The following is a 72,089-nucleotide window of genomic DNA, read 5'->3' as shown; positions in this document are numbered from 1 at the left end:
AGAGCAGTCAGACTGTGGAATACCGACCACAAGAGGTAGTGATGGCCAACACTATAACACCATATATAAAAGGGCTAGATGCATTTATCACAACAAATGGCATTGTGGGTGATAAATAATCTTGCAATATAGAATGTATAATTGGTCGACAAAGATTGGACTTGATGGAGCTACAGGGGATATAAAAAGTCTACACACCCCTGTTAAAATGTCATACCAAGAAGAAGAATTTCAGCACTTTTTCCACCTTTACTGTTACAAATGATTCATACAAATCCATTGAGAAAAAAAATAAACAAATCATTTTGAAGGGGAAAATAAAAATAACAAAAGTAGAATAATGTGGTTGCATAAGTACACTGCTCAAAAAAATAAAGGGAACACTCAAGTAACACATCCTAGATCTGAATGAATGAAATATTCTCATTGAATACTTTGTTTTGTACAAAGTTGAATGTGCTGACAACAAAATCACACAAAAATCATCAATGGAAATCAAATTTATTAACCAATGGAGGCCTGGATTTGGAGTCACCCCCAAAATTAAAGTGGAAAAACACACTACAGGCTGATCCAACTTTGATGTAATGTCCTTAAAACAAGTCAAAATGAGGTTCAGTATTGTGTGTGGCCTCCACGTGCCTGTATGAACTCCTTACAACGCCTGGGCATGCTCCTGATGAGGCTCAGTATTGTGTGTGGCCTCCACGTGCCTGTATGACCTCCCTACAACGCCTGGGTATGCTCCTGATGAGGCTCAGTATTGTGTGTGGCCTCCACGTGCCTGTATGACCTCCCTACAACGCCTGGGTATGCTCCTGATGAGGTTGCGGATGGTCTCCTGTGGGATCTCCTCCCAGACCTGGACTAAAGCATCCGCCAACTCCTGGACAGTCTGTGGTGCAACGTAACGTTGGTGGATGGAGTGAGACATGATGTCCCAGATGTGCTGAATCGGATTCAGGTCTGGGGAACGGGCGGGCCAGTCCATAGCTTGAATGCCTTCATCTTGCAGGAACTGCTGACACACTTCAGTCACATGAAGTCTGGCATTGTCCTGCATTAGGAGGAACACAGGGCCAACCGCACCAGAATATGATCTCCCAAGGGGTCTGAGGATCTCATCTCGGTACCTAATGGCAGTCAGGCTACCTCTGGCGAACACATGGAGGGCTGTGAGGCCCTTCAAAGAAATGCCACCCCACACCATTACTGACCCACTGCCAAACCGGTCATGCTGAAAGATGCTGCAGGCAGAAAATCGCTCTCCACGGCGTCTCCAGACTCTGTCACGTCTGTCACATGTGTTCAGTGTGAACCTAGTTTCATCTGTGAAGAGCACAGGGCACCAGTGGTGATTTTGCCAATCCTGGTGTTCTGTGGCAAATGCCAAGCGTGCTGCACGGTGTTGGGCTGTGAGCACAACCCCCATCTGTGGACGTCGGGCCCTCATACCACCCTCATGGAGTCGGTTTCTAACCATTTGTGCAGACATGCACATTTGTGGCCTTCTGGAGGTCATTTTGCAGGGCTCTGGCAGTACTCCTCATGTTCCTCCTTGCACAAAGACAGAGGTAGCGGTCCTGCTGCTGGGTTGTTGCCCTCCTACGGCCCCCTCCACGTCTCCTGGTGTACTGGCCTGTCTCCTGGTAGCGCCTTCAGCCTCTGGACACTACGCTGACAGACACAGCAAACCTTCTTGCCACAGCTCGCATTGATGTGCCATCCTGGATGAGCTGCACTACCTGAGCAACTTCTGTGGGTTGTAGAGTCCGTATCATGCTACCACGAGTGTGAAAGCACAACCAACATTCAAAAGTGACCAAAACATCAGCCAGAAAGCATTGTTATTTAGATGTCTGTGGTCCACACCTGCAGAATCACTCCTTTATTGAGGGTGTCTTGATAATTGCCAATAATTTCCATCTATTGTCTATTCCATTTGCACAACAGCATGTGAAATTGATTGTCAATCAGTGTTGCTTCCTAAGTGGACAGTTTGATTTCACAGAAGTTTGATTTACTTTATTTTTTGAGCAGTGTATTTACACCCTCTTATAAGTGGGGATGTGGTTCTGTTCAGAATGAGCCTGTCACATGTAAACTTGTTACCTAGTAGTCAGTACACAGTTGCCATCATGTACACTGATTCTGATTAACCCATGTAAAGTTTCGCTGTTCTAGTAGGATTTTCATGACATTTTCTTGGTTGCATTTTACAGCAAAAACCATGGTCCATAAAAAGCTTACAACACAGCAAAGGGTTCTTATTGTTGAAAATTATCAGTTAGGAGAAGGGTACAAGAAATTCCAAGGCGTTAGATATACCATGGAGCATTGTGAAGATGGTCATCAAAAAGTGGCTTAAATTTGGCATAGCAGTGACATTCCCTAGAACAATGATATTGCCAAAAACTGGGGGTCACTGAAAAATTGATGAAAAAACAAGAAGAAAATTGGTCTGGAAGGCTGTCAAGAGGCCTACAGCAATATTTAAGGAGCTGCAGGAATTTCTCGCAAGTACTGGTTGTGTACTGCATCTGACAAAAATCTCCCTTATTCTTCTGTGACTGGCCTGTTGCCTACATCAAGTCTTCCAAAGGCACGTGGAAAAATGTTTAATCGCCTGATGAGACCAAATTTGAACTTTTTGGCCATAATTCTAAAAGGTATGTTTGAAAGCCAACACTGTGCATTACCAAAAGAACAGCACACTATACTCGTTGACCTTTTACAATCTGGCTTCTGACCACATCATTTGACCAAAACAGCCCTTACTAAAGTCACCAATGACCTACTAATCGCCAAAGCTAAGCGACACTACTCTGTCCTGCTCCTCCTGGACCTGTCCTTTACCTTTGACAAAGTGGACCATTCCCTTTTACTACAGATTGTCTTATCTCTGGACATCACATACTTGGCCCTATCTTGGACCTCTTCATACCTAACAGAACGGACATGCAGCATCTCCCACTCACACACCACCTCCTCATCTCACCCCCTATTTTTCGATATCCCCCAAGGTTCATTTCTAGGACCCCTGCTCTTCTCCATCAACACATTCAGCCTGGGATAGCTCATAGAGTCCCACGGCTTTCAATTTCATCTCCCTGCTGATGACACACAGATCTACCTCTCTGGACCCGATATCACCTCCTTACTAACCAGAATCCCACAATGTCTGTTCATTATTTCATCCTTCTCTGCTCGATTCCTAACACTTAACATGGACATAATAGAATTCATAATCTTTCCCGCATCTCACTCAACCCCCTTCCCCAACAGACCTATCCATCAAAGTCAATGGCTGCCAATCTTCCTAGTCCCGCAAGCTCGCTGCCTCATGGTAACCCTTGATTCTGCTCTCTCCTTCAAACCACATACAAGCCCTTTCCATCTCCTGCTGACTCAAACTCAAAAATATTTCCCGGATCCTTACATTCCTTAACAAAGAACCTGCAAAAACACTAGTGCATGCCCTCATCCTCTCTCGCCTTGACTACTGCAACCTCCTGCTCTGTGGCCTCCCTTCTAACACTCTCGCACCCCTCCAAACTATCCTAAACTTTGTTTCCTGACTAATCCACCTGTCACCCGCTATTCCCCGGCCTCTCATCTCTGCCAATCCCTTCACTGGCTCCCCATTGCGAAGAGATTCCAGTTCAAAACCCTAACCATGGCATACAAAGCCATCCACAACCTGTCTCCTCCATATATCTGTGACCTAGTCTCCCGGTGCTTACCTGCACGCAACCTCTGATCCTCACAAGATCTCCTTCTCTACTCCCCTCTTAGCTCCTCTTCCCACAATCACATGCAAGATTTCTCCCGTGCATTCCCCTTACTCTGGAACTCTCTACCCCAACACATCAGACTCTCGTCTATCGTGGAAACCTTCAAAAGGAACCTGAACACCTACTTCTTCTGACAAGCCTGCAACCTGCAGCAACCCTCACTCCACCATACCGCTGCACGACCAGCTCTACCCCCAACTAGTGTATCCTTACCTATCCCTTGTAGATGGTGAGCCCTCGTGGGCAGGGTCCTCTCTCCTGTATCCTGTACCAGTCGGTGACTTGTATTGTTCATGATTATTGTATTTGCTTTTATTATGTATACCCCTTTTCACATGTAAAGCACCACGGAATAAATGAAGCTATAAAAATAACAAGTAATAATAATAATACCCACAGTGAAGCATGGTAGAGGCAGCATTTATGCTTTGGGCCTATTTTTGTTTAGCAGGAACTGGGGCTTTAGTCAAGTTGGAGGGAATTGTAAACAGTTCCAAATATCAGTTGATGTTGCAACAAAACCTTCCTAAAGCTAAAAAGCTTAACTCCAGATCAACAAAAGTATGACTTCTCCAGAAGATCAATGTTTTGGAATGGCCCAGACCTGAATTCAATTGAAAATCTGTGGCTGACCTGAAGAGGGCACTGTACACAGTATATGCCCTCCCAATCTGATAGATGTGGAGCTACTGCTAGGAAGAGTGGACAAAAATTGCCAATTCTAGATGTGCCATGTGATAGACTCCTACCCAAAAAGATTGAATGCTATCATAAATTCAAAGGGTAGTTCAACAAAGTATTAGTTTAAGGGTGTGCATATTTATGCAACCACATTATTTTAGTTCTATTTTCACCCAAAGCTATTTCAGTTTTTTTTCCAATGGATTAGTGCAGATTATGGGTGACATTAATGATGGAAATAGTTTATTCTTGGCATGATTTTTGACATGACAGAAACCAGGCAGTTTAAAAAAGTTGGAAATTTGCAAAAGAACAAAAAAAAGTGGTGTGTCACCATTCTCCTTGTTAGTTTGTGTGCTGAGCTGACATTTTTATTGGCACCATTCTGGTGTACATTCGATGTGATCTCTTTTCATGTTTAAATAGTTTTTGAGGGGATTTTTACAAAAACAGGGGAGGAGGAGTTATCATAGTAATAATTGAACGTACAAACTTTGTTAACATACTGAAGGATACTATATATAATAATAATTCATTGTATAATAGTAATTTTTTGCTGAACCAGAGAGGGCAGGGAAGGTACGGAAACATTTGGTAACGTGGGAAGGGAGGGGGAAGGCGGACAGTGAAGGGGGGGGATCTGAATTGCAGAGCAGGGAAAAGGGTTTACCTAGTGTTAGGTAACATAACAGGTAATTAATAAGTGTTTGAAATAACATATGAATGTAAATTAAGACAGCTATATGGTTTATAGTAAGGGCATTTTGGAGGAAGTATATTGAAAATTCCAAGAGGACCATTTTGAATCATATTTGGTTAGAGAATTGTTTTTTAAGGCAATTGCAAGTTCGAACTAGTTATGGGAGATTTTATTGATTGTTTCATTAATTGTGGGGGTATTTCCGGATTTCCAATTGCCACTTATGAGGAGTTTGGGTACAGCAAAGATGTGTAGTGCTATGAGTTTAATTTCTTTAGGGAGGGAGTCTGCCTCTAGAGAGAGGAAAAATAGTTGGGGGGAGATATTTACTTTGTGTTTCCCTAAGTTATATAGGAGAACTTTGATATCATGCTTTAGGGTTTTTAGTTTAGGACAGGACCAAAAAATATGTGTGGTGTTTCCGCATTCTCTCCAGCATAGGTCTGAGAGATTTGGAAAGGCCTTCTTCAGCCTTACTGGGGTAAGATGCCATCTAATGAAAATTTTGTAGGAGTTATGAACATTAGCATTGATGTTGTTTTTGTATATTAGTTTGAAGGCGCTTTGCCATTCTTCTGGAGGATATGTTTTTTTTTAAGTCTGACTCTCATTTGGATGCTGGAGTTGGTTTTGAAAATGTTGTGTCCATATTAAAGAGAGCATAAATGTTTTTCAAGTTCCAGAAAATATATGAGTCAGGGTTATTTAGTAAGAGCAAGATGGCTCGGGGAAACATTATAGGAAGGTTTAAATTTTGTCATAGGAATTTTCTAAGGGTAATTAGATTGAGAAGTTCCTCCTCTGGTAGGTTATACATTATATTTAGGGTTAGGAAGTTGGCAATGGTTTCTTTGTTTGTACCCGTGATTAATGAGGAGCAGTCCTTAATCCCCATTTTTATCCATTTTTGTAATGGAAGACCTGGGAGGGGGTTGTGGAAATGGTTATTGGATATTCTCCAGTGGAAACGTGGAAGAGTCGAGTTTGTTCAATTTGTAGAGTTTTTTCCACTGAAGACTAGACGATTTTGTTAAAGGATGGGTGGGAAGTGGGAGAGAGGGAACTAATAAATGAATTATAATGAGAGAATACTATGAGAAGTTGTTGTTCATCTCTTCTTCTAGAAGAACCCAATTCATCTTGACCTTTGAGAGACAATGTCTACTCTGTCTAATTATGTTTGCTTCATAGTACGCTTTGATGTTGGGAAGGACGACACCACCTCTCTATTTTGTTTTGAACAGGAGACTTTTGGATACTCTAGGGGGTTTGTTGCTCTATAAGTAATTAGACATTTGTTTTTGCAATTTTTGAATCCAGAATTTGGAAATTGATAATGGGACGCATCTAAAGATGAAGAGTATCTTTGGGAGGATTAACATTTTGTATATTGAAAAATATTTAGATTTGCGAGTCCTCAGTGGTTGATACCTTTTAATGGCTAACTGAAAAGATTGTAACAAATTTCAAGCTTTTGAGACTACTCAGGTCTCTTCATCAGTACTATGCCTGATGAAAAGACCTGAGCAGTCTCGAAAGCTTTCAATTTGTTACCTTTTAGTGGGTAACTAAAAAGATTGTATCAACCACTGAGGACACTCAAATCTAAATATTTTTCTATCTACTGGGTAACACCGTACAAAGGTATATATTTTCCCTGTATAATTTTGTATATTGAAACTCTGCCCATCCAAGTTGTGTTGGTCTTGTCAAATCTATCTAGAGAAGATTGAATCTCTTTGAATATGTTTGACAAATTGACTTCGACAATTTTGCTAAGTGGTTTAGTTATCTTTATACCTAGGCATGATACGCTGGCATCCTCCCAGGTATAAGGAAATACATTTTTCATAGCACTCTTCAAGATAGGATCTATATAGAAGCTTAAGATTTTTGATTTTTCTGTATTGATTTTGTAATATGAAACAGAAGCGAATTGGTTGATTAGTTCGGAAATCTTCCAAAGGAAGTTTAAAGGATCTGTGATGGTAATGAATATGTCATCAGCGAAGAGGCCAATTTTGTGTTGTCTCATACGCGATGGTACACCCTTAATGATGTGGCTGGTTTTAATTAGTTCGATGAAGGGTTCTATGGTGAGAATAAAAAGGAGTGGAGAAAGGGGACATTCTGGTTCCATTTGACAGTAAAAATGGGTTTGAATAGTGGTTGTTTGCAATTGATTTGGCTGATGGTGATGAGCAGAGAGCATAAATAGTATTCAGTATAAAGCCTTCAAAACCAAATTTTTTTAGTGTAGCGAACATGAAGTTCAAATTTATGCGATCGAATGCCTTTTCTGCGTTGAGGGATAGTAATATGGGTGGGGTTTTTGATTTTTCTATTGAATAAATTAGGTTTATGATTCTCCGGGTACCGTCAGCAGGTTGTCTATTTCTGATGAAGCCTATTTGATCTGAGTGTATCAGGTTGGGTAAACGTATATTTAACTAATGTGAGGTATCTAGCAAAATGTAAACAATATGCAAGTCAAACTGACTGTGAGGAGAGGTTGGAAATGGAAGCAAGTATTCCCAATCTATCCTAAAAGATGGGGGAAAAGTTCAGTTAAATTCTGCAGCAGAAGCCCAATGACAAAATAAAGTCTGGTGGACCATAGTTGTGGAGATTTAATATTATTGAACCCTCCTGGGTTATTCGGTGGGAGGACCGAGAAATTCAGGTGATGTCTTTACTTTCGTCAGTCAGGTTGTATTTTTTCAGGAGATCCCAACCTTCCGTGGGGTCTCTGATTAGGTGTGATTTACCCTCCAGGAAGATGATCAGTTTAACTGGGAAGCCACATTTCTATTGCACGTTTTTTTGCCGCAAGATGTTGGTGATGTCATAAAAGGATTTCCTCAGGGTAAGGGTTTCTTTTGAAAAATCTGGGAAAACTTTGATGTACTCATAAGGTGGGGGGAGGGATCTGTGGTTCCTTAGATAACCTAGGAGTTTCTCTTTAGTTTCAAAGAAATGCAATCTTGTTATGGTGTCCCTGGGCGTGTCTTTTGCGATTGATTTGGGATTTGGAAGCCTATGTGTTCTGTCGAGAGTCATCTCTAAATCCGAGATAGAGGGAAAGGCTTTCTGAAGAATTCCTTTAAAATATCTTGAGAGATCTGCGGGGGAAACATTTTCCGGAATGCCTCTGAACTTTAAGTTATTCCGGCGGTTTCTATCCTCCTGGTCCTTGATCTTGTTTTTCAACAAGAAGATTTCCATCTTTAATAAGGAGTTTGTTTTTTCCAGACTGGATTGTTTGGTGGCGATAATCTTCCACCTTTTCTTCTGTTTTTTTTACTATTTGTTTGATTTCTAGAAAGGAGTTCTAATTGTAAAATTGTGGATTTAAAGTAGTTGCAGATATAGGCTTTAGAGGAAGGTAAGTTGGTAGGTTGGTAAATTATGGAATTCCATTTCTGCAGTGTGGACAGAGGGGTGTGTGGGAGGACTATTAATGTCCACTCTTGGTTTTTGTTTATAAGGGGTGAAATTTGGGAATGAGTCTTCTGATTCCTCCTCTGTATTGGAAGATTGTAGAGGTGAGTATCTGTTGTTCTTGTTGTTGTCTGACCAGTCTTTCCTTTTATTAGGTAATATTAGTAGTGAATTTTGTTGAACCTGGTTTCCCTTTTGGATGGGATTTTTTTGTGCCAGGTGAAGGTAGAACTTTTGAGGAGGGGGTAGCAGCTTTATTATCTGATTTTTGAGCTGAGTGAGGTTGTTTGAATAAGCCTGATAGCTCAGCACTGCTGGAGCTGTTCCCCTGCTGGGGTGTGGCGGATAGTTTGTCAGCATGGGTTGTGCGGGTGTTTGTAGGGTTTATATGACCCTGAGGAGTATCTCCAGCAATTTTGGGGTCTGTGGTCATGATTTAGGGGGGGGGGGCACAGCTCTCTGAAGTGTGGCTTGGGCGCAGGGTGCCGCGTTGTGGTTGGGGGATCTTGCTTACCGGAGCTCCTGGCGCTCCTGCAGGCTGTGTGTCGGCTGAAGTAGACATAGGAGGGTCTTCCTTCTTGGTGGCCGGCGAGGTGTCTTCGGGAGGATGTGAAGGTCTTTTTTCGGTGGTCCCGGTCATCCTGCTGGCTCTAGAGGGAGTTGAGGAGCGGCTTCTAGAACGGAAGAGGTAAGAGTTTGCTATGAGGCGCAAGGACATGCGGCGACAGCCTCGGCCACAGCGGGTCCTCCTGGAGTGCTAGTTACCGGGTCTTCAGAGTCCTGGGTCCCCAGGACAGGTGATGACCGCTGTGACTGCGATGGTGTCTGTGCAGGTCGTCGCGGCTGGAGTTATTATTCTTCTGGGACTCAGGGTACCGAGGCAGGCGGCGGTTGCAGTGCTTGCAGCGGGTCTGCTTGTAGTTGATGGAGGTCCTGGAGTGGATGGCCCGCAGGTCCACCGGGTCCTGAAGGATCCACTGTGAGGCAGATGACCTCTTGTTTCCATGGGGTGTCCTGGGACAGCGTAATGACTGCGCTGTTGTGACTTGCAGGACGGTAGAGGTCGCAAGCTCGGCAGTTGTAGGCCGTGGATCCTAGAAATCTCTGTAGGAGGCCGAAATCCGCTCCAGGGGGACTTCTGAGGGGAGCAATTGAATCCTGGGGGGGTTCAGGAGGGACTCTAGTTGTCTTTTGAGTGGATTGGGTCCTTTACGTAGGAATTGTGTTATAGTTTTGGGCCTCAAGGCTGCAGAGCAAACAGAAGCATGTCTTATGCAGAGTGCATCCTAGCCACGCCCTCCCCGATGTGATCTCTTTTTACTGAATTTTTTGGGGAAGTGCGGCAACTGAAAAACGGCAGTTCTGGCATTTTAGATTTTCTTTGCCGTTGCTTTATGCATTTATTGTATGGGTGAAATAGTTTTATATTTTAATAGATCAATATCACTGTATCTGTAAAACTCTGAACATGTTTATTTTTGCTAATTTCATTATTTTTACAGGGGGAACATGTGTGATTGAAATTTTTTTTGTAGTCTTAAAAATACTATTTACTTTAGAAACTAAAAAATAAAGCGAGCACTGTCAATCAGAAGAGGGGGAAAGCACCCAATACGTAAATGAGGAGGCGTAACGGTGCACCAAACTCTTGGCCACGACAAGGGTGCACCAAAGCTTATGAAATAAAAGTTATTTTCTCATGCACTGTACCAGCAACAGGTACAGTGCTAGTATGGTTTATATAGGATCTCAGTCCCCTACAACACTGTGTAGCCCATTTAAAATGCATTTAGAGGATGTTTTCCGGTTGACACATCTAGGCACAGAACAATTCTGTTATGTTATGTACCCATTACAAAAAAAATCTTGTTCTGCTTCTTTGTAAAGAAACACAACAATGAGAAACACAAAAGGAATCGATGTTAATAAACATTGTTATTCTTCCGATAATGAGACGAGGTGAGGTTGGGTGAGATTCCTGTCTTAGGCATCACAGATGAGTTTCTTCATTGTGTACAGAGCAGCACATGACGTCCACAAGAACATGTACAATGTCTGTCAACCTTTTTTTGCCAATGGTATACACATAGCAAGGGAAGACACGCATCGATTTCACTGAAGAGCTGCACACCTAAAATCTCTATACATTATCACTGAGCTTAGTAAAGCCATTCAAGTCTTCAGAGAAGCAAAGCGTAATGCTCTGTCGTGTAATAATATTTTTTTACGAATGATCTATATAAATCCATTGAAAAACAAACAAATCATTTTGAAGGGGGAAATAAAAATAACAAAAGTAAAATAATGTGGTTGCGTAAATGTTTACACCCTCTAATAAGTGGGGATGTGGTTGTGTTCAGAATTAGCCAATCATAATTAAACTCGTTACATAGTAGTCAGCTGCCAGCATGTACACTGATTCTGATTAACTTCATGTAAGGTTCTAGTAGGATTTTTCTGACATTTTCTTAGTTGCATTTTACAGGGAAAACCACAGTATATAAAAAGCTTACAACACAGCAAAGGGATCTCATTGTTGAAAATGATCAGTTAAGAGAAGTAATTCCAAGGCATTAGATATACCATGGAGCACTGTGAAGATGATCATTAAGAAGTGGCTTACATTTGGCACAGCAGTGACATTTCCTAGAACAATGATATTGCCAAGAACTGGTGGTCCCTCAAACATTGATGAAAAGACAAGAAGAAAATTGGTCTTGAAAGCTGCCAAGAGGCCTACAGCAACATTATAGGAGCAGCAGGAATTTCAATAGTCATTTTGATTTATTTGAAAAGAATCACCACCAGGTCAAACATGGTCAGTTATTTGCTTTTATTTTATTACTGCTGTTCCTGTTTTTAAAAATCCGCCATACAGTTCCAGAGATATGGCATTGGTAAAGTCCACAAAAATTTGCGCTAAATATTAATGCCCATATCGCTGCACCTGTATGACGGATGAAAAAGGGAAAAAAAAGAACAAAAAGTACTCAAAGGAGCAGTTGGCATAAAATAAGAGCAAAACTGGCCACTTTTGACCTTGTGACCTGTTCTCAGTAAAACCTTTGTGTGAGCATATGCATCATATTTCTTTGTTAGTATCTAAGGTTTGGTTTTAGAATTTGATATAATATTTGGACCCCCTAGGTTTTGCCGGGTTCAGACGGCCGTATTTGTGGTCAGTGTGCTGACTGTGTCCTCCAGTAATAACTCCTATGCCTGCGCACAGCAACCAGTTTTCACACTGAGTGATGGTCCGTCCAAAAAATCCCAGCATTCATCAGTCTGGTCTGCTTAACGGTCCACACTAGTGCATATGAATAGCGGGGGCGGATCCAGCGCACATCCACCATGTGAACAAACCTATAATGGGGCAGCTTTGGGCCGGGTTCAGATGAATGTATGTAAAATTGGCCATTTTTTATCCAGCATTTTGGAGAAACCCTATCCACACTTAGCATTGACCATATGCCATCAGTGTGTTAGATCCGTTTTTGGTCTGTATGTCACTTTTACCAGTCACATAACCATTTCCTTTTTTACATAAAAAAATGACCATTTTTCTCCTGTGAGTCACCTGTTTTTCCTCACCTTTTATATACATTTTGCATCCATTTTGGATGGATCACCACAGACTAGAATTGCCAAGTCTGATCCGCAAAAACTGATGAGAGTAGGATATATACACTGAGTAAAGGGAATCTGTCACCACTTTAGAGATTTTAGACCTCTACTATGGGCATACGGGGTATAGAAAAGTAAATCTATACATACCTGTATGGCCAATAGTAGAGGTCTGATTGCAGAGAAAAGTAGTTTTATCCTTTTGGTTTTCAACGGGCTTGGTATCCGGGGGACGCCAAGCAATGCCTGCCTATCTGCTTATTATTCCCCTAAATCGCCGCCTATCAGCCTAGTTACCATTTTCCCTCCCTCCCCCGCACGTGCGCTTTCCTTCCTCACCTCCTGGCGCATGCGCAAAGCGCGGCTCTTATAGACCATGCTTTGTTTCCTGCCGGCTGGGTTTGTATGAGCCCAGAACACTAAAGTCATCTGTGTGCTGTTTTTCATGGATCTGTTTTTTGCAGACCCCAAGTCAGGCAGACCCATGTGAATGTAGCATGAATGTGCCACACACAGCATCTTTTCATAAGAACAATACATTTTTAGTGGCAAATACACTGATGTCAGATGTTTATTGGGCACCAATAGGGAAATATTAAATACAATGCATTTCTTACTTGTGCTTTTGTGTTTGTGGCTATTTTTTTCTTTCCAAAAATGACTCCTGCTCTAAGTACAGTGCTTTTTCCAGGCCTTTAACCCCTTCACCACCTTGCAATTTTCCATTTTTGCGCTTTCGTTTTTTTCTGCCGTTCTTCCCAGAGCCATAACTTTTTATTATTCCGTCAATATGGCCGTGTGAGGCCTTGTTTTTTGCGGGACAGGTTGTACTTTTCAATGACACCATTGATTTTACCATATAGCGTGCTGTAAACGGGTAAAAAATTCCAAGTGCGGTGAAATTACAAAAAAAAGTAAAATTCCACAATTGTTTTTTTGGTTTTTTATTTACCATGTTCAATAAATGCTAAAACTGACCTGGCAATATGATTGCCCAGGTCAGTTCGAGTTCGCAGATAACAACCATGTATATGTTCTTTTTTATTTAAGTGGTAACAAAAAATTCAGAAATTTGTAAGAAAAAAAATGTGGTTATATCGCCATTTTCTGTGATCCGTAGCATCTCCATTTTTCAGGATCTGGGGCTGGGTGAGGGCTTATTTATTGAGCGGCAAGCTGACGTTTTTATTGATACCATTCTGGTGTACATACGATGTTTTGATCGCCCGTTATTGCATTTTATTGCAATGTTTCGGCTGCCAAAAACCGTAATTTTGGCGTTTTGATTTTTTTCTCGTTACGCCATTTACTGATTTGATTAATTACTTTATATTTTGATAGATCGGACATTTGTTATTATATATTATTTTCAATGGGACAAAAGGGGGGTGATTAGAACTTTTATGTTTTTTTTTATTTTCTTTAATATATTTTAAAACTTTTTTTTTTTACTTGCTTCAATAATCCCCTTAGGAGACTTGAAGCTGTGATCATGTAATTGCCTGTGCTACGCATACCAGGACTTCAGCCCTCCTGTGTGTAGGAAAAATCCAGATGTACTATGAATGTCGGTCACGAGCTAGTGTCCATAGGAGATTCACAATGACAGGCACGGGGGTCTTCTACAGACCCCCAACTGTCATGACAATCTAATGGGGAGGACTTGTGACGCACATCCACCCAGTGCTTGTTAAATGCCGCGGTCAGTGATTGACAGCGGCATTTAACTGGTTATCATCCGTGGGTGGATCTCTTATTTACCCACGGTTGTTAGAGGCACATGACCGTTGATCGGATCAGCTGTCATGTGGGGAAAGATTTGGGCTCCGCATCAGAGCCCGCATCACAGGCAGGGACACGACCTTGGACGTACCTATACTTTCAAGGTTGCGAATGGGTTAAAGGGAATATGTCAAAAGAAAATAACCGAATTGTTTAAAGCAGGTTTTTATATGAAATGCATTATTCCTAAATTTTTTATGTTATTTTTTATTTCAATTTTCCATATTATTATGTGTATTAAAAAATAGCAATTTCACACTGGCCACTAGATCTTACGCTAGAATCACTTTCTGTTCTTTACAGATGACTTTTCAACAGCATCATTATTATCACAGACATGATTATAATGAAAGATAACACCTATATACACTGCTAATAACACAGGTTCGACCATTCACAATAGGTGATGTTACAGCCCACCTCCTCCCTTCTCAATGATCGTTGCCCAGATTAGAAGTTAAAATTGATAATTAAATAATGATAAAATTAGTTTCTGATATTTCTGCGACTGTACTATTCATATGGGTCGAAGATACAGAAATTCATCTTCTTGCCGCCAAAACAACCCATCTCAGATAAATCATATCAAAAAGTAGATTGGCCTTCACCACATAGTCTCTTAAAACAGCTGTTTATTTTCTTTGCATGGTCCAGAGGTATACAAAAAGGACAATATTCAGCAGGTCATTACACTATGGTACCTTGGGAAAGTGCTCACTACTGACCCGCTGTATACTATTCTTTTTGCATACCTCTCGACCATGCAAAGAAAATGAAAAGCCGTTTTAGCATACTATGTGCTGTGCCAGTCTACTTTTTGATACGTTTCATTTGAATTCTCTCAGATATTGTGCACAACATGCGTGAACACTGCCTCTATCCCAAGGTGTCTATCCTGTCTTTGGGAGTAGTGACCATCTTATTTTCAACTATATTGACAATTCAGATAAATGACACATATGAATATCTCCTTGCGGGGTTGAAAATAACATTCTTGGTTAAGCCAGTGATCGCATACCGAAGCAAAAAAAAAAAAAAAGAATCATAGCATTTATTATCCATGAAATAACAGCAAGAATTCAGATTTTCACAAATTGGCCTTCATATTTAACCTTTCATAACGGAGGCCTACAGGGCTCCCAAGTGTGATTCATTTTCCATCTTCATTCAGTACTTGATGCTGATGCAATCTTTATGTGGAAGCATGTACGTCCCTCATGTCTTATTACAGCTCTAAGATTCATGTACGAATCTCCTGTGGCCTTACAATTATTCTTGAGCTCATACATATAAATCTGGTTACAAGATCTGCATTTCACAGTTCTCATCTTTTTTTAAAGCAATCTGTGACTGTGCTGAAAGGTCCATTTATTGTACATTTACTGCAACTCACTACTAGTCAGTCTTCCTCTCACTAAACTCTCCACTTACCAACCTATCTTGAATGCAGCCGCAGCCAAGCTTATATTTCTATCCAGCTGCTACACAGATACCTCCACCCTGTGCCAGTCATTGCAATGGTTGCCCATCTGGTTCAGAGTATAATCTTATCACATTCACCCTCAAAGCTCTGCACATCAGTGCACCACCCTTCATTTCCTTCCTAATGATTTAAGACTAACATCGTCCATAATCCATCATCCCTAATTTAAATTTCCCATTCCTTTCTCCAAGACTTTTCTCGTGCTGCATCGGTTCTCTGTAATGCAATACCCTGGACAATCCGGTTAATTCCCAGTCTCCACGGTTTTAAATGTGCCCTAGAATGGAATATTTTGAATCATGCGTGTCACATCTCTTCACTAATCTAACTTCTCTCACTTCTCCCTTCCATTATTTTCTTCAGAACTTTGTCCTTTCTATCATCTGTTCCCACATAGTCCATGCACTCATGTACTTAGTATCGGTACTTATACTGGCTGGTGAATGATTCATGCAGCTTTACATGAATACCCTTATTCATTATAACAAAAATTGCTGAACCATTCACTGCAAGCAGTTTTTTCCTCTTCTGTCACCCCTGTTTCCTTATAGATAGTAAGCTCTTGTGAGCAGGGCCTCACTCCTCTTGTTTGAATTGATGAACTATGTGTAAAGCCTCAGTCCAAGGCCACGGTCACACGTTCAGTAATTGGTCAGTATTTTACCTCAGTATTTATAAGCCAAAACCAGGAGTGGAACAATCACAGGGAAAGTATAATAGAAACACGTCACCACTTCTGTATTTATCACCAACGCCTGGTTTTGACTTATAAATACTGAGGTAAAAAACTGACCAAATACTGAACGTGTGAACGTGGCCTAAAAAGCAATATGGATGTACAGCACAAATGTATAAGAAACTGGGTGCTACCACTGTAAAAAACAATATAGAAATATATATATATATATATATATATATATATATATATATATATATATATACATATATATAAGAAGGAAAGCAATACAGAAACAGGTGCACACCTAAAGTACAAAAATAATTTTGACACAATATTACTCCAATGTTAAAAGCAAGTAAAACCATAATCTCCCCATCAGCATGTAGTATCACATACTAATATACAAATCTATGCCTTAGAGTCCAGTGCGCCTGCATCGCTGTCCGACGTTTCCCTTTACACCGGTATTTAATTTGTAATTATGATTTGTTATTTATTGCGCATTGTCCTCGTCTTCATTCTTGCCCCTGAGGAAGCTGCTCTTTCTTGCAGCGATACGCGTGGAGTCTCTCCTCATTTACTCCTTTAGTTGGCACTCAGGGTTTTGGACCTTGTTATCCCATCCCTATCTGTGACTCACTACTTACTATATTCCCTCTATGGTTTGTCTCCTAATGCATTATTTGTCCCTATTTCCCATTGTTTTTTTGCATATTATTTGCTTGCCAGATATTGTTATTTCGGCTTAATTTATAATTTGTTCCTTATTCCTTTTCCATCCTCTGACAGTCCCCCTAATATAAGGACTGGACTTTTTTGATGGACATTATTAGTACTCTTTAATTTTTTTTAGTATGCTAATGCATAGTCATATCTATATTTCTAGCTTTTATTACTATTTCTGGTCTTCATATTTATGCATAATATGTTTTGGATCTTTTAACCTATTGTATAGGGTTTGTTGGTTGTGTACCTGTGGCTTTGTTTGGTCATATGATATACAGGGGGGACCATTTATATGGATACACCTAAATTAAATGGGAATGGTTGGTGATATCAACTTCCTGTTTGTGGCACATTAGTATATGGGAGGGGGAAAACTTTTCCAGATGGGTGGTGACCATGGCGACCATTTTGAAGTTGGCCATTTTGGATCCAGCTTTATTTTTTTCACTGGGAAGAGGGTCATGTGACACATCAAACTTATTGAGAATTTCATAAGAAAAACAATGGTGTGCTTGGTTTTAACATAACTTTATTCTTTCATGAGTTTTTTACACATTTATGACCACTTATAAAATGTGTTCAAAGTGCTGCCCATTGTGTTGGATTGTCAATGCAACCCTCTTCTCCCACTCTTGACACACTGATAGCAACACCGCAGAAGAAATGCCAGCACAGGCTTCCAGCATCCGTTGTTTCAGATGCTGCACATCTCATATCTTCACAGCATAGACAATTCCCTTCAGATGACCCCAAAGATAAAAGTCTAAGGGGGTCAGATCGGGAGACCTTGGTGGCTATTCAACTGGCCCATGATGACCAATCCACTTTCCAGGAAACTGTTCATGTAGGAATGCTCGAACCTGACACCCATAATGTGGTGGTGCACCATCTTGTTGGAAAAACTCAGGGAAAGTGCCATCTTAAGTGTATAAAGAGGACAACACATCATCATGTAGCAATTTCAGATATCCAGTGGCATTGAGGTTTCCACTGATGAAGAATGGCCCACTATCTTTGTACCCCATATACCACACCATACCATCAAGATACGAGATGTGCAGCATCTGAAACAACGGATACTGGAAGCCTGTGCTAGCCTTTCTTCTGCGGTGTTGCCATCAGTGTGTCAAGAGTGGGAGAAGAGGGTTGCATTGACAATCCTACACAATGGGCAGCACTTTGAACACATTTTATAAGTGGTCATAAACATGTAAAAAACTCATGAAAGAATAAAGCTACGTTAAAACCAAGCACACCATTGTTTTTCTTATGACATTCTCAATAAGTTTGATGTGTCACATGACTCTCTTCCCATTGAAAAAAATAAAGTTGGATCCAAAATGGCCAACTTCAAAATGGCCGCCATGGTCACCACCCATCTGGAAAATTTTTCCCTCTCCCATATACTAATGTGCCACAAACAGGAAGTTGATATCACCAACCATTCCCATTTAATTTAGGTGTATCCATATAAATGGCCCACCCTGTACTTTTAGGGCATCTGGTTGATTTCGGGATTCTTATTATGCGAGCTTGGTTTACATTATTGTATGGCACTATACCTGGTTGTATTTACTTGATTTCAGACATTTATTATTCTAGTGCCTATTTTTCTATATTGGTATATTATACTACATGCTGATGGGGAGATTATGTTTTTAATTGTTTTTAACTTTGGAGTAACATTGTGTCAAATAAAATAATCTTTGTACTTTAGGTGTGTACCTGTTTCTGTAGTGCTTTCCTTTTTCGTTAAAGCCTCAATCTTACATTTGTGAAACACTGTCTGTGTACAGACCACGATGCCAAATTGCTAGCAGAGGAGGCAATAGAAAAAAATGGTCCTTTAATATACAGTCATGGCCAAAAGTATTGAGAATGAGACAAATAGTAATTTTTCCAAAGTTTACTGCTTCATTTTTTGTAATGGCAATTTGCATATACTCCTGAATGTCAAAGAGTGATCAGCTTAACAGCAATTACTGTACTTGCAAATTCAATATTTGCCCAGAAAATGAACTTTAACCCCCAAAACACATTTCAACATCATTGCAGTCCTGCCTTAAAAGGAGCATCTAACATCGTTTTAGCGATTGATCCATTAACACAGGTGTGGGTGTTGATGAGGACAGGGCTGGCGATCAATCTGTCATGATTAAGTAAGAATGACAACACTGGACACTTTAAAAGGAGGCTGGTTCTTGGTATCATTGTTTCTCTTCAGTTAACCATGGTTATCTCTAAAGAAACACGTGCAGCCATCATTGCACTGCACAAAAATGGCCTAACAGGGAAGAGTATCGCAGCTACAAAGATTGCACCTCAGTCAACAATCTATCGCATCATCAAGAACTTCAAGGAGAGAGCTTCCATTGTTGTCAAAAAGGCTCCAGGGCACCCAAGAAAGACCAGCAAGCGCCAGGACCGTATCTTAAAACTGTTTCAGCTGCAGGATCGGACTACCAGCAGTGCCGAGCTTGCTCAGGAATGGCAGCAGGCTGGTGTGAGTGCTTCTGCACGCACTGTGAGGCGGAGACTCTTTGAGCAAGGGCTGGTTTCAAGGAGGGCAGCAAAGAAGCCACTTCTCTCCAGAAAAAACATCCGGGACCGACTGATATTCTGCAAAAGGTACAGGGAGTGGACTGCTGAGGACTGGGGCAAAGTCATTTTCTCTGATGAATCCCCTTTTCAATTGTTTGGGAGATCTAGAAAACAGCTTATTCGGAGAAGAAGAGGTGAGCGCTACCACCAGTCTTGTCTCATGCCAACTGTAAAGCATCCTGAAACCATTCATGTGTGGGGTTGCTTCTCAGCCAAGGGAATCGGCTCACTCACAGTCTTGCCTAAAAACACAGCCATGAATAAAGAATGGTACCAGAATGTCCTCCAAGAGCAACTTCTCCCAACCGTTCAAGAGCAGTTTGGCGCCCAACAATGCCTTTTCCAGCATGATGGAGCACCTTGCCATAAAGCAAAGGTGATAACTAAATGGCTCACGGAACAAAACATAGAGATTTTGGGTCCATGGCCTGGAAACTCCCCAGATCTTAATCCCATTGAGAACTTGTGGTCAATCATCAAGAGACGGGTGGACAAACAAAAACCAACAAATTCTGGCAAAATGCAAGCATTGATTATGCAAGAATGGACTGCTATCAGTCAGGATTTGGTCCAAAAGTTGATTGAGAGCATGCCAGGGAGAATTACAGAGTTCTTGAAGAAGAAGGGGCAACACTGCAAATATTGACTTGCTGCATTAACTCATTCTAACTGTCAACATAACCTATTGGTACTCATAATATGATTGCAATTATATTTCTGTATGTGATATAAACATCAGACAAACACTAATAAAAACCAGAGGCCAGCAGATCATGTGAAAATATAATTTTGGTGTCATTCTCAAAACTTTTGGCCATGACTGTAGATTTGCAGTTGAAACAACTGGATGTACAGAAAGCTCTCACAAAGCAAGTAACTTCGAAAAATATTTAAGTACGTGCACACGAAGTGTTTTTGCTACGTTTCCGCCGCGGTTTTTCGGCAGCCGAAACGCTTCGAAAACGCTTGCCAATCGGTTTGCCAGCTATTGCAATGGTAATCATCATGTGCTGTGGACGTGATGAGCAAATTTCCGCTCAGGATTACCATTGCAGAAAAAAATCCATCATGTCCATTGTTTGCGCGTTTCTGCCGTGAATTTCATGCCCATTGACTTGAATTGAACCGCAGCAAATCCGCAGGTATAATATTTATACCTGCGGATTTGCTGCATTTCAATTCAAGTCAATGGCCGCAAATTCGTGGCGGTAATGCGCTGCAGGTGGTACCAGACCGGCAGAGGAGTACTACTACTCCTCTCATCCCACCACTGCTCCCGCTGATAACAGCAAGAGCGGCTCTGCTGGGGGGATGCAGCAGTCTTCTCTACCAAGCCGGCGTGCCCGCGGTAAATTTTTTTTTTTAAAAAAACAAGTAAAAAAAACAAACAAACAGTATACTCACCTGTCCGGCACCCCCCGTGTCCTCCTGGTCCTCGCGATGTCCCTGGCGATGCGATGCAGCCGGCGGTACACTGCGGGGAGTGTGCATGCTCCCTGCAGTGTACTGCGCTGCCAGGACCTGCGGTCACGTGAGCGATCAGCTGATCGCTCACGTGACCTCACCATGGGAACATTCTGAAGAATGTTCCTATGGTGAGCTCACCGGGGCTGATCAGCTGATCTTCAGATGAACCCTAGTGACCTCACTCCTGCAGCAATGTATACTGACAGGAGTGATTTTACACCCGTCAGTATACATTGCTGTCTTCTACAGCAGTGACATTAGTGATTGCTGATGTCACTGCTGTAGAAGTGACCCAGTTCGCCGAGGGACAATCGTGATGGAATCGTGGACAGTGTTGTGACGGCGGACAGGTGAGGGATATGGTTGTTTGTTTTTTTTACTTATTTTCAGAAGATCAAAGGCTGACAGTGCAATAATTTTTTTTTTTTTAAAAACGTGTGTTTTTTATTTAATTAAAATACTTTATTCTGGCCATGTAGTTATTGAAAAGGCGGCGATAACTTTACTACGCAGTTAGTAATGGGTGCGTCTTATAGACACCCTCCATTACTAACCTGGGCTTCACGTCAGCCGACAATACAAGGCTGATGTGAACCCCAATCCGATTCGCCACCACTACAGGGCAGTGGGAAAAGCGGAGGCTAAGCACCAGATTTGGTGCATCTTATGGATGTGCCATTTCTGGGACTAATGAGGGGTGATATTAATAGCCACAAAGGGGGCTAGTATTCATGGCCCCTTCACTGGCTATTAATATCAGCCCGCAGCTGTCTGTTTAGCCTTTTATGATTAGATTTTATAGGGGGCCCCCACATCAATTTTTTCTGGAGTCCCCCTGTAATCTAGCCAGTAAAGACTAAATAAACAGCTGTGGGCTGATATTAATAGCCAGGGAACAGTCAGCTTTCCCTCTGCTGGTTATAAAAATGCTTTTTTTTAATTTTAGGCTCTGTGCCCACAATCCGGACGTAGCAGCGCTTTGGACGCATATTTTTTGCTGCGTCCAAAACGTTGCAATCTATTGAACGCAGGTAAATCCACATGTGTTCACTGAACCATGCGTATTTACAGCATTCAATACATTCTAGTGATGAGATTTCTGTTGCAGAGACTAGCGACGCAAGAGAATTTGACATGTTGCGTTCCGGAAAGACGCGCTGCATGTCAGTGTCCATGTCAGCCTCTGATGCACGCATAGTGGGCATGGGATTTCTAGAGATCCCATCCACTATGTTGTAACATCTGGACGCTGCGGGTTTGCCACTGCATAAGCACGCAGTGTCAAACCTGCAGCGGCTTCTGACCGTGGCCACGTAACCAAACTCACCCGTAGTATGTGAATTTCTGTAGCGCTAGTCTCCGCTGCAGATTTTAACCAATTAAAGTGTCATTATATGAGGTGGATTCACATGTACCGACAACAAAAGTGCGGCATTAGAACAGCGCGTTTTGGATGCAGCAAAAATATGCTACGTCCAGAGCGCTGCTGAGTGCTGATCGGGGGGACGTAGCGGCTAATGAAACAGCTGTGAGCTGTTAATAATGGCCAGGGACCATGTTAATGGCACCTTTCTAGGCTAAAAATAGCAGCTCATAGCTGCCCCATAAATTACATGGATGGAAATGCTAATGAAGATTGGGTTTATGGGATCAGCTGACACCTAGCTCTTTTGTTCGGTGATGACAAGGTGTCAATCAGACCCTTTCATCACCAAACCTAATTAAAGTAAAGAGTTAAATAAACACACAGACACAGAGCAAACACTTTATTTGAAATACAACTGCCACATTCTTAAATTAACCAATATTCTCACCCCAGTTCTGATGGTAATCAAGGGTTATAAAAGTAATAAAGCAATGTCCCACGGTCCTTTTCAAATAACTTTATTAGGTCCAAAAAGCATTCATTGATGTACAAAAACATTTAAAAAATGCATCAAAATGCGTGTTTTTTCCGCAGCGTTTTTCACGCTGCAGAAATTTCTGCTTCAAATCCCGAACATGTGCACATACCCTTAAACTGGTTCAACAGGACTATAAAAATATGGATTCTTTCTTCCAAAAAAAAGCACTACACATGTTCTGTATATCACTTCAAATGGAACTGAGCAGCAATATCAGCTATAATGCATGGACATATATGACGTGGTTTCTGCAAGAGAGAAACAATGTTCCCAGTGCAGCTGCTGTCGGCAGTCCGTCATGAAAGCCACCACTGGCAAACAGCTAAGCAGCTACTGAGGCAGACGTGTAGTGTTACTTGGTGGCTATTCATATAAAATATACCCATCCATGTAAGACACCTATTCTGGCTCATGTGACCTGGGTGGTTGCTATAATTACAGACTTTACAGCAACATAGAGTTGCTAAGGTGAGGCAACTTGAGGTGTCTGCTGCTCCTTTAAGAGCGAATCTGGGCACTGACGCTTTAATTTTTTTTTTTTTTTTTTTTTTTTTAAACCCTTTGGGCAAAAACTGATTTTGCATTCAACACACCAACACCCATTATCTCTTATTTCTATACAGTCTAAATTCAGGGGGCCCAAATCTCATGAAGGTGGGGGAAGATTTCAAGTTTTAATGTTCGCAGTGTTTTTAGTATAGCGTTAAAGACAGGCCTTGCAAAATGTCACACAATCAGGTGAAAAAAAATATAGATGGGAGGTCATAAAAGGTCCTCTTGTAGGAGTAACCTGCATCTAAGGACAGAAGGTAGGTCTGTATGGGGTGTATTCTCAGCAAAAAAAAACAAAACAATCAGCTGTGGATTTCACCCTCTGCACTACACAGGCTGAAATCCACAGGGAAACCATGCAGTATAAAGAGACAGGATGCGGAGTCAAAGCCTATAACGCAGGTTCATTTTTCTATGTGAACAAGCTTTAGTACATTACGTGATATCCACTTTGCCGATACTTAACATATGGTGTAAAAATCTGCCCCGTGTGTAATACTGGTGTAGAGAGGTCAGCAGAGTTCAGCAGGGGGTGGACAGGGGTGCAGCTCTTTCAGTTATTCTAGGTGGTGTACAGGCTTTCTGGATGTTTTGTGCCTTTATGAAACATCTGGATTAATGGAAGAAGCAAATACTTTTAAAATCACTGCTGAGTTACTATATTAATAGATTCCTATCCTCTAATTGACATGTGACTGAGTAGTGCTCATTAGAGGATTAGCAGATTTCCAGCACTTCCTCATGATGTGTATGGCGTATTCATAGAAAGTGGCGCAGCTCCACCCGGTATTAGTCTGCTGATGGCAGCGCCATTTCCTGTAATTACATATAACTCACATACATTTAGCTTTCTCGATTTCCTTAGTAAACAAGTATTATGACACCACTTCTGTATGTTCATCGTTACATAGTGAGCAGATCATCTTGTGACTTAGCCACTTTTTTTTTTTATATAATGTTACACTATGAGAGTGTGTTTTACACGTGGAAGGAAATACTCTTTTGGGGCGATTTTCTTTCCCTGATATGTTTAAGGCCTTTTTTGCAGCCTATTGAATAGATGGAGTGGGATCCATAAGAATCCGCTTCAAAAGAAGGGACATGCAATTTTTTTCTTCAAAACCTTAAAAAAAAAAACAAATTGAAAAACAAACACTTGGAATGTTTTCATTTCCCTGAACACCTTATATGAACATTATATTTATTTCTGTGGGCAATCGCCTAGTAAGAGCTTTCCAGGAGCCTTTGAAGTTTTGAGGAGGATTCCCCCCTTTCCCAACACCCTCCAAAAAAATCTTCAAACATCATTAAGTGATTATAGCCATATGACAAATAATGGCACTGACTTATAGGGAGGAGGGGGGACCTAGTCCCAGATAATCTCTCTGGGGCTAAGAACTTGCCAGCAGATATTTGCCAACTACCTGCCTTTTCTGCCCGGCCGGCGCTGATCTACCGGCTAAGTGATTATGGAACACTCTTGCCAGAGAGTCTCTGCTTCCTATGATGTCATGTCAACAGAGCAGATCCTTCACGCTACTGTTGATGTGGTGTCAATGCTAATGTCACACACCTTGACAGCCAGCTCCTTGCAGCCCAACAGCAGGAAGCCCACTATCAATCAGCATGACATCAGCAATGACAAAGTCCACAGGGCAGAGCATAAGAGCTGCTCCACTGATGTGATGTATAAGGAAGCAGAAAAAGTGCCGCCCGAGCTGGGAGAGGTTGTTGCAGGGCACAACAAGTAGTTAGCAATTGCCAGCCGGTATATTCTTAGCCTCAGAGTTAAGGGGGTTATCCAGGACCTTTTTCTTTAACAGCTTCCCCAATGTACAAAACAGGACGCTCCACCACTCAGTCGATAGCAATCCTCCCTCACAGGAGCCCTGAAAACAGTTGATAAATCTGGGCCGAAGGGTAGGACCTAATCCTCAGGCATTTTGCACACCAGCATCAATGAATGGTGTGCTAGCCCAGGGTTTGCCAAACTCCAGTCCTCACAGCAGGGCTGTGGAGTCGGTAAGCCAAACCTCCAACTCCTCAATTTCCCTGACTTCTGACTCCACAGCCCTGCCTCACTACTGAGCGTGTACATAAAGTGCAGCACAGATTCATCTCCCCTAAAAGCCGAGATCCTTACATCAGGAACAGAACAGACATTTATAGGACATTTTATAACTTTCCCAAATTCTTATGAGAACATTTACAGCGCATCCTGCATTGTAGTAATGAACCCAAATTTATTATATATTTTAGGAGTCTGAGTCAGTCCATTTTATACTGACTCCACAGCCCTGCCTCATGGACCCCAACACATCATGCCTTCAGGATTTCCTTAGTATTGCACGACGCGTTGGGGGCTGCGAGGACTGGACTGGACCGCACCAAGTAAGATGCATCGAATTCATAAAGAAGTGTGTGCAAGAAAATTTTAATCACTTAGCTTTAGGCCAGAAAACTCTGATGAATTGAGGCCCAAATGTCTACAAAACCAGGAAGGAATTACATTTTTTTATGGGATCATATGAAACAGCAGGGGACTGCAGCAGGAAGAGTTTTTGTACATGTACTGTGTATAAAGTGGATTATATTGTCACGGTCTCATGATGGTTTTGGTTCCTCTCAATAAGGATTTCCTGGTGTGGAGATTCTTACATTTTTTGCCCCTCAAACGATCATGTTCCTCATTTTTCGCTGTCCCTTATGAGAAATGGCCACCACATCATCAGTACAGAAAACAGTTAATCAGGCAGCGTGTTCACAACTATATGGCCATGGCACATCATTTATAGGCATAGTATACACATAACCACCTGTATAAATAATAGGTTGAATCAAAACCACACAAGGAACAGTCTCCCAATTAAAATAGATATTTATTATTTGCATAAATACATCACTAGAATAAGATTCCAGCTTATAATATCAGTATTTTCTTCATAAAGTGCTGCTAAAGGAGCCAGCAGGTGCTGGGCAATATGGAAGCCACGTAAAACCAGCAATAGATCCACACTGTTCTGTATGACACGTCTGTGGTGTTTAGTGTCTTAGGATCATTCAGCGAAGTTCTTAAAAAGGAACTGGTCAGCGCCTCAGATGCTGTTAACGTACAGATTAACCCTAAATTTGCAGGTAATAGTGTTTGGGGACTTAACAGGTTTCCTTTAAAGAGGTAGTCCAGGCAGTGGTGCAACATCTACAAGTGTCCCCAATAGTATTGGTTTTATATGGGCCAATGGCATCTTTTGGGTCTTCTACGCTCAAGGGTCCTGGTGCGACTGCAACCCCTGCACTTACTATAGTTAGGTTCCCGAGTCCGGGACGTTACATGATAGCCAATCCTCATATGTACGGTGCTGCGTCCGCTGCCGCATGTAAAGATCGGTCATCACGTAGAAGTCCTGGACAACCTCTAAGCCACAGCGATGACTACAAGGACATATCTCCGAGGCACCCACTGTAGTCTAAAAGCTTTAAGCTTGTGTCTTAGAAGGCACATTGGTAGTGATTTTGCGCATAATAGCACAAGGAGGCTGCACATTGTAAGGCACGGTCCACTTTTCAAACCAGACATACTGAAGATCACATCCCAGGTGTCTGGGGGGGTTGGGAACAAGGGATTACTCCTAACCTATTCTGGTGAGGCTTTCAATTTCAGAACTAGATCTTTTACACTGAAAATCCCAAAATTCTGCCATGACAAACTTCTCAGCCTGGTATTTATATGTGGCACATAGATTGTCAAGCTGGAAACATATGCTCTTGATATACATTAGTGAAGTGCACCCGGTATATACAGTAAAAGTCTTTTAAACCGGAATCCAATAGAAGTCTTATAATCCGGCAGCCATCATTTTACCTCATCAGTAATCACATGCCAGTTTACTTTCCAACCATTCACACACGTCAGTCTTCACAGTGAGCGGATACATTGTACAATGAGACATTAAATAACAGATAAAAACAGATCATTTAGACATTCAGCTTTTGGAATTAATAATAAATCTTCCTACACAACAATAAAACTCTGTAACAGTCTAATAAGGTTACCAGTACAGATTGTCCTTGCAGTATGGAGTCTTTGCCCCCGCGTACCGGCACTTATTAGCGCACATCAGTATAAAATTTGTTCATTCAAGAAAAAACACATTTATTTTCTATGTAAAATATTGATATTTGAGTAGAAATATAGATGATCATATATTTATAATCTCTAGAATAAGGCAGGCACATGACGGCAGGGGGACAAGTCCCTTATATACAAGGCACATAAATACCCACTGAACGCGCTCTTATGTCCTGGCATCACGCCCGCTGTTGTCACCATGATACACTGGAGGAAGCTCTGGAGAGAAGAGATTTATGGGCGTGGGAAAATATCAATAGGCTTATATTAAAGAGATGACAATTACATATCTGAGGGTGACTGGTGACAGTCTGGCACCATCTCAGGAATATGACCGCCATCTCTATAGCATTGAACGCTTCTGAGAATGCAGAAGATGGGAGACTAACTGGAGGCTCCTCAATATATAAGTGGTTCTGAAGAAGCCCACCTAAATACCTCAGGTAATGTAGTTTCCGAAGCGAAGTGAGGAGAATAAGGGGGAATAGGAATAATATGGTATCCCCTTTAAAGTACCATTAATCCAGTGTTGAAACCTTTGCTACATGCAACCTTCAAATACTCTCCTCCCGATAGGCATGGTACAATAGAACCAGCTCAGTCCATTCACAGGTGTATGGCTCAGTGCCTCAGTCTTAGATCCTGCCGGCCTTCTTACTGCCGCTCCTCAGGATGTTGGGTGTCGCCTCCATGACCCGCACCAGCAGATTGTCTATGTAATCCTCCAGCTCTCGTACCTGCGAGTCCTTCTTGCTAATGATGTCTCTCTGCTTCAGTACCAGTTGGATGAGCTCGTCGTGTGTGAGCTGAGCGTAGGCGGAGGCCGGGTCGGAGGTGTCATACTTCTGTCAATGACAAAGAAGAGGAATCTAATTAGGCAAAAAGTATAGAAGTCGCGCATAAAGGAAGGGCGATAAATGCAGGTCCATGCAATGCAACCAAGACTGTAAGGGTGAAAATGAGAACATTTATCTGCACTCCATTTTGGTCGATCAGCCCAAAGACTCGCTCGTTTTTGACCTTACAGGGCGAATTTCTGCTTGGAAAGCACAACTTTGTGGAAATGTAATTTGTTTGCTTCCTATTTGCAGTTGAAGGTCTTGTGGAATGGCCTTTCTGAATTAAAAGTGGCCATGTGGTCAATTACTGCAAATAAGATTTTTTTCCTATTCAGTTTAATTGCTATGAAGCAGTCTAATGTGGGCTAGATTCACATCACAGTTAAAACACTCTGCTGGATGGACGTCCCAGACATTTGCCTATAAGATGCAAGTCTGCAACTGACATAATGGAAAGCACGCTGCCCGAGTCATGATGAGGAGCCCAGTATTTCATCATTGTTTCTTCCATAAAAGTCATTAAGAGCAGAAGTTAATCTAGCATTTGTTTTTTCTTTCATGAGAAAATGAGGAACTTTAATATAATTATGTATGAGGACAAGTCATTAAATGTTAATAAATAAGTCTCCAGGGCTATGTAGATGGCGGAAATTAGAAGCTGCTGCTATGATAATGTAATAATGCCAGGCAGCCATGGAGGAGTGAATATCACAAGACAGGTACGTGCCAGACATTCTCCCTTGGGCCAGTTTCACACTCCGGTGACGCATGGGCTGTGCTCACATCACAATACCGGGCCTGACCGCAGCGAGATACCTCACACATGCCTAGAACAAAACAATGGAAATGTACAACTGGTCAGGACTTTCCCTGGCAATAACAGAGGATTCCTGTGCGTTTCCAAAGCCAAAATCCCGGACGCTTACTTTCCAAGAGAGTTGTCTTGTTGATAGTTCTTTTTCTTTGTTAAAAGTGTCGTCTGGGTAAGACCAGTTGTCACCTACCCACAGAATAGGGGATAGCTTGTTGATCAATGGGGACCCAAACCAGTTGGCAGAACAGGGAACATTTACCCCCTTTGGAATATGCAAATTGTCTCTTCAGAGAGGAAGAGGACCAGAACTCTAGTGCCACCTACAGGAAGTAGCAATCGCTCTCCGCAAGGAGAAAGGTTACCCCTTAAATACCAGTCTGACACCTCTCACCCAGCCAAACCAGAACTCATACTTTGCACTGACGAGGGGCAGTACCCCGAAAAATAGTGTCTGCAAATTGAGTTTCTGATTCGGGCTTATATCCCAAGTCATGTGATAAGGCTCGTTAAAGGGTCACTATTGACTTTTAGGATTGCTACTTCCTGTAGGTGGCAGTAGAGTTCTGGTCCTCTTCCTCTATGAACAGACAATTTGCATATTTTCCAGAGGAGCATTCTGGCTTTAAAAGTCTCCTCACTGACATGCTGAACATGTTGCTCTCTGCGAGGAGAATTGTTATCCCTTAGATCCCCTTTGGAATGTTAACGGCAGAGTGCATGCTCGACTACTGTTTCATTCATTGCCTATAGGGCTGCTCAGCTCTGCACTCCGCCTTTTCTGGCAGCCCGAAAGAGAATGATTAGTCCGATCTGCTGATCCATTTTATAACAGGGATAAAAGTTTCTCTCTCTATCTGTGCAAGCTCTGATAGTGGGACACCCACCAATCTAAGTTATCACTATATAACCCCTTTAAAAAGGGTTTGTCCACTACTCAGACAACCCTTTCTGAAACCCTATATCCCCCCCGTTAAACAATTATACTCACCACCAGTGTCAGCACTGTCTAGGTGTCGGCACTGGCTCTCCTGGGGATTGTGTGACATTCTTAGGCTACACAATCCCTGAGGCCAATCAGAACTGGCTTCACTCAAATCAAGACATCTGAAGGAATTGAGAGCAGCCACAACTCTAACTTCTTCTGGATGTCAATTACGGAGAACAAGGAAGTCAGCACTGATTGGCCACAGGGATCACGTGACAAATGTTGGGCGAGCCATTGCCAACACTGCTAGAATGGCGCTGGCACCAGGGGAGAGTATAATTGTTATTCTTTTACTGGGTGAAACGGATTCTGAAAGGATTGTCAGAGTGGTGGACAACCCCATTAAGTAAAGGTCGTCTCTTTTAAAAAGGCTTTGTGTCCTCTAGACTGCTTAAGTAGGGACAGGTTTACAACCCTTCAGCCAGCCTACACTCTGAAATTGGTACTTCTAAAAGGATTTGTAAGATAATTACAAATAGCTCAATAGAAAAGTATTTTAAAGAATATTATTATTGTAAAAGCCCTCATCTGTTAAGCCCTATTGACTGTTTAGAAGTGCCAAAAGGGCTCAGGTATTACATCTGCCATAATCTTCATCTTTTAGGCATACCACCATCTAATGCCTTGAATGGCACTTACAGGTGTTCAATGCTAGTTTATAGTGGTGTGTTCTGTAACTATAACTTTTAGAAGAAAAACTACAAACTGCACTTTGGATATAATAATCCTTACACAGCAACCATCACACCAGCTATAGAGCTAGTGTCCAGTTAGCTTGTGCTTTCTTCATATAGTCATACTTTGCGCCCGCTACCATACAGCTCAGCGGTACAGGTGGATTATCATGGCCTTACCTTGCTGTTGTAGGTATTCTCATGACTCTTGATAGGCTGGGGGAAGTTGGAAACATTTTTGTTCTGTGCGTTCATGGGTTTAACTGGATTTGTTCTGTAGAGACATAAAATGACGCGTTGACAACCATTCCTCATAACATCAAATACAAAAAGAGTGATTTTTTGCAGCACGTGGTGATCACCATTACAGCTTGCACAGGTCTCTCCCTCTCGCTGACTGCAATAAACTTTTTACATCTTGACGCAGATTACAGGCAGAAAATTATCCTTGGCACGCCATCACAATTTTTAAAAGAAATCTCTAAAGGTCATAATCCCAATCACAATGGCCATGTGAAGATATGAATTGCAGTGGCTTCATAATTAGTTTTCTGTACAGAATATGGGGGGGAAGGGGGGGGGGGTTTCACTGATCTAATCCTATTAACTGGGTGCAATGTAGTCAGTCACGTGGAGAAAGTGTAAGGGCTCACGTGGTAGACTTTAATAAAACCACGGCCAGTGGAACGCAACCAGATTCACTCATCTTGTGGGCCCATAAAGTGCCCTTCCGCTCTGCCAGCACACATTAATGAGTTTTTCTTCATGCCTCACATATTCAGCATGCCTAGTCTCCGCAGATTTAATTTCTTTGGCAAGAACGATTCACATTTTAAGTAAGGATTTATGGAGCAGAGAATGACTAATGCTTTATGGAATGAAAATCAGAATAAAAAGAAAAATGCTCTGATTTTAATATGCCAGTACTCGCAATAAGTAGAAACAGAAACATGGAAGCCAAAATGATGGTAAAAATGGATCAAACATGGATAGAAGTCAGGTCCAGAGCACTGAAAACAGACATCTGAAGGAAGAGGGAATGGCAGCTTTGCCAGGATGCACCATTACTGGATGAACGTGAACCACTCTCATAAAGACCACGATTCATCCAGGGCTGTGGAGTTGGGGGGCAGTTCTGGAGGATTCAGAAAATCTGTAGAGCCTTGAAAATATATTAATATTCTGCGATTTATAGCTTGTTGCATATTCACTTCCATCTTGGACTGTCGCATTCATATATAGGACAAGATGTCCAAACTATCAATCCAATCCTACTATATCACACAGACTATCAATTATACACTCGTGACTCAACTGGACGGACTCGGGCACTCTGGAGGAATCAGGAAATTGCAGATTATTTTGATTTGAGAATGCCGTGAATAATTTATACAAGTCCGACTCCAGCATGACAAGGAAAACCAGATGCAAATGACAGGACTTCATTCATGTAGAAGCAGATATGTTAATGAGTCATTGTATACAGTACAGGATGGGCTGTAAATGGACACCATGCTCCGCGCTTATCCCAGCGGTCAGCCTTCAGCATTGTACTGTGTAGTATTATTGCTGATGGCACAGTGCTCAGTGTAGATCTCCAGCATTGTACTAGTGTATGTGTGTAGTATTATTGCTGATGGCACAGTGCTCAGTGTAGATCTCCAGCATTGTACTAGTGTATGTGTGTAGTATTATTGCTGATGGCACAGTGCTCAGCGTAGATCTCCAGCATTGTACTAGTGTATGTGTGTAGTATTATTACCGATGGCACAGTGCTCAGCATAGATCTTCAGCATTGTACTGTGTAGTATTATTGCTGATGGCACAGTGCTCAGCGTAGATCTTCAGCATTGTACTAGTGTATGTGTGTAGTATTATTGCTGATGGCACAGTGCTCAGTGTAGATCTCCAGCATTGTACTAGTGTATGTGTGTAGTATTATTGCCGATGGCACAGTGCTCAGCGTAGATCTTCAGCATTGTACTAGTGTATGTGTGTAGTATTATTGCTGATGGCACAGTGCTCAGTGTAGATCTCCAGCATTGTACTAGTGTATGTGTGTAGTATTATTGCTGATGGCACAGTGCTCAGCGTAGATCTTCAGCATTGTACTAGTGTATGTGTGTAGTATTATTGCTGATGGCACAGTGCTCAGCATAGATCTCCAGCATTGTACTAGTGTATGTGTGTAGTATTATTGCTGATGGCACAGTGCTCAGCGTAGATCTCCAGCATTGTACTAGTGTATGTGTGTAGTATTATTGCCGATGGCACAGTGCTCAGCGTAGATCTTCAGCATTGTACTAGTGTATGTGTGTAGTATTATTGCTGATGGCACAGTGCTCAGCGTAGATCTTCAGCATTGTACTGTGTAGTATTATTGCTGATGGCACAGTACTGAGCGTAGATCTCCAGCATTATACTAGTGTATGTGTGTAGTATTATTGCTGATGGCACAGTGCTCAGCATAGATCTCCAGCATTGTACTAGTGTATGTGTGTAGTATTATTGCTGATGGCACAGTGCTCAGCATAGATCTCCAGCATTGTACTAGTGTATGTGTGTAGTATTATTGCTGATGGCACAGTGCTCAGCATAGATCTTCAGCATTGTACTAGTGTATGTGTGTAGTATTATTGCTGATGGCACAGTGCTCAGCATAGATCTTCAGCATTGTACTAGTGTATGTGTGTAGTATTATTGCTGATGGCACAGTGCTCAGCATAGATCTCCAGCATTGTACTAGTGTATGTGTGTAGTATTATTGCTGATGGCACAGTGCTCAGCGTAGATCTCCAGCATTGTACTAGTGTATGTGTGTAGTATTATTGCTGATGGCACAGTGCTCAGCATAGATCTTCAGCATTGTACTGTGTAGTATTATTGCTGATGGCACAGTGCTCAGTGTAGATCTTCAGCATTGTACTAGTGTATGTGTGTAGTATTATTGCTGATGGCACAGTGCTCAGCGTAGATCTTCAGCATTGTACTGTGTAGTATTATTGCTGATGGCACAGTGCTCAGCGTAGATCTTCAGCATTGTACTAGTGTATGTGTGTAGTATTATTGCTGATGGCACAGTGCTCAGCGTAGATCTCCAGCATTGTACTAGTGTATGTGTGCAGTATTATTGCTGATGGCACAGTGCTCAGCGTAGATCTTCAGCATTGTACTGTGTAGTATTATTGCTGATGGCACAGTGCTCAGTGTAGATCTTCAGCATTGTACTAGTGTATGTGTGTAGTATTATTGCTGATGGCACAGTGCTCAGCGTAGATCTTCAGCATTGTACTGTGTAGTATTATTGCTGATGGCACAGTGCTCAGCGTAGATCTTCAGCATTGTACTAGTGTATGTGTGTAGTATTATTGCCGATGGCACAGTGCTCAGCGTAGATATCCAGCATTGTACTAGTGTATGTGTGTAGTATTATTGCTGATGGCACAGTGCTCAGCATAGATCTCCAGCATTGTACTAGTGTATGTGTGTAGTATTATTGCTGATGGCACAGTGCTCAGCGTAGATCTCCAGCATTGTACTAGTGTATGTGTATAGTATTATTGCTGATGGCACAGTGCTCAGCATAGATCTCCAGCATTGTACTAGTGTATGTGTGTAGTATTATTGCTGATGGCACAGTGCTCAGCATAGATCTCCAGCATTGTACTAGTGTATGTGTGTAGTATTATTGCCGATGGCACAGTGCTCAGCGTAGATCTTCAGCATTGTACTAGTGTATGCGTGTAGTATTATTGCTGATGGCACAGTGCTCAGCGTAGATCTTCAGCATTGTACTAGTGTATGCGTGTAGTATTATTGCTGATGGCACAGTACTGAGCGTAGATCTTCAGCATTGTACTAGTGTATGTGTGTAGTATTATTGCTGATGGCACAGTGCTCAGCGTAGATCTTCAGCATTCTACTAGTGTATGTGTGTAGTATTATTGCTGATGGCACAGTGCTCAGCGTAGATCTTCAGCATTCTACTAGTGTATGTGTGTAGTATTATTGCTGATGGCACAGTGCTCAGCGTAGATCTTCAGCATTCTACTAGTGTATGTGTGTAGTATTATTGCCGATGGCACAGTGCTCAGCGTAGATCTTCAGCATTGTACTGTGTAGTATTATTGCTGATGGCACAGTACTGAGCGTAGATCTTCAGCATTGTACTAGTGTATGTGTGTAGTATTATTGCCGATGGCACAGTGCTCAGCGTAGATCTTCAGCATTGTACTGTGTAGTATTATTGCTGATGGCACAGTGCTCAGTGTAGATCTTCAGCATTGTACTAGTGTATGCGTGTAGTATTATTGCTGATGGCACAGTGCTCAGCGTAGATCTTCAGCATTGTACTAGTGTATGTGTGTAGTATTATTGCTGATGGCACAGTGCTCAGCGTAGATCTTCAGCATTGTACTGTGTAGTATTATTGCTGATGGCACAGTGCTCAGCGTAGATCTTCAGCATTGTACTAGTGTATGTGTGCAGTATTATTGCTGATGGCACAGTGCTCAGCGTAGATCTCCAGCAAGGAGTGGGGGTGAGGAGGGAGAGATAGCTGCCGGCCAATCCATCATTTGGGGGACAGCTATCTATTTGTTGGATATGGGATCCCACAGACTAAGCAAAATCTATAGCAGCTAAATATACTGAATGCTTTTTGCTATCCCCCACTTACTAAGGGACTGCAATGCATATTCAAGGGTGGAGAATTCATTTGGAAAGCATTGCTTATTTTAGAACATTCCCTACCCCTTGCTCAATTTTGTAAAGTCCTAAAACCCCCTTTAAAAAAGGCAACTATACCATTTACCCACTATACACAGGCAGACCAGCAATAATACTACACACATACACTAGTACAATGCTGGAGATCTACGCTGAGCACTGTGCCAGCATTGTACTAGTGTATGTGTGTAGTATTATTGCTGATGGCACAGTGCTCAGCGTAGATCTTCAGCATTCTACTAGTGTATGTGTGTAGTATTATTGCTGATGGCACAGTGCTCAGCGTAGATCTTCAGCATTGTACTAGTGTATGTGTGTAGTATTATTGCTGATGGCACAGTGCTCAGCGTAGATCTCCAGCATTGTACTAGTGTATGTGTGTAGTATTATTGCTGATGGCACAGTGCTCAGCGTAGATCTTCAGCATTCTACTAGTGTATGTGTGTAGTATTATTGCTGATGGCACAGTGCTCAGCGTAGATCTTCAGCATTGTACTAGTGTATGTGTGTAGTATTATTGCTGATGGCACAGTGCTCAGCGTAGATCTTCAGCATTGTACTAGTGTATGTGTGTAGTATTATTGCTGATGGCACAGTGCTCAGTGTAGATCTTCAGCATTGTACTGTGTAGTATTATTGCTGATGGCACAGTGCTGAGCGTAGATCTCCAGCATTGTACTAGTGTATGTGTGTAGTATTATTGCTGATGGCACAGTGCTCAGCGTAGATCTCCAGCATTGTACTAGTGTATGTGTGTAGTATTATTGCCGATGGCACAGTGCTCAGCGTAGATCTTCAGCATTGTACTAGTGTATGTGTGTAGTATTATTGCTGATGGCACAGTGCTCCGTGTAGATCTCCAGCATTGTACTAGTGTATGTGTGTAGTATTATTGCTGATGGCACAGTGCTCAGTGTAGATCTTCAGCATTGTACTAGTGTATGTGTGTAGTATTATTGCCGATGGCACAGTGCTCAGCGTAGATCTTCAGCATTGTACTGTGTAGTATTATTGCTGATGGCACAGTGCTCAGCGTAGATCTTCAGCATTGTACTAGTGTATGTGTGTAGTATTATTGCCGATGGCACAGTGCTCAGTGTAGATCTCCAGCATTGTACTAGTGTATGTGTGTAGTATTATTGCTGATGGCACAGTGCTCAGCGTAGATCTTCAGCATTGTACTAGTGTATGTGTGTAGTATTATTGCCGATGGCACAGTGCTCAGTGTAGATCTCCAGCATTGTACTAGTGTATGTGTGTAGTATTATTGCCGATGGCACAGTGCTCAGTGTAGATCTCCAGCATTGTACTAGTGTATGTGTGTAGTATTATTGCCGATGGCACAGTGCTCAGTGTAGATCTCCAGCATTGTACTAGTGTATGTGTGTAGTATTATTGCCGATGGCACAGTGCTCAGCGTAGATCTCCAGCATTGTACTAGTGTATGTGTGTAGTATTATTGCCGATGGCACAGTGCTCAGCGTAGATCTCCAGCATTGTACTAGTGTATGTGTGTAGTATTATTGCTGATGGCCCAGTGCTCAGCGTAGATCTCCAGCATTGTACTAGTGTATGTGTGTAGTATTATTGCTGATGGCACAGTGCTCAGCGTAGATCTTCAGCATTGTACTAGTGTATGTGTGTAGTATTATTGCTGATGGCACAGTGCTCAGCGTAGATCTTCAGCATTGTACTAGTGTATGTGTGTAGTATTATTGCCGATGGCACAGTGCTCAGCGTAGATCTTCAGCATTGTACTGTGTAGTATTATTGCCGATGGCACAGTGCTTAGTGTAGATCTTCAGCATTGTACTAGTGTATGTGTGTAGTATTATTGCTGATGGCACAGTGCTCAGCGTAGATCTTCAGCATTGTACTAGTGTATGTGTGTAGTATTATTGCCGATGGCACAGTGCTCAGTGTAGATCTCCAGCATTGTACTAGTGTATGTGTGTAGTATTATTGCTGATGGCACAGTGCTCAGCGTAGATCTCCAGCATTGTACTAGTGTATGTGTGTAGTATTATTGCTGATGGCACAGTGCTCAGCGTAGATCTTCAGCATTGTACTAGTGTATGTGTGTAGTATTATTGCCGATGGCACAGTGCTCAGCGTAGATCTCCAGCATTGTACTAGTGTATGTGTGTAGTATTATTGCCGATGGCACAGTGCTCAGCGTAGATCTCCAGCATTGTACTAGTGTATGTGTGTAGTATTATTGCTGATGGCACAGTGCTCAGCGTAGATCTTCAGCATTGTACTAGTGTATGTGTGTAGTATTATTGCCGATGGCACAGTGCTCAGCGTAGATCTTCAGCATTGTACTGTGTAGTATTATTGCCGATGGCACAGTGCTCAGTGTAGATCTTCAGCATTGTACTAGTGTATGTGTGTAGTATTATTGCCGATGGCACAGTGCTCAGCGTAGATCTTCAGCATTGTACTGTGTAGTATTATTGCTGATGGCACAGTGCTCAGCGTAGATCTCCAGCATTGTACTAGTGTATGTGTGTAGTATTATTGCTGATGGCACAGTGCTCAGCGTAGATCTTCAGCATTGTACTAGTGTATGTGTGCAGTATTATTGCTGATGGCACAGTGCTCAGCGTAGATCTCCAGCAAGGAGTGGGGGTGAGGAGGGAGAGATAGCTGCCGGCCAATCCATCATTTGGGGGACAGCTATCTATTTGTTGGATATGGGATCCCACAGACTAAGCAAAATCTATAGCAGCTATACTGAATGCTTTTTGCTATCCCCCACTTACTAAGGGACTGAAATGCATATTCAAGGGTGGAGAATTCATTTGGAAAGCATTGCTTATTTTAGAACATTCCCTACCCCTTGCTCAATTTTGAAAAGTCCTAAAACTCCCTTTAAAAAAGGCAACTATACCATTTACCCACTATACACAGGCAGACCAGGCCATTTATCATTTTTACTATTGCAGTTTCTTAAAGTTATTTTGCAGTGTTACAGTTTAAATTTAGACATTGACAGCTGCAGTCCATAAGATTGGATGCACCATCTATTTATGCCTATGGGTGGAAAGGAAAGAAAATCTCCAGGTACATTCACATGTGCCAGTTGGAAGTCAATGTCAGAGGTGGATTATAAAAGGAGGGAAAGAATCAAAGCTCTTTGATCCACTTTTGGCTTTATAAGCAGCAAAAAAACAACAAAAACAAAAAAAGCCCCATGACAATATCCTCAGGGAATGTGCACACTGTCTTTTAGACGCAGACACACCCGCCGGATTTTCCTGAATCAGCTTCACTTGGGAAAAAGTCAGTGGTCTTACTCCAGAAGTGGCTGTGTCAGCGGTTTTGCGTTCTTGAAGAGTCTTTTACTCTACACTTTACAGTATAGAGAGGACAGCTTCCTAGCAGAAGCCGCCTGAAGAAGTATGGACAAGTCATTTAGTGGCTTCAGGATTTCTGAGCTTTGAAGGGGATAAAAGAAGAGACATAATAGGAAACATGTACACAGTAAGGTAGATTTTACACCGCTGTGCATTATGTTCATCTTATAGGACGCCTCGGCAACACTTTTTCAAGTGGATTCCAGGCAGAATCCGCCCAAAAAAAAAAAGAAAAAAAAGAAGTTCTATGTGCACATAACCTGTGTATTGATTCATTGCTGTGATAAATTTATTCATGTGTCTGCAGCAAGATCCTTCGTGCAAACTTTGCCTGAAAATGCCATTGCCAGAGTTTCCTTCCCCTTAAAGCAAAACATGACCTTCTAACACACCTACTCACTAGTTCCCCTCCTCCACCCAGTCCCGATTGAGGTTTAACATGGTACACAGACATTTGTAATTTAATTACCAAGAAAAAAAAATGGTGATCTCAGTTTACTGTAATTAATAAGCTGAACATGCATATGGATGGAGGATTCCTAAAATGCAATTAAGCAGAATCCAGATTAAAGTACGGGGTTTATCAGCCACAGAGATCCAGAAAAAAACCACCTTGCAAATTCTAGTATTGATCAACTTTGTATGTAATTTGCTTCTTTTAAGATGGATCGCTTTAGACCTGGCTAGGTGCCCCATGACCACTAATAAAAGGGAGCACAGGCCCCAGTTTCTCTTCACCAGTGTGAGGATGAACAGTATGGTGTGGCGGTCCAGCCACATGCGGATTAAGAAGCAGTAAAATAAGTACTGGTAAAATCGTCTATTTTGGAGCAGTTTCTCACCTTCCCCTTCCTAGTGAATTCAGTTTTTAAACACTAGAATTTCCAGAGCTTAAAGTTTCTATCAATCCATCATTAAATTCTGATTTGATTGGTCATTAAAAAATAAATAAATAAAAAATTCTGAAAGTACAGATTTTACTACATTGTGCACATGTAAACCGTGTATTATGGAGAATTAAAGAAATTAACCAAAAAGGAAGAAAAGCAACGTTTTCTCACCTTTGTCGAGAAGACACTGTTCCACCGCTCTGCACTGTAGGGATTGGATGTGTTTCAGAGGGTGAAACCCATGCCCGCAGCAGCTTCCTCTTGCCTGATGCTTCCACTTTATCAGAAACGTCAATGGTTGGGATTGTCGGTGGCTCTATACTAGGAGCACTAGATTTATCACTTGAAATGGAAATAGAAGGGGAAGAACTAGGAAAGTTTTGTGAGGACACCGTATCAGGGGAAATGTGGTGGGTTGAAACACTCATCTCGGCTCTTACTTTAGAAGAATCATTTTCATTAGGGGTAAATATGTCAGGCATGTTCTTGTCTGAAGTCTTTTCTGATACATCCCCCTTGACTGGATCATCTTCTGTATACATTGTGTTACCATTTGTCTTAACAGAGGAATGTAGACCACTTTGTATGTTGAATTTGTCATCTTTAACATCTAGCTGCTCATCATCTGATGTGCCTTCTGGATTTTCTGGAATGACTGGAAGCTCATCCGATCTGTAACTGTAGTCTTCAGTCAGAGTAGTGGTCATTTTCATGTTGGTTAAAGTCGGCCCAGAGTTAAAGGAACCATCAATAGGTGAAGCACTTGCATAAGAAGCTTTTTCCATGACATGGTCAGATGAAGAACGCTCCTTAGGTTGAGGGGGTTGAGGGGTGGTTGTACTGTCTGTCACAGGATCCTGAGTTTTGTTCAGTTTGGCACTTCTGGGTGCTGGCTTTGGTGGCACTGGTTTCTGGTCTTCGAATTCTTTCTTGGGGTCAGACTGTACTCTTGGGGGCGGCTTTGGCACTTCTTTTACACAGCCATTGGATTTTTCTGTGGTTTCAGTAGATTCGACTTTAATGTCTTTACCACCAAGGTGTGGAGCAAACTCCTCATCTTCTTGATTTCTTCCATAATCATTAAATACAGACATAGAATCTTTCTCCGTTGGAGCTGGAGGTTCTTCATAAAAAGAGGATGTCTCGGAGAGCGCAGGCAATATCCCCCTCACTAAATTTGCATCTACTACGTCCTCATTATCTGTGTGTGATGACTTGCCTTTAAGTTGGTCAAGAAGACTCTTTACATAAGTCTTTTTTGGTTTATTTTTTTCAGCAAAAGGGGTAATGACATTTACTTCTTTAGATTCGTTTTTTTCTGACTGTTTGGTTGAACTTGCACCTGATCTCCAGAATAGAGGCATTGATGGCTTTTCAGTGGATTCTTTATTTCCTTCACTCAATGTTGGGCTTCTTGGAGGTGAAGAAGCCTTACCAAGTGAATGAGAGTGATAATTGGTCTGAGGTAGGTCACTTGGAAAATGTAAATCAGCCTCAGGAGTGCCCTGCCCACCATAGAAAGAAGCAGCAAGAAAAGAAGTGCCAGAGAGAGATGAAGAGAGCCCGGCTTTGGTTTCAGCCTCTGAAGACACGTCCTTTCTGTAAAGAGGACAGAATAAAAATAAATCTGCAGGTCAGTTGACTCGCAGATAATACATTTCTAGATTAACTTTAGAACCTCAAAAAACAACATATCTAAATAATCAATGCAACCAACAACCCACCCACCACCTACAAAGGACTCCATCAGTCATGGTTAAGGCTTTGTTCATGTTGTGTTTAATCCTTCCAACCCAAGTACTTGTCCAAGCATTTCCTGACATATAAACCTGTATACCATCCCAGCAAAGAAAGATCTAGAATCCAAGGAGGTAGCAAAATATACCATTTGACATGTAACCAGCCATTACTGGCATGCCCAATTTGTGGGTTCCTACTAACCAGCCCCAGCTAATTTTTTTAAGCCATTCTCAATGAGAGCAAATAAGCAATATGATTGCTCAACAACCTTGCTAATTTTGCAAATTTTTACCAAGGGGCGGCACTCAGGGTAAATATGCAGAGCAGCCTAGAGAAACTCCCACCAGGGAATCCTGTGATCCACACCCTCTTGATGAAGAGTATTACCAAATTCTGTAAAATAATAAAATAAAAAAGGCTTGATTGAATGGGCCATAAAAGGAGCGCCAAACTATAGGGTGGGACAAGCGAATCGGTAATATGGCTGTTTTATCTCCAAAGAGCGAACAAGTGATATGCTCATTCAGTGGCTGATGGGTTACATGTTTGGACAGGCCGACAATGGGGGAAGGAGCTCTTGTAAATAGGCCTTTATATTTGTGGACTGCTTCCCACTCTAATTAGGGTCCTTATCAGATAAAGGACTGTCAAAAGCTTACTTTGTATTAAGAACCAAACCAGGGACCATTGTCCTGTGTTCAGTAGAAATAAGACGACAGGTATAGTTTTGTAGCTATGCTCAGATGAGAACGTTCGTGTAAGACACAACAGGTTTGAGGACATTTTATACAAGTGGCCAGAAATGGTTTGTCATTCTTGATGCCCTTTCATATTTACATATTTCTAAAATCTTAATTTATTGAGAAATAAATGTTAATGAGTGAAATAAGTCTCTATCATAATTTCTAATCACCCATCCACAATTCTAATACACCATTACCTTATAAAGTGTGCGCCATAGCAGAAGTAGCATTAACATATTAAATTTCATCTTGCCCATGTCTTTATGCCTTATCAAAGCACAGGAAGGTCACAGAGGGGGTGGGGATGGCCCACTTAGGACATCCCCCCCTAGGAGCCAGAAGTAAGCGTGGCTCTGGTGGATCAGTCCAGTCCATGGTTGGCTACACTTGTGTGACTATATACAATGCTATAGACAACAGGCTGAATGCTCACATGGCTTCTCCTGTGTAGACAGCTCTATTTTTAAAGCTGGAATTTCTTTCAAATGGGTTGGTCAGGTCTTCTAGGTGGCCCTATGGAAATATTTAAATGTATTCAGAATATCCACCTAAAGCTATTCTGGTAGGATCATAGAAAAGGTCAGCATTAAATCAGCTTTACTTATAGAAATCCATCTAACAATGTACAATGTTGGACCATTATAGCTCTGAACTGAGCAGACATTGCTTTATGTTATCAAAGAACATTGGGTTGTGGATGTGATGTCTGGTGTGGGAAACCTCCGGCCCGCAGGGCATTTTTGGCCCACGATGACCTTTTCTCTGGCCCCAGGGCAGATTCCCAGGGACAGCAGTGCTTGGGCTAGCAGCTGTGTTTTGATGGCCACCGGCCTTTCAATTTCTTCTTGGTCTGTGAGCATGCGCACAGTATTCACTACTGAACTCTTTAAGCACGTGCAATGCAAGATTATGTCCCGACACCAGTGGCCAAGACATACAAATTGTGCACTAATTCCAGCCACAAAGTATGGCCCCGAAGGATGATATAAATATCTAAATGGCCTTTGCCAGAAAATAGTTCCCCACCCCTGGTCTAGGGATTTGGTTAGCACGCATGGGAGATGTCATTTGAGGTTATTCCTATATTCAGATATTAATTTTCTACCTATTTTTAATAGCATTAAGAACAAACCATTCATAGCAGTCACTTCTCAGAGGGTACCAGAAGAAATGGGGGGCTGGAAGCAGTGTTCCCAGTGGTAGGAAGCCCAGCAATCCGTTCGTTCCGTTAGTTCAATTGTGGAAAAATCACAATCCACATGCGTCACTTATTTTGTCATTTGTTAGTCATTTTGATTTGCTAAAAAGACTTGATAAAATCATGCGGACAGTGGTGAGTTTCGTAAAAACCAAACACCCCAGTGTTTAGCTTCATCTGCCGTTTCTACAGGCCTAACAATGGGTTAACAGAAACCAGTAGAACAAGCAGCAGTCCCGCTTCCTTATTACTGCATACAGCACAGGCTGGGCAGGTTATTTGGCTTTCCTCCCAGTGACTTCATACTGGTGTCAATGATTAACATCAGTCACTGGAAACAGAGGAAAACTCTGGTACTGGGCTACTGTACAGAGCAGAAACCAGCAGCCGCCTCAGTACAATACATGTTCATTGTATTCAGTGAAAGACAGCCGATGGCTCTGGTGTCCACAGAACCTTTAGGCACATTAAAAAGACAAGGAATCACTTCTATTTGGCTCATGTGGATGTGGAAACAGAATCGGCACCTTTAGTATAAAAAAAAAAAAAAAAAAAAAAAAAAAAAGAAGTGTTTAAACTAACATCATCTAGAAGCTTCTATAAAACGACACTAGTTTTCTGAACAAAATGGCTTGATAATCTAGAAAGTAGATCTAGGGGGTGGGGTGGGGTTTATATTTAGTATTTTTATTTCATCTTCCTTTAGGATTTCTAACCATCAGGTTCTGTTATTGCCATATTACAAAGAATTTAAGGGGTTTCCCCCAAATTAAGAGGGGTGGTCTGAAAAACTGATAGAAGCCTAAATCTCCATCTAATATGGCAGCATGGTGGCTCAGTGGTTAGCACTGCAGCACTGGGGTCCTGGGTTCACATCCCACCAGGGACAACATCTGCAAGGAGTTTGTATGTTCTCCCCGTGTTTTTGTGGGTTTCCTCCAGGTTCTCCAGTTTCCTCCCACATTCCAAAGACACACTGATAGGGAATCTAGATTGTGAGTCCCGATGGGGACAATGATAATGTCTGTAAAGCTCTGTGGAATTAATATGTAAGAATCTTATCTGTTTTCTAATACACTTAGAACTTTCCTATTGTTCCCTGATTATTATTTTTTTTACAACTTCCTGTTTCATGACGCTTTGTTTGAGGACACTGCAGTGCATGCTGGGATGCTCAAACAAGGAGTCATCAGGGGGCAGAGCCATCCCTTGGAGAGGTAGGCGCTAAGAATGGGCAAAAACCTGATGAGGCAGAGTTTCGTTAAATACTTGACTGCGAACAAACCACGTAATGCCTCATTTGCACATTGCAAAAATAGTGGAATTCTCCAGATTCAGGCAATGGATATAAGAGGTACTAATGCATTTATCCATGTCTTACTGATCACCAAGCACAAGCAGCCTGGGTGGGGGGACTCATGCTGACTGATTCCTTTTAAGATAAACCAACTATGCACAAATACCCATATTGGGTGAAAACTGAACCCAGCTATACTAGGTACAAAGCCTTACATTGTACCCCATATATATTCACCAGCTTTATAAGTGTCACCATTACAAAGTTCAGATTAACAAATCCTAAAGAAAAGGACACCACAGAATCAATCGCACAAAAAGGAAGTCAAGAAATATGAATGAATAGAAACTAACCTGGGCTTGACAGCTGAGGTTTTAGTACTCCTCTCGGGAGAAAAGGGCTCTGGTTTCTTTTCCTCTTCAAAATCTTCCTCAAATGGATTGTGCGCGTTCTTTTTAGTCTGCATATCTGCAGGCTGTCGAGTGCCGCTTGTTTTCGGCTCTTCTTTCTTTATGGGCACATCATTGAAGTGATCAACATCAGTGGTTTTGGGGGTTTCTTTCCTCCCAGTGACTAATGACAGCAGAGAGGACTTCAAACTCTCCGGCTTTTTGCTTTCCTTGGTCTCTTTTGGCAGATCAGAAGACACAGGAGGTCCTTTGTATTTGGATTCTTCAACCTGTAAATTCTCAGATTTCAGAGAAGAGTTGGAGCTGGAAGAGCTCATGCCTTTGTCAGGAATGGTACTAGAAGCACTAGGAGTTTCCTTGGGTGGCTTAAAAGCCACATTTTCTGCTGATCCATACATAGGATTTCTGCGCATGATCTGTGGGGAGTTGGTCAGAGAATTGTCCTTGGGACTGTCACTTTTTGGTTCAGGCTCTTCATTGTACACATGATTTCCATTAATACACAAATTGGAACGGGTGATTGGATCATTCTTAGGCCTCATTCCGGGGAAGAAAGAAAGCCCCTCCTTTTTGTTTCCTGAAGTGACCTGGTTCCACTGCTTGGTGTCTGCACTTGCTGTTCTTTTATGCGTCATAATTGTAGGAAAGTTTGGAAACCGCCCTGTAAATCAGAACAAAAAGTAAAATAATTGTGAATAAAATCATATCATATATTGGCTAGACCATCAAGGGATGCACCATAATTATTAACCAGCATAAACCACTGAAATCTGGAGAACGTTATGTATAGTTTCTACAAATTAGACAGTTTAATAAGTCTGCCACATTTTAATGTTCAAATCGAACAAAACTTTTCAGCTTCTATACAGAAGTAATTCACACAAAAAGTTAATTTAATTTTGACACAAGTTGTAATGTAGAAAGTTGCATTAACAATTCTTCAGGCTTCAGAGCTGTGAGCGCCTAGCATTCCCTGTTTGATCAATGTCTGAAAGTGGTATTCTCAAGTTTGAAAGTCATTCCTTAGCCATTGGAAAGGGGGAACTTCTTGAATGCTGGGAGCGACTATTGGGCCCCCTACTGATCCCAAGAACCAGGGCTCTAGAGGCCCTTGTTAATAAAGTGAAGGTCAATCATATGCACAGCCGCTCCGAGTGCTGTGCCCGGCTGGTCTTCGGCACTGCCAATGCCAGTGCGCATGATCAAACTTTGAAAATCCCTTTGTGGATGTTACCAAGTCCTGCTTCTCACGATTAGTGGGGGGTCCCAGCAGTCAGACACCCAGTGATCAAGAAATTATCCCCTAGGTATATTTTTCAAACTTGAAAATACCCCTTAAACTTTGTATGAAAAGTGGGTCTTCATATAAGTGATAAAATGTTTGGTCAGAGGAGGACCAGCACAATTCACTAAAGAGACAGCCATTTGCTGGACAATACTCACTCTCAGACACTGGAGATCCTGAAGCTTGGTTGAAATCAGAGGAAAAATCACCAGGTTTAAGAACGGTTCTTTGAGACGGAGATGGAGGAAGTGTGGGCAAGACAGACATTGATTGAGACATTGAATTTTTCTTCATCCCTGGCTTGGAAAATAAGTTTTTCAGCTTTGATTTCTTCTTCTCTTCATGAGGCATTTCATCATCGCTGTCATCACCATATTGATTGTTGCTTGGAACAATGGCTGAAGCCGTATCTGGCAGCCCATCTGAACGCTTTCCTTTAATTTTCTCCTTGAGTTTCCCAAAGGGCGAGCGAGATTTTTCTTTCATGGACAGGTCAAACATGCTAGCCGTCATGTTGTTCCTTTTGAACTCTACTTCCACTTCAATCTGACCACGCTCTTTTTCCTTCTTTCCAGGCTTTGATTTCAGGGGATACCATCTAGATAAGAAAAAAAAAAAGTCCAAGTTAAATAACTAATTTGTCACAGGAAAGACTGCTAACTCATCAATATAGGACTCAGTGACCATATACATTAGGCTATGTTCACACATCATGGTTTTTTCAGCTTTTTTTGATGCAGTTTATGCAAATGTTCAGCTGCGTTTTGCAGTACCAGGAAAGTCTATGAGAAACCACAATTTTGTTCACACGTCTTTTTTTTTTGGAAAATGGAGCATGTCCCTTTCAGAGTTTCTCACCTATAAGTAGTAATGGGTGGTGGAAAAAAAACAAACGCATCAAACGTGCATAAAAATTTGTATTAGCGTTTTTGATGCCAAAATAGAATGGGGATCTTTTTTTTCACAGAACTTTATGTACATTCATAAAAAGAAAAGGACAGTGAAAAAAAACAAAAAAAAAAAACCACCAAAACTGCAAGAAAAATCCTGAACAAAATGCCTTTGAAGATCAGGTTTTTCTGCACAAAATGGACACCAAAAAAACCATGTGTGAACATAGCTTAAGACAGACATCAGCCAGAGCCACAGATTTAGGAGTGAGTGGCCAAACCCACCCTAAAAAGCAAGAAGGATTGGCCATGTTGGATTTCTACATTTATAACCTTTATAGTTTCCTGATATTTTATAATAAGCTTTGCGTGGCTGAATCAAGGACGTGTTGTACAAAGTTCAACGAGGCCATTCCAGTGATGAGAATCCCTATAATTACAGTGCTCCAGGTCACCTCTGCGAGCTGCAAACTGTAGTGTCAACACAAACCATAGGCCATCTCCATGTTTGCAGAAACAAAGATAAGCCGGTCACAAAGGGCTCAGTGAGAAGTCGTGAGGGATAGAAGACAGAACGCCATTTAGCCCGTACACTACCCGCTCCTTCCCAGCTCTTCTGTATGACTGCAATGGTCATCCCCTCTCTTCAGATTATCTAAAGGACATTATACAAGTACCTGGCGAAAGTGGTTTCTATATGAAATTTTCTATGAATTACACAACATGGCCGATATCCAGGGTGAGGATTCTAGAGTCTTTAAAGGGGTTTTCCAGGGATAAGATATTGAGAATCCATCCACATAATTGGTCATTAATATCAGATTTTGGGGGAGGGGGATCATACATGGCACCCCCATGGGTCAGCAGTTTTCAGCCCTGGGGGGAGCCGAATATGAAGTGAATCAGTGCAGAGCGGCAGTATCCTAGAGAGGCCGTTACACAGTGGTCGGAGCAGTGCTCTCCGGCTCAGTTCAGTTACATTATGAGTCACCAGAGCTGAGAACAGGGGATTGGCGAGACCCCCATTGATTGGAGGTTTTTGAGCCAGTGGCTAAGGAATAGATATCAATCCTGAAGAATGCTTTTAAAAGGGAATCTCACCAGGCTACAGCTACTTCATTTGAGAGCAGCATAATTAAGGGGCAGAGACCAGATTCCAGTGATGTGTCACTTGCTGGGCTGCTTGTGGCACTTGATAAAGTAGTGATTTTTATTTATTTATTTTTTACTATTTGCTGCACATCTACCAGTTCTCTAAATGCGGAGCTCTGTATAACCAAGCCCAGACCATTGATTGGCAGCTTTCTGCCTATGCAGTGTGCACAGAAAGCTGCCAATCAGTGTTGGGGGCTGAGTTATCAAAACTAATGAATATGGAGGATTACTAGTCCTCTAGTGGTAAAATTACTTAACAGGAGATTAACAAAACTAAAGCAAGCAGCCCAGATATCGCTGGAATCAGGGTCTGTTTCTACATAGGACAGTCCAGTAATTTGTCACCTAATCTTTAATGAGCTGCACTTACAGGTCAGCCTGCTTTAGGAGATAGTTCCTACATTCTAGGAGAGCTCATTTGCAGAAAGTATTGCCAGTAAAGCCCCCCGCATCCTCCATACACTATATATCACTGTTGGCCGCACAATGGTTTGGCCAACAGCGATTACTCCCGACTTCCCTGGCGGCAGCTCACCTGACAGAGGATCGGCAGTCTTATACCCGACATCCCAGATCATTCTCTACCATGACACACAAACACATTTAGACACAAGCACATACTTCACATTTATTGTAAGGCTTTCATGTATGCAGAGGCCATATAATTTTTTAAAATTCTTTCCAGTCCTTCATGTATGATTTGTTCCCTACCCATAACTATCAGATTTATACCGGTCACAGTCCCGACAATAGGCTTTTAGAATGTCTTTCCTGAACAGTAGTTTGAAAAGAAGGAATAGTTAGATTAATTAAGTACAATGTGCAGTCATGAAGAACCAGGGAGCGAGGAATGTCAATCTAAACACAGGCTGGAACCAAACCATAGTACGGGTGACCGGCTTCAAACTGCCTAATTGGACACGAAAATCTCCACTCCCCGCTGAAAGTTACATTGCTGTCATGTGTTAAACTAGACCGTGTTCTTGAAGGTGTTTTCAAGTTTGGAATTTATTCACCATCTATGAAATTGGTGATAACTTGCCAATCGTTGAGGGTCCAAACCACTGGGTCCAGCACCGATCCAGAGAATCAAGGCTCCAAAAAACTCCATGTGAATGGAGCGGGGGGGGGGGGGGAACACAGGTTGTCGATCCAAGTGCCCCCCCCTCAAGATAGCTGAGTGCTGCACTCGAATGGTCTTGAGCGCTTCCATAAAAATGATTGAAGTGGCAGCGAGTACGAGTATGACAGACCACCTCTCCATTCCCATGCCCCGACTTTCAGAATTGGTGGAGGTCCCAGATGTCGGACCCGCAGCGATTGAGAAGTTATCACCCATCCCATAACCTCCAGACCTCACAATGTATCAATTTCTGATTTCATAGGTCTCCATGTCACCTTTTTCAGTTCTCAGACCTCCAGATTCAGATCACATTTCTCGGGTGGAGAACATTCTGTAATATGAGCCGCAATATGCACAAGACCGTGGAGTGACGGACATGGGATTTTCCAGTAGAAACAGATGTGTGGTGAGAGCACCCGCCGGGCCCGGCAGAGGAGATATCAGGACAGCTAATAAAATTCTTCCAGAAACAGCTGATCCTGACATAAGGAGTGGCAGGCTCGGCATCCGATAAGGGGCTACGTTATGTAATCGCTCTTCTCTGCAGAGTGGGCACAAGGAATTTGCCATCTGTTGCCAAACCCCTGACAGGAGAGCGGTACAGCAGGCACTTGATGTGCCCAAAAGGATAACTGGCACAAATTATTCATGAGAGGTGCACCATCTTGAGTCAATTAGTAGGTGGAAAGATTGGGAAAATATTTTAAATGCCATCAATCTAACTTCTGGGCAAGTGAAATTGTAAGCCCCAAAGGCCGACATGAGGCAACGTGAAACATTGGAATGAATTGCATTATAAGCCAACGCCTAATAGCAAGATGATCACTGCTTGTACAAGGACAAATCTGATCCTATTTTTATAACCTGGGTCTGAGCAGGCCACATACACAAGTACTGACTGTATACACGTGCCGCTGCACATATACCTCACAGGATCGCACATAAATAGAGTGGTGTGATGAGTAATCGCCCACATCGCAAGACTAGAATGTCACACCCTAAACAATGCAACAACCACAAGTAAAAATAAACTCCTCTCCATCATCTCAACCCACAGCTACGTGCCAAGAAATGCTGCAAACAGCGTCAACTATGGCATGCAATGCACCAAAGTGGCGTAAAAGAGGTTTACAGGGCAGAATTTCTCTTTAGGAGAGCAAAGATTTGCAAGATAGCAAAGGGTTTTCCAAAGATAGTTTAAGAGTTGTGATCCTGCTGAGCTCCCATCTCTACACTCACCCAGCCAGTCGTAGTCCCTACTCCCTGGTGCGGTCTTGACCAGTTGCTTAGCTAATCACTGGCAACCTGCTCACAGAGGACCGGGCACCAGATCTCATGCTGAACTGGACACACAATGTAATAGTAGCTGCAGAGCGGAATTAAGACTTCCATATATCTGTTTCTAGGTGGCAATACAATGATTTCTAATACTTCTGCAATAAGGGGCAAAAAGTTTGGTGAAAGGTCCTATTTACCCTTTGACTGGTTAAAAAGGACTAGAAATGCTAGAATAGCCAGCCCGCCCTTTTAAAATATTACTTTTCCCTTGAAGAACCAGCGCCACTTTTGACTATGTGTTGAACTCAGGTATTTCAGCTCAGCCCCAGTCACTTTTTTCCAACCTGGACAACCCTCTTAGGTAATGCTACCCGTACACCTACAGAAACAGCATGCAGGCCTAAGAGCAGTAGATTTTTTTTTTTTTTTAATCTCCTTTGACAGTTAAAATAACCATTAACAAAACAGGAGATTAACAACTATAAAAATCAGGAGAACAGGGAGATAAAAGGATCAACAATATTTATAAAACATGACCAAAAAGTCAAGTGCATGTGAAAAGAAGGGGGATAGGGAATAAAAGAATAAAAATACACAACATCGGTGACCAATATAAGCAAAAAATGTTCACCAAGCCCTCCCCTAACTACAGCTTAGTCTATTCATTTGTGTAGACAAGAATCACTGCCTCCACCATGTGCACTTTATTAAAAAGGAGCTTAAATCGAATGGCGTTCCTCATCTGGTGGATAACAGGATGGAGAATAATCCGGATTATAAAAAGCACTGAGGAGGCCAATATACAGTGAAGGACAATAATCTGGTTAGAGCCAGGAATGAAGAATGGCCACACCATTATACACACACACACACACACACACACACACAAGTAGTGATAATATGGATATAATTGAGGATGCAGTTACCACGGGAGCCATGAATATTCATGCAGCACCTGGCCCTTATTATACAGTACAGTACATGTGCACCTGGCAGATTTTGCATTAATGCCAGCCCTATTTGTCATCTTAGGATAGTTTAGATCAGTCACATGCCGCGGCCACTAGTCCTGGGCCAGTGATAGACCTCTTGGTAATTGCATAAGTCTTATACTTTGCTGCTAGCATAGTCTATATTCATAGCGGTGCCCCTGCAGATCAGGAATAATGCTGAGCACTGCGTACAGTAGAGGAACAGACCACTAGAAAACTGCTGCGGCCTGAAATCCGCTGACTGGCTGCAGAGCTGTGTATAGAGAAGAGTCCAGAGACACAGACAGGCGGTACAGCACGTGCTGGAGCAATAACAGTGCTGGGAAATTAGGTGAAGGCCAAGTCTGCACAGCGAAGCATGACAAAGATTGTATTGAGATATTGCATCTAACGGTCAATGTGGATGCGCTGCAGCATGTGCAGTTTACAATCCAGTTTCATATACATCCATCTAACACGACCCTCAAACTGTGGGACGTTAGTGACTTGTTTCATGGCATTAAAGTCTTGAGGTCAAAAATCTCCATCACAGGACAATTCTATAACCACTAGCCACAGCGGAAGATAGTTACAGCTTCTCACCCCTCTGATTGCGGCTGCTGCTTCCATCTAATAAAGATCTGATTCTCAGACCCATCTGAGGCTAAAGGCCCCATCACACATAACGAGATCGCTAGCGAGATCGCTGAGTCACGGTTTGGTGACGCAATAGCGATCTCGCTAGCGATCTCGTTATGTCTGACAGGTAGCAACGATCAGGCCCCTGCTGTGAGATCGCTGATGGTTACAAAGCTTCCTGGACCATTCCTGGGTCGTTGCGGTCCCGCTGGGCAGTGTGCATCGCTGTATTTGACACCTTGTCAACGACCTCGCTAGCGATTCAGAACTGAGACACGTAGAGGTGCATAAATTGGACTTTTCTGCGTTCATCGTCCCCGATTGGTGGTCGCTACTGCGTCCTTGTTTTTTCAGATCCCACCAGCGTTCTCCGGCTGTGACTCCACTTTGAACAAATCAGACATCTTTAGCGAGGTAGGTATTGTTTGGGGTCTCAAATGAGTTTCCATTTTTAATTCATTTATAGGACATCTACCAATTATCTGCTATCATTGCTCTTCAGGGAGGGAGGGCTTGGCTTCAATAGCGATCTTGTTAGCGATCTCGTTATGTGTGACGGGGCACCAGGACCGTTAAAATACTGGCAGCAGTTGTCGCGGCAGGTCTTCGCATCATGGGTGTTTCTGCCATGTCCCACTGGTTGAAGGCCTGCAATTGCAGGATCGTTTGCACGCTATTCACCGAGCTCCACTTCCCCATTGGCTCGGTCCACAGAGTCCACAAAGCCAGGCGGACAGTACGTAATTGCATCACGTCGACGAAGAAAGTTTTGAAGCGTGCAACAGGCCAAAAGAACAGAGTCTATTGATTTAAGCTTCATGTTAATTGGCGTATGAAAAACTCTGAAGCGGTTGGCCACGACAGCGTGTCAGAAAACATGCTGTGTGGGTGTGTGTGCACGAGACCCCTAAAATATCTGCCCATGCAAAAGCATATTATATATATATATATATATATATACAGATAGAAGCCAAGCCCTCCCTCCCTGAAGAGCAATGATAGCAGATAATTGGTAGATGTCCTATAAATGAATTAAAAATGGAAACTCATTTGAGACCCCAAACAATACCTACTTCGCTAAAGATGTCTGATTTGTTCTAAGTGGAGTCACAGCCGGAGAACGCTGGTGGGATCTGAAAAACCAAGGACGCAGTAGCGACCACCAATCGGGGACGATGAACGCAGAAAAGTCCAATTTATGCACCTCTACGTGTCTCAGTTCTGAATCGCTAGCGAGGTCGTTGACAAGGTGTCAAATACAGCGATGCACACTGCCCAGCGGGAGCGCAACGACCCAGGAATGGTCCAGGAAGCTTTGTAACGATCAGCGATCTCACAGCAGGGGCCTGATCGTTGCTACCTGTCAGACATAACGAGATCGCTAACGAGATCGCTATTGCATCACCAAAACGTGACTCATCAGCGATCTCGCTAGCGATCTCGTTATGTGTGACGGGGCCTTTAGGGTAAATTTCACAGCTTTAGATTAGGTCCAGAAGGCCAACATTTTCCCCCCTTATCTGTGTGAATGTTGGTCTATACTACAGTTGCCATTTAATTTATAAAGAGGATCAGGATGAAGAAAGGAGTGCATCAGCAATAAATATTGCCCCTGTGCCTGCCATCTACAGGGTCTCTGCTTTTAGCAGTTCACCAGAAGACATGCCCGTTCCGGTTGTGCAGATAATTTTCTCTATCCACAGCAGAGGAGGCTGCATGATGTAGATGCCAGGACTGTTTCTACAATATATGGAGTGAAGGAATGTCGGGGGAGGTGCACATAACCAAACATCTCAGTCCAATGAGTCAAAGACATGATAAGCCGCTCAGGGTTACTGGAAAAAAGCTTCCACCCTCTATTCCCACTCAAAAAAAAAAAACTGTATTGAAAGGTGAAGTAATTAAATAAAAGTTAAGGGCTCACATAAGGAGGTAGAAAGTGTGCAGGAAGCTACAGAAGCACCTCTCCAGGACAGGGTTCAGTTATTCCAGAGATCTAGGAAAACATGGACATTACAGGTGAACTCTGGCCACGGTTCTTTGTCAGTTCATAGTAGCCATTTCTACTCCTCCACTGACATGAAGGCGATATCACCAGAAAAGACTAGGTCTATGATTGCAAGTCTCATTGATGGTCCTGCTGGATCAGAAGTCAGTGAATAGGTATAAACTGGTATGTCCCATGACCGGGCAGGACAGCAAGAGAAAGGCAGTCCAGTTGCAGACACTTAACTTTTTTTTCACGGGGCCGTTTCTTTACAGAATAGGACTAGCTCAGTGTTTATTTTGCCTCATGTCTGGAGCAATTTCCTTTCTGAACTTTCTAAGAAAAAGTAAGTTAATGGAACGATGCAAAATTTTTCAAAGAATAAAGTCTCAGCAAAAGCAGCTGAGAGGACACAGAAGCCATAACACGAAGACGTATGATGTCAAGGCTGCGAGGAATGTGGTCTAACCGGCTACCTGCGTAATGAGACGGGACCGGCCATTGTGTAACTAGTATCAGCACATCGCCCGAGGCGGCACCCCTCTGTTATACAGAGCCTTATTATAGATCACTATACACTGCGAGAACACAGCCGTTCAATGTGCAGCGTATTTATAACCCTGGCACACCTGTACCCAGAAAGGTGGATGAGACAGTTATGTAATAAAATGCGTTATACGCAGGCGTTTCTGCTATACTTAGGACATTTTATAATACAGTATAGTGGAAACGCATTGTACCAGTTGGGACAATGCGGAGTATGGAGGTATGGTCCCAACAGAACCTTCCACTGTACAGAACGTGTAGAGAGACCGGTCTCGCTGGAGCTTGTCTGCATTTCATGACTTGTGGATTTAGCCCCCCCAACTCTGAGTTGTAACGTGTTCAAAGAAATGCAATTCCCAGACCCAAAGTGAAAAATACAGTCCACACAGTAACCTATATCAATGGACAGTAGTAATATTTTACCAGTATCACGACAAGGTGTCATTGGCACCAAATTACCTTTTATGCCAGAGATCACACAGCAGGTTTGTTCTCCATCCAACAAGTACAGATACAACATGCAATATAGTACTACTTTTCCAAATCTAATGAACCATTTGTATGCTGCCTGGGTGACCCTCAGATTGCTGCCACAAGGGGGGGGGGGAGCCATACTTCCTATTAAATCACTGTTTAAAATTAACAATAAACTTGTGTGTTTAGTATCCAGTGATGATGACAAGACAAGGAGCTGCAGCAGGAGCCTCCCCCCCTCCACACTTGCTGCAGGACTTGTGAAGGCATGCCCCCTTTGAACATGTTACCTTTCAAATCAGTTTTCATCACAAAAATGAAAGCAGGAGATTAAAGGCCCCATTGTACATTATACTGCAGTCAGCTGAAGCCGTGAATATCAGCCTACACGCTCATGTGTATTAGGGCCTCAGATTAGGTCTGGAGAGACGGATCTGTGCTGTTGAATTTCAGCAGCCAATTATGATTTCTCTAGAGATAATCAGCTGCCGAAAGAGACTGGCGGCTCCCTGAGACTGCACAGGAGCAACCAGCAGAGCCTAGGTGTCCAGTGTATGCGAGAGTCAGGGAGACGTAGTAGTCAGCCATCGATTGTTCGATCAGCTATCTAGTGTCTATAACAGGGTTTAACCTCTTGGTTCAAGATTGTGTCAGAAACATGCAGAAAATGCCGACACTGAAAAAACAAAACAGGAGATGAGCTTGACCTCACTGCATCATTCATAGATTTAGTGTTCCTGGGAATAAGGACTGATTATACTGTAGCCCTCTTAAACAGAACTAGACCTCCAGAAATGCTGTGTACCTGCAGATAAAAAGGTAGTTTGCAGGTAAATAGCATTTAAATCCTTGGTCAGGCTTAGTGGAGCAGCAGCTACAGGGAGAAAATTAAGTTATATTCCCCCTGGAGCCACTTTCTTCCAGTTATCAGAAAGATACAGGGAGCTGTAACAGTGACAGCGAGCATGGCTATAATCACTGCTCCGGCATAGTGACTGACAGCCTGCTCCGCAGCATGTGGGACGGGAGGTGGCCAGTATTGGGAAAACATGGTTGTCTTTCTTCATGCCTTATCTGGTCCTCCTCCTCAGCTCTACTGAAGAGAATGAGGCCGAGCCGCCGTACTGCACAGCTGAGGATGGGCTTTTTTTTTTAAAAATAAATCAGCTTTGTTTGTATTTAAAGATAGTACAACCCCTTTAACTTAATATGTTATGTATTTATCCTTTACACTGTACAAAATCTTCCCGTTTACTGCATGTTGTCATTCACCAGTGACTCACGCAGCCTTGCCGTTCTCCTTCGGCGGTAGTCACACTGGGTGTGGTAATGAGATAATTACACAAGGCACTAGTTCTTCCCAGTCACCATACAACTAGCCCAATTAGAAGATTTACAAGTCTTGTAAATGACTTTCTGTCTGGCTCAGAAGTTAATTTGGCAATAGATAACACACTTTATGCATTATTAGATGTAAGTGTCCATCCTACAGTTTCCACCAGAATTCTGGAGTAAAATGGAAATGTGGCAAAATATTTGTGCAACTCTGCAAAAATTTTGCTCCCCGACAAATTCTTGACAATTGTTTAATTGAGTTTAACAGGGAGGGGGCCATGGCCAAGTATGGAGCCACATATACTTATGACTGGAGTGCAAGTCTTCCGCTCAGAAAATTAAAGGAGCCAGCATCCATATGTGGCAAACTCCATTTATTTATACTTTTATTAAAAATACATGAGTCATGAGACAATTTACCATAACGAAGGTGTTTACACTAGAAGTAAAGCCCTTCTTTTATGGTGATTTGTCTCATGCCCCATGCAATTTTAATACAAGTAAATAAAAGTCTAAGGAATTTAACACGTGTGGATGCTGGCTCTTCTAAGGGTAGGTGCCCATGGTCAGGAGCCGCCTGCGGCCCCAACACTGGAATAGCTGTACAGATTCCGCCCTCATTTTATGCAAATGTGCAGTGCATTTTTTTTTTTTTTATGTTAATCTACAGGGAAAGTCCACTAGTGGACCCGCAAGAGAAATTGACAAGCTGTGGGTCTGAAAGATGCATGTCAGTTTCTGCGGATGATCCGCAGGTGTACAGAGATGCATGGTGGACATGGGATTTCTAGAAATCCCACCCACCATGATGTAACATCAGGACGTTGTAAGTCTGACGCTGCACAGACACGCAGCTTCAGACCCGCAGGGCTCCTGATCGTGGGCACATACCAGGGATGTGGAGTTGGAGAGTCAGTCTGTGTCCATTTTAGTGGAGTCGGAATCGGAGTCGGTATAAAATGGACCAACGCCAACTCCTAAAATATATAATAAATTGGTTACAGTAGTTCAATGCAGTTTGTGGGGAATATTTTTTCATAAGAATTTGGGAAAGTTATGAAATGTCCTATAAATGTCTGTTCTGTTCCTGATCTAAGGGTCTAGACTTTTAGCTGAGATGAATCTGTGCTACAGTAAATTTATCACTTAAACATGAGCCATGTATGAGGGAGTCGGAGTCGTGGAAATTGAGGAGTCGGAGTCAGAGGTTTGGCTTACCGACTCCACAGCCCTGGCACATACCCCAATTTTTCGGATTTCTGATTGAAGACTGAACTGAACCTTGCCATTCATGCAGGGTGAGCTGATAATTTTATTTTCCTCCTACATTACGTGCTCTGGGGCACAGGAGCTGAGAGATGCTCCAAGTTTAACAGCAGCCCTCCTATCATTGAATTTGGTGCATCTTTCTCCAAGGCAACCTACATTAAGACTGGCATATAAAAGTCTTTTTACTTAGGATTTTGGTAAAATATGAAACCATGTTCAGCTGTCATCTTGCCACGAGGTCTCAAAGACTGACATCTAGTGAGTAATATGCACCACAGTGGGCACCTCAATGACAGCCAGCAGTCACCCACGGACTGAAGCGCATGAGCCTTTACCAACAGTCATTGTATACGACACCCCAATAAGTTATTACAAGAGGAATGGCGGGTGTTACACAATCTTCCTTTCATATTTTGTGCTAATAGCAATCCCCTATAGAGTAATTATCAGTAGAAAACTCCATTTCTGAAGATCCAGTAGACCACACAATGGAGGTGGTGAGGGATGTCAGTTGACACAGTGATGCCCGACAATACATTCAGCTTGTGACACGCATAGGATATGGGCTCGCATGTTATTAATCACACAGGAAACGTCAATATATGCACACAATGGCCATATACCTTAAAATAGCTGTCACACAAAATGCCATCTCATGTAGAGCAGCCCAGAAAGCACGCACTAAGCTTACATTATGGTTGAGAAGGACACCACTTGTGCCTAGGACAGGAGAGAGGCACTGGGTACGCCTTAACTGGATTATATGTCTCACTCCCAACAAGTGGCCTTTTCACATCAGATTAAGACTGCTTGCTTTGGAACATTCTGTTCAATAAACTTCAAGTGCCTGCAATGTGTGTGCCATGCGGAGCAAAACAAAAACTGGTTTATACAAGGCCCTACTGATGGAACCGGACCATGCAAGTATTGCAGATAGGCATGAAAAATGCAAATTGGAGGCATGAAGGAGGGGAGAGCTCAAGAGGAAGTTTCAGAAAGTTATTCCAGGACTGTTTCTAAGAAAAGACAGATTGCAAAAAGTTCTTTAGTCTCCAAAGAATCATTTTTCCACCATGTATGAAAGTGACAGCCCACCACTGCAAAAGAGCAGCATGGACAACACATTAAAAGGGTAGTGCAGGTCAGGGGTCCTCTGATTTGTTCTTGACACAGCACAAATTTTTCTAAGTCGGCATGTCTTCAGTCAGTCATCTGCACTGTCACAAACCATCATCGCCTATACAGAAGGGGGACCGACTTAGTAACTGAAATGAGCAATTTGCCAGCCCCCTACAGACTGCTCCGATCACATGCCGACACAGGACAGTCTACAGAGCTGAGCACAAACCACAATTCCTGCATGAGCAGGGACTGGAGCTTGTAGCTGAAGATAGGGCATCCCTGAGACATGATGTAAATTAATACATTGTACAAGGAACCAATAGGATATGCATTTGTGCTGGCCAACTCCTTTAAGGTGGATATGCACAAGCACAACAAAGAAAGGCACTTTTGCAATAGCAAAGTTAATCATATACCAAGGTCATTTTTTCAGCTACCTAGTCATGGAGTTAGCAGCTGCTTGACTTTTGCATTGTAGCTGTGGGTTGTGCACCTGTTGGATTTTTCCATATACTGGGTATAAACAATTGGTCTCTTGACTTACAGCAATCACAAATGTAAGCAACAGTGACACAAAGTTAGGAAGTTGTATAACTTGTCACCAGACAATGAAAAATTCATTATTTTAATAAAGGAAAAAAAAATCCTTTAAAAGGGAATCTGTCAGTAGGATCAACTCTCCTCCTAAGCAGTCTATACAAGTATGTAGGACGTCTTCTGCAGGTTGTGAACTACTGGATCCCTCCAGTGCTTGTTGGAGCAATTTGGAAGTCACTACTCAATGCAAGTCTATGAGCCAGAAGGAGGCCAGAACGAGGACCTCAGACTTGGGCCACGGCCCCACTATCAGTATTCGGTCAGTATTTTTTCTCAGAAGTGGGAGCCAAAACCAGGAGTGGGTGATAAATGCAGAATTGGTGACTTGTTTCTATTATACCTTTTCTCTGATTGTCCCTCACCTGGTTTTGGTTCCCACTCCCGAGAAAACACACTGACCGAATACTGATAGTGGGGCCGTGGCCTTATACTGAGCTTGTAACTGTAGTCAACTTGTAACTTGCAGTCAGTCAGAAGTTGCGGTCACAAGATGGCAGATCGGGACCAGACAGACAACCATGCTGATGGTCTGAAATGTCATTCGTGCACTACCACCAGTGAGCTTTGTGCTCCTGAAGACAAAACGTGGGTCACATTCTTTAAAAGGTGCCTCAGACAGGGAAGTAGGAAACAGAGCATCTTATAAATGCTTTACAAGCAGTTTCTATCTACTTACACCTATGATTAAATAATGTCATGATCGAGTTACCCCTCTGCACCTGTCATAAGACTTATCCCCCCCCCTAGGTAACTCTAGATCCTGATTAGAAGTCACTTCTTGGTCCTGTACAGACATGGGATTATGAGCCTTTCCACTGCATGTTTCCCTAGGTAATGTACACCCCAGCCCACATCACCAGGGGCAGAGAAGTGACACATTAACCACCCAGGAGGGAAGCGGAAGTTTCAATAAATACACCAAGTATCGATCCTCTACTGTTTGTAGATGCAGATTTGTAACATTGCATACAAAAACAAAATATTTTGTCCACATTGTTTTTGAAGCAGAAAAGGCTTGCAGTGTTTCTCCTGAAACTTTTTGGTCGTCATTTTTGTCGTTATGAGACAGCAGTACATAGGTTATTTGTTACGTTTTTTGTTCCTCTCGCTAAGGCCACGGCCCCACTATCAGTATTCTGTCAGCAATTTCTGTCAGGAGTGGGAGCCAAAACCAGGTGAGGAACAATCAGAGAAAAGGTATAATAGAAACAAGTCACCAATTCTGCATTTATCACCCACTCCTGGTTTTGGCTCCCACTCCTGAGAAAAAATACTGACCGAATACTGACAAAATATGGATAGTGGGTCTGTGGTCTTACAAGGGTTCCTGGCAGAAAAAAAACAAAAAAAACAACAACTCGTGTGCATACCCTTAGGGTATATACGTGCGTGCAGTTTTTTTAATGAATCTTGAGAGGTCCCATTTCAAAAAATACCCCCCCCCCCCAAAAAAAAAAAAAAGTTTGAATACACTGTTACACCACTTTGGCGTTCATGTGCTCAGTCTTTTGAACACTTTTCTTTTGCTTCAGGTTTTGAAAAACACCTCTTAGAAAATAGGAAGCGCATGTAAATTCTTAGTAGGGTCTCCTCATTGAGACCACTCCAAAAAGCAGCAAAATTGGCTTCAAGAAACACCTCAGAAAGAAAAAAAAAAAAAAAAAAGTTTACAAAAACTTTTAAGAAAAGCTTCCTGAAGCATTTTCCACAGCCTAAATAAAATTCCCTGAGCACATACATCATAGAGGAAAGGTCTTGCAGAATAATTTCCTATAAAGCAGCCCCATAAGTGACCACTATCCCCACACTCCGCAGATCACAGTGCAGTCTGGAGAATTCTTGGGGACAGTAATGGACCAAGATGCCTGGAGCAAAGACACCCAGTGTAGCCCTGCAGACTTACTGCTTGTAGCCGTGAATGGGGAGGAGGGAGGGGTGGCACCCAGGGTCCAGGCCACCAATTCTTCTGCAAAACTGCTACTTCTAACTTTTTGCATTTCTTCAACTTCCATCTACGAAGATTTTTTATTATTTTTTTTATTTGTCGGAAATCTAAGTTTTCCTCCTACAATAATCCTAATTTCCCTCTAAAAATCTGTTTTATGTTCGGAAAATATTCTTAAGAGTCAGATCTTATACAGGACTTTTCAGAAGTTGATGAGCGATGTGCATCCCTGGATCTATAACCAGATTACTCTACAGAGAGAGCACGTAAAAATCACAGAAACTGTGACCTCATCTACAGACATGATATTAGGTGACCGGCTGATAAACGTGACAATGCCGTACTGATATAATGCTGCCATCACATATGCCACACGTTCCTTTATCACAATGCTGATTTAACCTCAGCACTGCCATTATCAGTCTGCATACATATGGCTCTATGCATGTGCCGTCACATTCAGCTTGTCCTCAGATATTAACCAGTGATGAAGTCTATTAAGATTTCAAAATCTCTTATTAAAAGTCCTTAATGTGCATTTTCTAGCTCAATATGTCCCCCAAAGGTGACCTTTAAGAATCTACAGTTCAGACCAGCAGCATCTGCCGGATCTGGTATCACAAAAATGGGGCTGCAATACCAGACAGCCATGAATGATCGCAGCGCAGTTTCTGGAACAAAGAAAATCTTCTCCAGGACAATCCTGTTATCCCTCACATCATCCATACTGATCCCTCACATCATCCATACTGAACACACAGTCAAGTCTCATACATGCAGACTGTTCAGCATCGGTGCATTGCACTACAAATCCCAGCAAAGCTCCACACTGTAGACATGTGTAGGAAAGTGCAAGTGATGCCCTCTTGGATTCTTGGGAAAAATAAGTTAGTTACATTTTGCAGTCAATAATAAATGGTCACATCACTAGATAGATGGTGCCCTCAGCACTAGTTACTTCTGCCACCCTCAGAACTCAGACATCCACTTGTATGTATAGAGTTTATAGATTTATGGGGCTTGACACAATCACCCTGCAGACGATCATTCTGTTCCCAGTTTTTCTTTGTGAGGCTTGTGTGAAAGGGGCGATAAAACAAGTGACTTAAATATAGTTCGTGTACACAGGCCACTGGTGAAGCTTCTATTCTGTAATAGCCAATATCACTCCACCCACCGACATTGGCGATCTGGGTGTGTGTGTGTGTGTGTGTGGTCACCGATTGCAACACCACAGCCACTGGCGATCTGGTGGGGGGTGAGGGGGAGGGTCACAGATTGCAACACCACAGCCACTGACACTGGTGATCTGGTGGGGGTCACAGATTGCAACACCACAACCCAGTCATCAGCAACAAAAGGATTTGTAAAGTGTCCATAGTGAAGTATTCTAAACGGTGCCCTGGAAGCTTGGATTTTCCTTGAGTAGCAGTACAAGGGACTGTCCACAGCCGTTCAGGAAAGGGTTTTTGCTAGTTTCTTGGATGTTTGCGGTCACGTTTACAAAGGCCAATAATACTAGGAATGCTCGTTCCTAATTATCACCCAATGGAAATGCACCTTCTGTACGAGTTTAATCTCTACAATTACTGATCAGCTCGATATAATAAAGGGGTGTGCACCAGTAGAGGGCTCTTCCATGTTACCCCTATATACCCTGATAGAAAAGTAATCAATAGTACTAGGGAGCAGGGCCGATACCAACATGGCAAACAAGGGCAAATCCTGAGGCCCAGGGGCAGACAACAGAAGAGGGCCCCCGTGCAAGAACAGTCTACGGGCCCTTTACAGTTCAATAATGTGTCTGTGGCATAAGCAGTTACCCCTAACAGGCCAACGAATGGTATATGCGCCCCTGCCAAGCCCCCCCCTCCCCAAGTAAGGCATTGTCCAGGTTTTATCTGGCAACATTCAGCATCCGTAGGAGAGTCCTACCTGCACATTACACTGTAATGTAACATGACAGCAGTGTTGTGTACAAGCAATCAAGGGACCTCAGGGTTAAGCCCTTAAGGGGACTAATAAAAAGGAAGAAAGTAGTAATATTATATAAAACGGCAACATTTATAATGTAATAATATATAATTAATCCAAAATGGTGTACACCCCCTCAGTGTGTAAATATATATAATGAAATTGCAGAATTGCTGTTTTTGATTAATCACTTCCCTTTCCAAAGAATTAAAGTGATCAGTCATAGGACCTCCAAAGGCAGCGAGGTCAGCCACAGCTCGTCATGAAGGAAAACATGCCCTGATACAAGTTATAAGAGGTAGAAGGAAAGGAGGAAAAGTCAGAAGGAGCCACAGGGACTCTGTACCCAAGGAGCCACATACACCTGGAGCAGCTCCTATTAGGGAGAGTTTCAATATTAAGACCCCCATTAATAGGGCAGAGGAGGCGTTACCAAGATCAACCAATCAGATGGCAACTCTCATTTGTAGATGGCCTTTGAGAATGAGCGCTGCTCTGATTGGTTGCTGTGGTCTGAGACACTTTGCAGTAGTCCCTGTGTGCACTATTCCCCCGGTGCCCGGTGCGGATACTCACTGGACCTTCCTCCGGTTCTTGGTCTGGTGCAGCTCCCACAGGTTGAGGTCCAGCTGCCCCAGGAACTTGTCCATCCCCACCAGCGCCCGGTGCATAACGATGACGTGCACGGTGCAGCGCTCCTGGTTGTTGTTGTGCAGGAGCGGCACCTCGAAGCTGGCCTCCTCCTTCCACACCGGCGCCTGACACTTCTCGGCCACGGTAGTGGAGTACTTCTCCTTGCCCAGCTGGATGATGGCGTACGCATCGTTGGTCCCGGCTTTGCCCTTTGACCTCAGGCCCTTGGCTTGTAGGACCGTGACCTGGACGTGTGTGGGGAACCAGGTCTGTGCCTGCTGCGCTAGAGCCATGTTACTGCCGTCACCTGCTGCTTGTGAGTGCGGAGCGGGGCGGGGACTCAGTGTTATAAAGTATTCCACAGGTGGGCGGGGCTCCGAGACTTCTCTCCTAGTGACAACCTGCCGCCCGGGCATCTCGCGGTCGCATGGTAACACTGCAGTCACGTGGTAATGGAGCCGGCCCATTACTATGCGCTCGCCGCCTCGCTTAGAACACCTTTGTTGTCTGAAGCAACTTTATTGACAAAACTAAAAGACAAAAAAAAGTTTTTGAAAGTTACCAGACAGAATTATGAAACGGTAATAAAGTAACCAATCATAGCGTAGCTCTAATTTCTCACGAGCTCAGTCAGGAATGAAATCTGAGCAGGGATTGGTTGCAGTTTTCATCCAGTGACGTCACGGCATTGACAGTCAGTCTCATCCTCACTTTTTTACTAGACCTTGAGCCCTAGATGCCCCATAGTGACTTTACCTCAGAGGCCCCAATACGCAGCCTTTCCTCTGCCGTGCTCATGCGCTCTGCGTGTCAGACGCTGTAACCGGCACCATAATCACAATCATATTCATGATATTTATTATGACAACGTATACCGCAATGGTTTACAATTGGAAAAATGAAATGGAGGAAAAATGGAAAGCAAATGACAAAGGAGGGAGAAGCCCCTGCGTGTACCATTACCTGCGGACTGACACTATAAGTACATGGTGCCATCCAGTCCAGGGACCGGCCAGTGTGGTGACGCGGGGGCAGACCAAGCCTTCTGGGGGACAAGACCAGAACGTTATTGTCCCATATAAGTAGGCCCCTCCGTCATGGCGTGATCTCACTCTGCAGCCCCTCTATACGGCTTCTTACAGCTGACATTAGGGCCATAGGGTCTGCAGCACCTCCAGTCACATATATCGGCTGTGGCCGCCCTTCTATTCATGTAGCATGGCGTCAGGAGCGGAGTGATTATTTTGTATTGCTCTACGACTATATGTAATGGACAGGGGACGCATAGTGGCTAATAATTTTATGGCCCCGATTCATTAAAGGGATTGTCCAGTACAAATCGATAAGTCTGCAGTCACTCAGTGTGACTGCAGACTTATGAATCCCCACTCCCCGGTTTCTGACCCAGGGCAGGAGGGTATGTATGGGTTATACATACTCCCGGCCAGTGAGCGCGGCCTCACTCCACTTGTATGGAGCGAGTCCGCGCCCTCTAGTCAGCCACATCCACTGGACGGCTACGTCACTAGTCAGGCACTTGCCTAGAGTATGTATACACACATACATATCCTCTGGTCCCAGCTAAGAAACCGGCGAATCCCCGCAGCTGCACACTCTGGGGGGGATTCATAAATCAGCAGTCAAACAAAATGACTACAGACTTATCGACTGCAGACTGGACAACCCTTTAAGATTGTTGTTTCATGATGGGCATGTGGGAACAAGAGGCACCAAATTCATTAAAACATCACTTTGATGTTTTTATTTTACCGCTGGAGTGTTGTCACTAATCTAAGTTCCCTGAGATTAATCTCATACTTATCAGCCGCGATCTTCATCTGCTCTCAGTGCCCCTCCTGCCATCTTCTGCTGTTGGTTACCTGCTGGATCGCTCCAGTGTTGTCTTTCTGGGTAAGCTGGAGGTCACTACTCAATGTAAGTCTATGAGGCCAGAACGAGGATCTCATAGACTTACACTGAGAGCTTGTGGCCGTTATCTCTAACTTCTGGTCAGTCAGAAGTTGCGGTCATAAGATGGCGGCGGGGGACCGAAGCGGCGCCAGGAAAAGCAGAAGACGGTGGCTGGTTGGTATAATACTAGGGGCAGGGAACTTAGATTAGTGGCACCGCTCCAGCGGTGAAATAAAAGAAAACAATGGAGTGGTGCTTTAAGAGGTGAACTCTATTAATGACTTCATAATGTAATTAACACCGCCACTTGTGCTGAATTTGATTGGTGGGCATGGTTATGCTTCGGCTACTCTGCAGCTTTGCCCATTTTGGCACAGAACTGGAATGTAAAAGTCAATAGTCGCAAAACGTATGTGTGACACCCCAGGGGTCTGGTTGCCACAGTGATAGAGATGCTATGTCTGAGAGCAGGTGGGAGGTCCTTTGGTCAGGGATCCTGTGCATGCCACACCTCCTGCCCAGTCTTGGGAGGGGAAGAACTTCCCCTATATAAACCCGGGGCTGAAGCAGGGTGAGGAGTCCAGGAGAGTAGAGACAAGAGACAGTCATAGGAAGAAACAGCTGGAGCTCAGTGGGAGCAATACTACTACGAGTCAGGGGCTGGCAGCTGCAGAGCTCGCCCTGACTGAGAAGCTTTCTTACCGGACCCGGCGTCCGAGGCTGTGGGGACTAACTCTTACCCAGCAGCAGAAGCCGACCGGCAGGGGATTTCAGGTCCTCAGGCCCAGAAACCCGAAGGCACGGTCACACGTGTGGGACCAGCACCGCCATCGTGGAGCGGAAGCCAATAGAAGGCCCCGAGTCACCGGCCATACGGGTGAGCACCACACGGTACACTCAGGGACGTGGGCTACTTATATCCGCTTCTAGCAAGGTAGCCAGAAGAGTACAGTCAGTTTGGGAGGCCTACAACTCCGCCTGGCCAGGGGAGATCCCATCTGCTCAAGGACTGACCAGGCCCCGTTCGCTAGCAAGTACTCCGGGAGGGTCTATCGTTGTTACCAGTAAAGACCCTGAATTACACCGCACCGTCTCTGAGTGGTTCCTGCTACCCCCATCTTCCACGTCGGCTGCCCTGAGGCCATACCCCTCCCGTTGGGGGTTATACTATCACGCTGCACAATTCTACACCGGCCTCAGCGGTCTGCCCTGCAGCGGCAGCTCCATAGCTGCAAATCAACGGGTGGCGTAGTCGACACTCAAATAACATCTATCAAGACTGCCACACACTGAGTCTGACCCCCTGGGCACGGACCGGGTCCCCGCCACTCGGAGACTACAACCCTCATCTGATCCGGTTCCGAGTAAGCCCCCGTGCGCGAGACGCTGCGCGACACAGCAGGCCCAGGGGCGCGTCATATGCGCATATCAGTATTGTACAAAAATGTTGCAACTTCTCAAAGTGTTTTACACCGGTGTAAACCCTTTAATTAATAGAAGCCTATATCTTTTAATGGTGGTGAGAGGACGGAGAATGCTATTGAATTAAAGGGGTTGGACACTTTTATTTTTTTATCCGATATATTGTGAAAATTATTTTGTAACACTTACTAAAATATAAGTGTTACCGATTCTCCTCCTACACTTGTTAGTGCTGATTTTCTCAGGGTGCTTTCACATTGCATTGAAGCACCTGTTCGGTGGCCCCATCGGGATGTATGCGCCAATGGGTCCATAGATTTTAATGGTGTCGGTAGAGTGAACATGTGTTCTGCTGTGCATCATTTTCGAGAGTGTGCGCCTGCTGGAGGTTGACACTCAGGCTTAGTAGCCTGTGTCTGAGTTTCCGCCTCCAGTAGGTGTATAAGCCCGCATATGATGCACAGCAGAGCGCCATTAAGGTCACTGAAGGATAAGCAGAAACCATCGGAAGCTTCTAAAGCTTCATGTGTCCGGCTATGCTGGTGTCTCTCTGCAGGAGATGTCAGAATAAGGCCACGGCCTCACTATCAGTATTTGGTCAGTATTCGATCAGTATTTTTTCTCAGGAGTGGGAGCCAAAAGCAGGTGAGGAACAATCAGAGAAAAGGTATAATAGAAACAAGTCACCAATTCTGCATTTATCACCCACTCCTGGTTTTGTCTCCCACTCCTGAGGAACAATACTGACCGAACACTGACCAAATACTGATAGTGGGGCCGTGGCCTAAGGTGTAGAAACCAATACAAAGTCTGATTGAGCAATCCAATATTATTACAGGGGATGACCACTACCTGGATAACCTAGTTATAATATAATTAGGTCCCCCTTGTTAAATGTAGTATCATATACTCACCTCTTGCACTGCTGCCATTCCACCTCTGTCAGTGCGGGGTGTATGAGGGATATTTTGCCATCTTTAGCACTTTGGCTCAATGGTTAACACTGTTGCTTTGCAGCGCTGAGGTCCTGGGTTGAAATCCCACCAAGGACAACATCTGCAGGGAGTTTGAATGTTCTCCCCGTGTTTGTGTGGGTTTCCTCCGGGTTCTCCGGTTTCCTCCCACGCTCTAAAGGCATCCTGATAGGGAAATTAGATTGTGAGCCCCAATGGGGACAGCGATGATAATGTCTGTAAAACGCTGTAGAATTAATGGCGCTATATAAGCAAAGCATAATAAATAAAAATAATAGTTGTTATGGCACGTGAGCCCTGTAGCTAATCAGAGGCCGATACTGGGCTTGTGCGCACTAACTTCCTTTGAACATACCTCAGACAAGCAGAAGTAGTGATTGACTGCAGTGCTCATGAGGCAAAACAATGCAGGTGGTGAGTACATGTTATTTTTACTTTACAATGTGGACTACTTATTTTAACAAGGAGTTGTACAGGTAGTGGACAACCCCTTTAAGGAATTTCATTTTTTGCACTTTATTGATACACCAGGCAGCATATATGAAATTATAGTTCCTATGGTAACCACCAAATCCTATGGTCTTTAGTGTTTCAGTGGTGTATTGGCTGCAGACTGTTGTCAAAGAAATCAATATGTTAAAGGAGGGTATATGGCATTCCTGGTAAAAGGATAAGGTGCCCAAGTAGGGTTCCAACCCATAGTCCAATAGATGAAAAAAACTTGGCACCTTTTCCTTTTTCTCAGACCTTCATCAGAACTGATTGCCGCGTGGGGTGATCTCAGTGTTCAAACAGGGTAGCGCAATCAGCCATACCACAGCGATGCTGATCGCATCTAGACACCGCGCTACCGTACCTCCAAGGTGACCCCATGCAGCAGTCAGTTCTGATGAAGGTCTGAGAAGACCAAAACCTTAACTACTATATGGATTGCCAGTAAATCTGTTTCACTTTTTACAAATCCTGAGTGCCAAGTTTTTTGCATCTGTCATATAGAAGGAATATTGAAGGGCTGCAGATAAGCAGAGCAGATCTGGATTTGCTGTATCTTTCCTCCTCTAACCTTAGTTGTCCTACTGGAGGGATAACCGGGGGCGGACATATTATTGGTGCTACCTGTACAGCCACATCAGGGCCCTCCAGGATGTAAGACCCACTTACACCTCTGAAGCATCAAGTTCAGTCACACGCACATAAGGGGGAGCATAATGATGAACTATTGCCCTGCAGAGGGCCTACACGCTGTCCTTGTACAGGGGTCTCTTCTGTCTTTGATTTTATGTTTGTCTGATTTTTTTGCACAAATTTTGCAACATTTTAACAGAATATGCAACTTTGGGTGATAAAACTTCACAAATAATAGTGAAGAAAAAATAAAGAGCATTTTGAGCAAAATTATGAACCAGAAATTTGGCGCAGAACACGTCAATGGATACCACAAAACAAACAAAAACACTTAAAAAAACATTTATGATAAATTGTCTGTTTAATCATTTTTATTTTGGTTCCAAATATGTGAAAATTAGCACATGCCCTGGAGAATAGTAAGATGTCAGACCTACATAGGTAAACTAGAGGAACTCTTGACGTCATGTAGCAATATGCCTCATTTGAAATTCCCTGTAGGCAATGCATCTGAGTTTCAGCAGAATACTTCAGATAATTACTGGGTGTTTATATGGAAAATGTAAAAATACATCTAAGTTATGAAAGCCGGGTGCTCCGAATACTTGAAAGTGTTACGTAGATTGAATGTTGTCTTTCTATATTTACCATTGTCAAGCTATACATTAATCAGCCATAGCAATATAAAATATTATACTATGCTGCCCCTACGTAGCAAGCTGCAATATACAGCGTGTTATGACACCTATCATAGCCATCATGATCTTTTTCAGCAATTTGTGCTACAGTATCTCGCAGGCTTGGCAATAACCTTTGCCCGCATTGGAATAAAACTTCATTTTTGCATTCTTTCTGCAGCTAATACTAATGCTATACCAACACAAAGTAGCAAGTATTTGTGAAGCGTAAAGGAAATTAGTCCTCCTGTGTGTCATTTTTTCTCAGTATTACAGCTGTTCTTTCTTTTTACTACTTTAATTTTTTTGATATGTAACGTAATTCTTAGACCCATAACTTCAGTTATTCTGTCAATGGAATTGTGTGAGGGCTCATTATTTTGCAGGGTGAGCTGTACTTTTTATTGGTATCAGTTGGGGGATAAAAACACTGTGCTTGCTTTTTGCTCCATTTTTTTTGGGAGGAAAGGTGATTAAAAATCAGCAATACTGCCATTTTTTTTCAATTGACTGTTTGGATTTTTACACAAATAGCCATGCTTGTTATATTTCTCTTTTTTTTAAGATTTTTTTTATTTAAATGGAACCTATCCTGTTGAAAATCATATCTTATTTGCAAGCAGTATATTTTAAAGCAGGAGTTAACCTGATTGATGTACATTTTTGGGGGAATATTTTCAGCAAAACTTACATTTTCGTAATTGAAATCCTTGTTTTTTTTGCATATGAGTAGGGATGAGCGGAGTGGATGTTCGGGTTCATCAGCTTCGGTCGAACTGTAGTTCCAAAGTTTGGTTCAGGTACCACAACTTGACTCCAAACCCGAACCCCACAGAAGTCAATTGGACCCGAACTTTGGTGCTGTAAAATGGTCTTAGTAAGGGCTATGGGGCTGCAAAAGGAAGAAAAATGGGGGTAAGAGCAGGACAATTGCCCTGCAAACAAATGTGGATAGGGAAATGACTTAAAATAACATAGCATAAAAAAAAAAATCTTGAACCAGGAAGCAGAGGTCTAAGTGGAGGAGGAGGTTGAGGAGAAGATGGAGTTGGATGTGGCGGTGTAGGTGGAAAAAGCGGAGGAAGAGATAGCTAATAGTGATGAGCGAGTATGATCGGTTAACCCTTTCGCCGAGTATACTCGGCCGAGCACCGAGTATTTATAGCGTGCTCGGACTTTAAGTTTTCATCGCTCCGTGAACATGATTTGCGACTGTTTGACTTATTTAATACATCTGAGGAATTCTGGAAAAACAGGCATTCTTCACATGTATTAAATCTGTCAAACAGTTGCAAATCATGTTCACAGAGCGACGAAAACTTAAAGCCCGAGCACGCTATAAATACTCGGTGCTCGGCCGAGTATACTCGGCGAAAGGGTTAACCGAACATACTCGCTCATCACTAATAGCTAACACTGTTTTTGTATTTTTTTCTTTTTTTGTTTTGTTTTGGGGGGTAGGGGGAGTACTCTGCAAAACATCCTCGTTGGGGGTACTCTGAAAAACAGCCTCTTTG

General features: G+C 42.8%; 1 protein-coding gene across 1 annotated transcript; it reads right to left on the bottom strand.

Moving 5' to 3' along the window:
• Positions 1 to 26,296: 26,296 nt before the first annotated feature.
• Positions 26,297 to 64,811, bottom strand: RAB11FIP1 (RAB11 family interacting protein 1). Its single transcript, XM_073653549.1, has 6 exons — positions 64,407 to 64,811; positions 46,684 to 47,123; positions 45,184 to 45,901; positions 40,024 to 41,451; positions 31,056 to 31,149; positions 26,297 to 28,408 (listed from the first exon to the last, which is right to left on the bottom strand). The coding sequence occupies exons 1-6, from the start codon at positions 64,754 to 64,756 to the stop codon at positions 28,199 to 28,201; spliced, it is 3,240 nt and encodes a 1,079-aa protein (XP_073509650.1). The 5' UTR covers positions 64,757 to 64,811; the 3' UTR covers positions 26,297 to 28,198.
• Between the last annotated feature and the right edge of the window lie 7,278 nt (positions 64,812 to 72,089).

The sequence above is a fragment of the Phyllobates terribilis genome, unplaced genomic scaffold (genome assembly GCF_046119375.1).
Source record: "Phyllobates terribilis strain yellow unplaced genomic scaffold, ASM4611937v1 Scaffold_11__3_contigs__length_659146591, whole genome shotgun sequence".
NCBI lineage: Eukaryota > Metazoa > Chordata > Amphibia > Anura > Dendrobatidae > Phyllobates > Phyllobates terribilis.
The sequence above is the reverse complement of the archived record's forward strand: the minus strand, read 5'-3'. Positions and strand labels throughout refer to the sequence as shown.

Coding starts and splice junctions, on each gene's coding strand:
- RAB11FIP1 (XM_073653549.1), bottom strand. CDS start 64,756: ATGGCTCTAGCGCAGCAGGCACAGACCTGGTTCCCCACACACGTCCAG. Junction 47,124..64,406: donor AAGAACCGGAGGAAGGTCCA/GTGAGTATCCGC, acceptor TTTCTTATCTAG/ATGGTATCCCCTGAAATCAA. Junction 41,452..45,183: donor ACCTCAGCTGTCAAGCCCAG/GTTAGTTTCTAT, acceptor TCCTCTTTACAG/AAAGGACGTGTCTTCAGAGG.